This window comes from Mytilus galloprovincialis, chromosome 11 (genome assembly GCF_965363235.1).
Source record: "Mytilus galloprovincialis chromosome 11, xbMytGall1.hap1.1, whole genome shotgun sequence".
NCBI lineage: Eukaryota > Metazoa > Mollusca > Bivalvia > Mytilida > Mytilidae > Mytilus > Mytilus galloprovincialis.
The window spans coordinates 58,025,506-58,089,221 of NC_134848.1; the positions used below are offsets into that span (position 1 = coordinate 58,025,506).

Consider the following 63,716-nt stretch of genomic DNA (forward strand, 5'->3'; position numbering starts at 1 on the left):
TTGTTTTTATTCCACTAGCTTGAAGTGTTTGTTATTGTTACATTTTGTGCACATATAAAAAAAAAAAGAAGATGTGGTATGATTGCCAATGAGACAAATCTCCACATGAGACAGAAATAAACCACTATAGGTCACCGTACTGCCTTCAAAGTTTGTTTCATATAGTACTGATAATATGGCCCGTGAGAAATGTATTAAAAGTACAATACCCATATATTTCATTAATCACAAAACTGTCTATAAGTAAGACGTAATAACATAAATTTTAAATCCGTCATAATTAAAGAACACTTACAAATAATACACATATATAAAATAAAACATAAAAAAGGTAATTTGATCGTGGATACTTATTTGAGATTAACACCATTGACTAAAACTAATAAAAAGGAACAAATCAAGGTTTTAAGATTTATTTTGAACACATGGATATATAAATTATGTGTAACACGGGGTCATTATAAACTGCATTACTTAAAACATTTAATTCATCATTAGAATTTGAACACATGCTGTCAACTGTTATATACATGAAAATTCAAATTACTATATTAATATTGTGTTTTGTTGTCTTACAAGCGCGGACCCAGCCATTTTAAAATTGATGGGTTGTTCACAACTCAGGAAAAGAAAGGGGTCCAACCATATGTCCCAATCCAAATCAATCCCCCACCATTTAGACCCGCCACTGTGTTGTGTCTGAATAAACTCGTCATATACATGTATGTTGATACAATGATTCAAAGTGTTTTGTCTACAAAAGACCCATCAGTGACGCTCGAATAAAACAAACCAAAAAAGGCCGAATAAAATACAGAGTTGACGATCATTGGGGACCTTAATTTTTGACAAGTTTTGCCAAATAGAGCTAAGGTACTCTATATTTCTGGATAAAAATTCCTTAGTATTTCGGGAAATTGTGTGAAACTCGAGTCATGATGAATTCCTTTGCCATGATAAATTGATACAATTAGGTGTTTGTTATCTCCCTTATATCGTATATCTGACAAATGTTGGTAGAATTTAGAAATCCAATCCAAGTAGGAAAAATTTTATACTAATTTGATTGATACTCTTATCTCTGAAATATTACGCTGTATTCAAAAGGTGTTAATAACTATTTGAAAAACTGAATAGACTAAATTTTACTTTTGATAAGAATTGATTAAAACCCATGCATGGTAATAAATCAAATACAAGAACTCTCTATAACTTCTTATGCACAAAAATTGAATGTCTGACAAAAATCTTTAAAGTTAATGAGAAAATAATACCAAACTTTGGAGAAGGAGAAAGATGACAGAGTCATGGTACAAGGCAGAAGGATGTTTTATACCAAAAGAAGAGAACTCCAGGAAAGTTGAACAGTTTAGAACCATCTCCCTATTGAACATTGAGGGGAAGATATTCCTGGCAGTTTTGGCAAGGAGAACGACGAGGTACCTGCTTGGCAACGAATATATAGACATCGCAGTCCAGAAAGGAGGCATGCCTGAAGTATCTGGTTGCATCGAACAAACCAGCGTTATTACACAGATTTTAAGAGAAGCAAAGGAGAAGAAAAGTGACTTAGCAGTGTTTTGGCTAGATCTGGCTAATGCTTATGGGTCCATACCTCACAAACTAGTAGACCTGACATTGGAGAGGTATCATGTTCCACCAACTATCAGAACTATGCTGCGAGAGTATTTTGACAAGATTGAAATGAGGTTCACAGCTGGAGACTTCACAACAGCTTGGCAGAGACTTGAAGTTGGAATACTAACGGGGTGTACAGTATCAGTAGTCCTGTTTGCAGCAGCAATGAACTTAATTGTAAAATCAGTAGAAAAACCAAGTAGAGGACCATTATTGTCATCAGGGGTCAGGCAACCACCAGTAAGAGCTTTTATGGATGATATAACAGTGACAGCAAAAACAGTCATAGAGGGAAGATGGTCTTTAGAGGAATTGGAAAGGATGATTAAGTGGGCCAGAATGAAGTTCAAACCAAGTAAATCTAGAAGTTTGATAGTGAGGAAAGGCAAAGTGCAAGATGAGACATTTGAGTTAGCAGGTGAAAAGATACCAACAGTTGGAGAGAAACCAGTGAAATGCCTAGGTAAAAAGTTTGATGCAACACTAGCAGATATGGTAAACATGGGTGAAGTTCAAGTGCAATTGGTAGAATGGCTGACGAAGATAGACAAAAGTGGGCTCCCAGGCAGATATAAGGGCAGATATAAGGCCTGGATATATCAACATGGGGTCTTACCAAGGATACTGTGGCATTACTAGTTTACGAGTTCCCATTGTCCAAAGTGGAGGCCTTAGAGAGAAAGATCAGTGCATGCCTAAGAAGATGGTTGGGTGTGCCAAGAAGTTTCAGCAGCATTGGATTGTACAGCACAGGAACAAAGCTACAATTACCAATGAAGGCATTGACAGAAGAGTATAAAGTTACAAAGACAAGACAGGTTATGACGTTGAGAGACAGCAAAGTTGCTAAAGTGAGAGGAGCCAAAGTAAAGATCAGGACAGGAAGAAAATGGAAAGCAGAGGAAGCAGTTAAGGAAGCTGAGACCAGACTAAAGCACAGTGTCATCGTTGGTGTAACAGCAGTTGATAGACAGGGATTTGGTATGACAACAAAACCAAGGTGGGATACAGCAAATAAGAAGGGACGGAGGGAACTGGTGCAACAGGAAATACGACAGATGGAAGAAGAGAGTAGGAATGTTAAGGCAGTAGGAATGAAACAGCATGGTAGTTGGTTGAATTGGCAAGGAGCTAGAAGCAGGGCTTTGACCTGGAGCGAGATTTGGAGTATGGAGGGATACAGATTGAGTTTTCTCCTAAGATCAGTGTATGATGTTTTACCAAGCCCATCAAACCTCTATACCTGGGGGTTGATAGAAGACCCAACATGCACCTTATGCAAAGACAAACCAGCATCTCTACAGCATGTGTTGTCAGCATGTCCAGTCGCACTGAAAGATTGAAGATATACATGGAGGCATGACAGTGTATTGAAAACAATAGCAGCAAAGTTGGATACCACCAGGAGAAAGAAGAGAAAGATGCAGAAGAACATCACATTTGTAAATTTTGTGAGGGCTGGAGAAAAGAAAGACAACCAGGCAGAAGGTTTAGGGATACTTGGAACAGCATCAGACTGGCAGATGACAGCAGACATACATCAACGCATGAGTTTCCCAGCAGAAATAGCAGCAACATCACTAAGACCAGATATAGTCATTTGTTCTCAGGGAACTAGGCAGGCGGTACTGCTGGAACTAACAGTTCCATGGGAAGACAGAATAGAGGAAGCTTATGAAAGAAAGATGGCAAAATACCAGCAGCTAGTAGAGGATTGCAAACAGCGGGGATGGAGGACGTGGTGTATGGCAATAGAAGTCGGATGCAGGGGCTTTGCAGGACAGTCAATGTGGCGGGCACTTAGGACCTTGGGAGTGGTAGGAGCAGAGAGGAAGAAACTGATTACAGAAGTGTGTAGAGAAGCAGAAGTGGCATCACAGTGGATTTGGACGAAGTGTGGAAAAGTGCAAAGTGATAGAACAATGAACAGTTATTGTGTAGATAATGGACTAAGGACAGATATAGATATACAGAACAGCATTGACATCAGCTGAGACATCGGAGCCGTGTAGGCCATGCAGTTCCAGGTTCAGATTGATCACCTGAGCCGGCGCACCTCTGGAGGTTGTTGTGGAATAGCGCCGAAATAGCCAAGGAAGGAGGACTCCACCTGATGATGGAATTGGATCAGCATTCCTTTGATGTTTACAAGGTAATACCAAACTCAAATGATAATTCAAAACGGAAAGCCTTTTTTTGTAAATGGCTAAATCAAAAGCTCGAACACATTAAACGAATGGAAAACAACTGACATACATGTTTTATTGTACAAGCATTTCCTCTTGAAAATGGTGGTTTTATAGCTAGCTAAGCCTCCCACTTATATGACAGTCGCATAGAATTCCATTATATTGAAAACACTGTGTGAGAAAAACAAACAGACAAAATAGGTTAAATTTACAAACATTGGTAGGGTACAGCAGTCGGCACTGTGTTATAATCTTTAACACTATAAAAACAAATGACTATTTCAACTAAGAAAAACAAAACGGCATGTAGACACTCTATACACAAAGAACATCGAAAACATAAAAGTTAATCATAGAAAAATGACACATTCATAGTAAGATTTAAGATAATAGGAAACATTGTTAATGGGGTCAGTAAATTCCATATGAGATGAGAGCGAAGCTCGAATCCCCATATGGAATTTACTGACCTCATATATATCGTATTAGGTCACTAACACACCTTGTAACTAATAATATAGTTCTTCAAACTTAACAAAAAAAGTAAGTGAATATATGTTTTGTATACTTGAACGACTAAGGGACGACATCAAAAGTTCAATGTAGGATTAAAAAAAAATTAATTCACATAGTTTTTTTTTCACTGACCCCCATCTTAACTTAATTTGAAAAAAATTGATTTACCTATATGGATATATGTAAAATCGATTTTTTATTAACAAAACTTGCAGCAATGTTGACCCCCCACCCCAAAACTATTTGATTTAAGTTTTTTATCCTACATCGATCTTTTGATGTCGTCCCTAAGTGTTACTATAAAACTCTTGAACATAGTCTTTCTTTATAATGATTATTTATTTTATTGGAATCTTCTGCTATTGAGTGATTGTAATTCGTCGACCGTTTTTCTTATTTTTGTATACACTTAGCTGAATGACATCGTGTTTTTAGATTCGACAATCACACAGCGCAAGTCCGAAAGGGAATACCAAGATGGTTGAAAAAAGTAAATACAAATAGAAGAAAGCCAATGGTATGGTCGATTCTCGAAGAAAAAAGATAATACATCAAATTATATAAAAGATGTTATGAAAAACTTTACTTATAGTAACTAGAAATGGAAAAGCATGGAAAATGTAAATAAAAAACAAATAGCATAGCTGTATTATCTCACTTTTATGTAGACGTGTTCCCAGCTGAATCTGTGTTGATTTTTTTTTATCCAGGTCACGATCGGTAAACTTGTGCAGCAAAACGAAAGTTAAAAAAGCAAGTTGTGTAATGAAAGTAATATCGTCTATGTCAAATATTTATATATATTAGACTGTAATGGTTACTTGTTTGAAATACATTTTTGACAGGAGTAAAAAAAAAAAGATAGGCGTAAGAAAACAGAGGGACATTCAAACTCATAAATCGAAAGTAAAACTGAAAACGCCATGGCTGAAAAGGAAAAGACAAACAGATAAACAATTATAGTACACAAAACACATCATATAAAAATAAGGAACAAACAACACAAACAACACAAAAAACTGGGGGTGCTCCCAGGTGCTCCGGAAGGGTAAAAATATACTTCTTACTAAGCAGCAAAGATTTAAAAATAATTTCGCTAATCATATGTTATATGTATATACATTCCTATTTCCTAGATTGAATACAATAGTATGATGTCAGAAAATTTTTAATAATATTGTTAATATGTTATTTGCCGTTATGGTGCCCTAATTGTTTGACTATAAATATTCTATACTAGTGAAACTATTACTAATATCTAAAATATTCATATATCTTTTGATAAATTATATGGTTACGTTCACACAGATGTCATGTATTACATTAACTAGTAAAAACAATGGTCAAAGTTTAATACATCCAGGTACAAGAGTCTAAAAAATGCCGGGAGAGATCCGTTTGCGCCAAAAATGCGTCCTTTTGCCAGTCAAGGTCGTTAAACACTTCCATCATCAACCTTTTACGCCACTACTTTTTTTCTCCTATGCTACGTTTGCGCAACATGTTTTACAATTACATAGTATCATTTGCGCCAAAAAATAAAACATACGATTGGGCAAATTAGATGGAAAATGACTTCCCTACTCCTTTATTCGGACTTGTAACCGTCTGTTTACACGGCAAATGTTTCCTTTACTGGATCATATCTCCTTCTTACTGCTGCTGCATGGGTACTTCCCAATCTAATGTATTTAGTAGCTTGTGATTTCACTTTATTGTCCAAAAACACAAACATTGAAGGATGAAATGCATAAAACAGTTCATAATGATTCCTAATAATAATAAAGCCCATACGCATGGTTGGAACAAAGCACTGTGTTATCAACATATGTGGCTAAAACATAATCATCAAAAGCCTAGAAGATATGTTTCTCTCTATTGGCATATCTTTATTAAATATTTAGCAAAGCAATTACTTTTATTCTCTCTCTGTAGATCTCTGTACATTGACTGTCTAATGCATTTTGAGTCATTTCTCTCCAGATGCTCATCTTCATGGTGCAATATCTCCGAACTTATCATGCCAAGAAATCCTAGCTAAAAATTCCGGTGGACCTCCTACGGCACCCATTAGTAGATACAGATCTAATTTCATTCAACAAATTAATTTATGACCTTTATGTACACGTTGATTTCTGTGTCTTTTTGGTCTCTTGTGTCACAGAAATAAGAACACGACCATATACCAAATGGTCAATATTAATCATCCATGTAATTTGCTCTATGGGATATTTGCAGAATTTCAACGGAGGCAATTTCTTGGCATGGATACTTTCATTTAAGCCGACAATAAGAATATATATATATATATATATATATATTAATCATTAATATTTATGATAGACAAGTGTACTGGTAAATTTGCGCAAATGAGTTCCGAATATTGGCGCAATTGATACATTTGGAAAACAAAATTTGGCGCAAATGATACCCCTGAAAAACAGTAATTGGCGCAAAAGGACTGTTGCCAAAATGCCTGATAGATAATCTTACCTGGAAACAAGGAGCTGTGGTATGATCAGTCTGATTAAAACCAGCCCCCACTATCAACTTGCGCAAATTAATAGTTAGGGCTGGTTTTAATAAGACTCACTTGAAGTCTTAGACTGGTATGATTGCCAATGCGACAACAATTCACTAACTTGTAAGCTTCCAATGAAGTGAATGTAAGCAATTCTGGGTCACCGTTCGGCCTTCGTCAACGAGAATTACCATTTAATACCGTGTTTGCAAGTTTTCTGTGGAACTGTCTGATAAAACACTCAGAAATCGAAACTGAAACATTTTTATTTTTAAACAATTAGTTTGTGAATATACATATATATATCTTATATTGTGTGTTTTAAGTAAATTTATGAAAGTCTAGAATAATACTGATGTACTAGTATAAGTTTATGGTATCAATATCAGTTTTTAATGTATTGGTTGGTATACATAGAATTGGCTTATGACTTGTTATATGCATCTTTATTTCATTTATATGTTGTTTAATATTATAATTGTCTGTATTTGGATCACGCCTCTATTGTGCTCTTTCCAATAAAATATTGAATTGAATTGAATTATTTGTTTGATTATTGACCTTGTCACAATCACATACAGTTATATTGCATTGTCTTTAATATGTGTAAAATAACTCATGATTGTTATGAATGCTATAAAGAATCTATAAATATTAGTATTTGTATATACTGATTAATACAAGAATATTATACAGGACAAACAAGTGATACACTTGAAACGCCACAAATGAAAAGCCAAACAAAAACATGCTATCAGTTACCTCCCCCTTGTTTTTGCATTTAGCAACTTTTTATTAAATATTTCAAATTTAATCAATACAACAAAATAATTGATAAAATAAATGTATTATCTATCAATAAAGTATTTTTATTTCTTTTTTGTCTATATTTTGTGCACAATAACAAAATTTTGCTACTGAGACTTTTGAATAAGACCGCTAGTAATGTTTTGATAGAATCTTATCATACAGTCGAAAAATCAAAACAACAGTGATTTTATATACCAAATATAGTTATTTATGAAAACACGCCCACACCATAACGGGAGGGTCAAAACAAAACGATAAAGACAATAGTTGCATAAATGTATGACAATATTTCCTTCATAATTTGATGGGAACAGAGTTCTTTGAGAGACTGTAATAACTTGCCAAAGCTTAAAATCCTCTTTAATAAAAAAAAAACCCTAGAGGTAATGAAAATAGTAAGAACTTAAAATCTTTAAAAATAAAATATTGAATTTGATTCGTTTAATAATTCTTTTTGAAACACATATACCTATGGTTCTATCTGTGGCTTGAGATCATGAAATTAATTAATCAATTAATTCATATTCATATATAAGATTGCCAAAATTGTTTGTGTCTCTCAATCATAACTAAAATCATAAGCCCTATAGTTGAAATTTCTTTATCTTTATATCTCCATAATGTCTGCATGCTTGAAATATATAACTTGGGATGGAGCTCTTTGATATAGCTACGTGAGACATTAATGACACGTAACCGGTACACTAAGTGAAAGGCATTATCTGGGACTTCTGACAATAAGGGGATGGGACTTAAAGGGGATCATAACAGGATCATGTCCTTTAGCACCTGTGGAAGGAAGTTTACCGTATCGTATAATAAGACTTCTCTTTTTCTTATTATAAATTCGCGTTTATTTATGAAATTAGTTTTCTTCTTCTGGGTTTTCAAATTGAAAGACATATCTGGTTATAACAAAAATTACAGGTTTATACTTTTGTACACCAGATTGAGATGCGCAGCAGTGACGCTCGAAAAAATGAATTAAATAAAAAAGTTAAAGGCCAACTAAATAACGAAGTGGAAGAGCATTGAGTACCTTAAATTCTGAAATGTTTTGCCAAATACAGCTAAGGTTATAATATAATGGGGTAAAAAAAAAATAATACTTTAAACAATACCACATTCCTTCATGATTTTAGGGGAGAAACACTGTAATCACACACACATATGTAGACAAAATTTCCTCTTGTTTGGTTTAGGCATTTATGAAATTATCTGGGATTACATTTATCTATACATTATATAGGCGTATATTTGACTGAAAGCAAATCTGGACATTTGAAATAGTTACGACAGGGATTGTACTGTACACATTTTCTAGACGATAAAACTATAATTATTATTCAATAAATGTATTAAATTAATTTTTGCCTAGTTAATTTATTTGCTGTAAACGCCATTGTGAGTACATATACATCGTGAGAATTTGCATACTATCTGAGAATACTAATACAACTTCAGGTCTCACCTACAATTGACCCTCAACTGTGACTGATATATCATATGATATGTTGTTTCATTCCTCAGTATGTACATAATTAGGGTTCAGGGAAAGCTGAGGGGGTGTTTCTGTCTTGGTACGAATGGCGCGGAGTGTAGTGAGGCAAAACATTTAAACGATATAAAAAAGAAGCTGTGGTATGATTGCCAATGAGACAACTCTCCACAAGAGACCAAAATGACACAGAAATCAACAACTATAGGTCACTGTACGGCCTTCAACAATAAACAAAGCCCATACCGCATAACCAGCTATAAAAGGCCCTGAATTGACAATGTAAAAGAATTCAAACGAGAAAACTAACGGCCTTATTAATGTACAAAAAAAATGAACGAAAAACAAAAATGTAACACATTACAAAACGACAACCACTGAATTACAGGCTCCTGACTTGGAACAGGCTCATACATACAGAATGTGGCAGGATTAAACATGTTAGCGGGATCCCAACCCTCACCTCACCTGGGACAGTGGTATAACAGTATATATATATATATATATATATATATATATATATATATATATATATATATATATATATATATATATATATATATATATATATATATATATATATATATATATATATATATCATACATTAAAAAATAATTCCGACCAGAATTAGGGGAGGCATTAGCACACTATACATCCGCTTGAACCCGCCATTAAAATGGTGTTCAGTTTTTAAAGAAACGTTTTGTTTTATTCAAATCAAATATATTGATTATGGCATATTGGAAAGGACGGACAAATCAGGCATATCAATTTATTGTTATCGTCAAAAACCGATGTAACTGGTGACCATGAAGGATAGCAACACATATCTAACACGAGTTACACCGCTTGTATTATAAAAATATATTTTTTAATCGTCCTTGAGACCTAGAAAGATATTTTTTTAACCAAGACTTAGAGAGTTACAAACTGAATAAGAAATGTTTAACGGAAGTGACAGCTTTATCGCATTTTTATATAAATGTTCTATTACGATGTTTCGGCTTTGTATATAATCATAAATCTTTCCAAAATTATAAAATATATATCTATGCATACACCTATACGTAGATACAAAAGTAAATGACCTTGTTTAATCTAATTTGTTGAATGTAAACATGAAGTTTATTATAATATTAACATCTTAGTGACCTCAGCCTTGTTTACCAGTTATTGACTGGTTATGTGGACGCAGTCAGCGTTTCGTCTGACATATTGACCTCAAAACCTCAATTTTTACAAAATTACCAATAAACAAGTTCAAACCAATCGTTTAAGTAGGAATACAAAGTGTTCCTTGCCATACAACGTATTGTCTATTTCTGTGAAATATATATTATAAGTAATGGGGTATTGCATTGCGTAATGGAATGCGGAAATACCAAAATGTGTTACCGGGTTTAATTGTGAGTCAAGGACTTCGAGTTCGACAAAGGTTCTACGACATCTTGGAGGTCTCAGCTTTGTGCAGTCTGATTTCTCTAGACAAAGGATTATAACATATATCTGGATATACCTTGTTACCGTTATGTCTGTAAGTATATTATCTTTTGGATTATTAATTAAATGTACCATTTCCTCTAACATGACTAGTCTTAATTACTTAATGGCCGGTGAAAATTTGTATGTTGACCCAAATTTAATATTGAGGGTATTATTTCATAATTCTTATCTGTTCTCTGAATTTTCTATTGAAATTTCGAATAAATCAAACGAGGTCACTGTTTTCCCATACATATGACATTTTTATTTTTACTCCTTAAACATTTACGTGCCGTCCTGGCTGTAGTGAAAGTTTAATAGATTCGTTAAAATTGATCATTTTATATGTTTCAGAAATTTGTGTTCGAATATAACATGTAACGTTTACAAATGAGAAATAAGTTATAGTAAATGGGTCATATATTTAGTGTTCGACGAAGCTGGCATGTTGAACTAAACCTCAAATTGAAAAATGTCTCGAAATATTGCGGAACACGAGAATGAGTACTACTTTTTTTAACAAAAAATGCACATTTGTATCCTGAGAGAAAGAAGCCTTTTGAACACTACATATATATATATACAGAAAACAAACAAATATAATATTAAAACATTATATACCGATAGTAAACAAGTAATGATAGCATAAATCTCAATAAGACAACTATCCTTATATAATACAATATTTTTTTTTATTTTCCAAATTAAAGGGCCCATTAAGAGCATAACATTAATTACAACATGACATAAACATTACAGAGCGATTAAAGAAACATAAAATAATAATTCAAATGCATGAGGAAAGAATCAGTGGTCAGTAGACAAAGGATGAAAACTAAGGGTTATCATACCGCCTTTAAATGTCTCAAGTCAAATGTATGTACATGTATATAATGTTACATTCATAAGATCTTATAAGGTTATTGTTTGAACTGAATATTTTTTTTTTATCAGTATGGCACTGAAACTTGTTAGTCATACCAGAACTGGGTATTTTTTAAAATTAAAATAAAAACCTCTGCTTTATTAACATTTCTCAGAAGATTTGAAATACTAAGTGTTTCTGTTGATACCTCTAGATTTGCAACTGATCAGTGGCGGATACAGAAATTTACATAAGTGGGGCTCACTGACTGACCTAAGAGGGGGACGGCTCCAGTCACTCATCAATGATTCCCTATATAAGCAACCAAATTTTTTCCCGAAAAGGGGGGGGGGGGACCCCCCTTAAATCCGCATCTGCTGATGTTGGCTGCTCTAGATCAAGTCAACATTATATTTCTAGTTGCCACTGACCACTTATATACGATCCAAAAATCGTTTTAGTTATTAGTTCCCTACCGACAAAGTCAAAGGGGAATTAAGGTTTTCACTCCGTCCGTCTGTCTGTCTTACATCCGTCAGTCTGGCAAATCACCTTTTTTCTTCTTCCTTGGAGATATTTATTAATTGATATTTGGTATAATGTTTTATCATGACACGTTACAGATCAAGTTCCAATTTTGTTTCGGTCTGTTAATTTTGTTCAGAGTCACAAGTATGGTCACGGAATAAAAGTTCCTTCATAATCATTGTGATAATATAAGTTCCAAAAGAATAAAATATTCTGGAATATTATTTCCACAGGAATAAATATTACAGGAAATGTTCCTAACGGAATAAATGTTATAGAATACTTGTTCAACGTTCCAACAGGAATAGATATTATGACAATGTTTATAATATTTCCATTGGAACTTCTGTTCGACGGAACACATATACGTTGACAGTTTGACTTCACTCAGATATTCAGTTTTTCCACACTATTTTAGTAATGCTTGAATATCATGAATATATTGATTTGCTATTTGTTATGTTTACACCATGACAAGTTATAGATCAAATTAGCATTTTGTTGTTATTTTTTAACCGGTAGAGGACTATGTGTATTACCATTCAATACTCTCAGAATGTTTGTTAATGTAATCTTTGATAATTTCACAAGACACTTTTACACATTGAATAATTCAATTGCTCAAGAATTTTTCCAAATTGAAATTGATATAATATAAAACTGGGATAGTATCGTGGATTGTATAACAACATTTGTTATAGCCATGATCAATCAAGTAATAGTCGGTTTACATGTGTACTCTCCTGAATCTGCTAATGATAAACTGCTTTTTGAATACCAAACAAGATTTATTTTTGTTATTTTCAAGATATATGGAAACGAACCGTCGACATGTATATAATATTACTCTATGTTTTAATGTATTAAGTAACACAGTGTTTAAATCCAAGAACTTATTACTACAGCATTTTGCAGTCCACGTCGTCAATATTTTTTTAATCGCAAATACAGGAGAAATAGGAACATTCTCAAAGAGAAAAACGGACAAACAATAACAGAAAAAACAAGGTGCTCCGCAGGGCACAGCTTTATACGACCGCAGAATTCGAACCCTGAACAGTTGGGGCAAGCATGGACACAACATTCAAGCTTGATACAGCTCTGAATTTGGATTGCGATAAAATTTTTGACATATTATGAGTTTCTGACACTAAACAAATGTCAAGTTCTTACAAATATATTGCACAATGTTGTGCAATTAAAGATTTCTTCTTTTAACTTTTCAAAAGTTTAGAATTTGAGAAATTTTAAGAAAAAAATTGAAAACAACTACAACCTCCCCCTTTTTTGCAATTAGTCCAAAACCTGACATTTCTTTATACATAATATACAAGAAGTGTAAGGGAGGTAAATCCGAACATACCCAACATTGTATATTAAATGTTTTATAATTACCTCCCTTACACTGCGTTTAAATTGTCTTAATATTCCATTGACCAGAAATACATAGTTTTTCTCCTTTTTTGCCCCTAATTCTGAAACATTTTGAGCCATAACCCCCCAAAGTCAATACTAACCATACCTTCATGGTATGGAAACTTGTGGTTTAATTTCAGACAGATTGTTTGAAAACTACAAAAATAATTATTTTGGGCCCCCTTTGTGGTTCCTAATTCATAACCTATTGGGACCATAACTCCCAAAATCAATCCCAACCTTCCTGTAGTGGTATTTAACCTTCTTGTAAAATATTATAGAGATCCATCCACTTAAACACAACTTATTGTCTGTAAACTAGAAAAATGCTTCTTTTTGGCCCTTTTTTTTTGCCCCATATTTCTACATATTCGGAAAAATTAACCCCAAACTGATTCCCAGCCTTCCCTGTGTTATATGGAAACTTGTACAATGTCAGAGAGATCCATACAGTTACACACAAGTTATTGTCTTAAAACTAGAAAAATGCTTGTTTTGGCCCCTTTTGAGCCCTTAATTCTTAGACTGTTTGCCCAATAACCCATTGAAATAAATCCCAACCTTTTACTTAGTGTATTAAACATTGAGGTACAATATCAGAACTATTGAAATACAAATACGCAACTTTTTGTCCTGAAACTAGATAAATGCTGTTTTTGGCCCCTTTGGGCCCCTAATTCCTAAACCTTTGGGACCATAACCCCAAAATCAATCCCTAGCTTTCTTTTGTGGTTATAAACATTGTGTTAAAATCTTATGGATTTCTTTTTGCTTATTCTAAAGTTATTATCCGGAAACAAACGCTGACGACGACGACGTGATACCAATATACGACCATTTTTTTTTTATTTTTGCGGTCGTATAATGAATATACATGAGACCTTACAGCCAGCATGCATGATTGTGTTAAAGTATGTAAAATAAGGAGCTGTAGAATGTGTGCCAATACGACAATTATCCAACAAATAAAGGTGGCCATCACAAGCAAGCAACTCATTACTAGCTAAAACAAGTTAAAAGAGGGACGAAAGATACCAAAGGGACAGTCAAACTCATAAATCTAAAACAAACTGACAACGCCATGGATAAAAATGAAAAAGACAAACTAACAACAGCACACACGACACAACATAGAAAACTAAAGAATAAACAACACGAACCCCACCAAAAAACTAGGGGTGATCTCAGGTGCTCCGGAAGGGTAAGTATACGCCACCAGTATGTGGACACATACTACCGAACATTCAAAACATCAGTTATCAATGTAAAATAAGAAGATGTGGTATGATTTTAAATGATTTTAACATACGTAGTTCAAAACTGAAGGAAGACGCTCTCCAACAATCAAACAACCAAAAAAGGCGATGAAGTAAAATTGCGAATGAAACAGAGATCAAACATGCAGTCAAAAAAATCTTGGTATATCGCTTTCTTACGGGGAAACAACACACAACTGAAAAAAATAAGAGGACACACCATAAACACGGGTACACATTCGACTGCGTCTTCAGAACACGAGCAACAAACCCTGCAATCAATATTAAATAGAAGAAAAAGAAGATGTTTATTTCTAATGTAAACCAATGATACAAAGGACATAAACATTACAACAGTGGCGGATCCAGCCATTTTAAAAAGGGGGGGTCCCCAACCCAGAGTAAAAAGGGGGGTTACAACTATATGCTCTTGATCGGCCAAAAAAGGGGGGTTTCAACCCCCGGAAACCCCCCCCCCCCCCCTGGATCCGCCACTGTACAACATCAATAATGTTCATAATACAATACAATCAAGACAAACGATGAGATGAAAAAAAAGAGAACAATTTAAGTTCTTGAAGAATATGTAGATAAAGAATCTAAAATACATAATAAGAAAAATTGATATAATTGCCAATGAGACAATTATCCAAACAGAACAAAAATATCAAGGAAGATAACTTTCTTCCAGGAAAACAACAAATAACTGACAAATGTAAGGGTATACACGTGCACCAGCACGGGACACATTCAACTACATCCCCACAATACGAGCAACAGACCCTACATTCAATATTAAACAAGAAAATGAGTGATATGATTGCCAATGAGACAAATATCCAACAGAGTCAAACACTGAAAAGACAGCTTTTTCACAATCTACCAAGAAATGACTGACAAAATTAGGGCCATGCACGAATATTTCAGAATATATATGATGTTAAAGGTAATTATTAAGAAGGGATATAGTTACGATACTGTTGTCAGGTAATTAAAGATTGCATATTTTGGCTTTGATATTGATTCTCTTATAGGGTCTTTGCATCGGAATTAAACACATTTATTCTAAAACCAGTTGTTGGCATGACACGGGTTTTTGGAAAGATTAGAACTTGTTCTAAATCTTTATTTAGGCACCGGCCTCCCTAACAACAGGACAGGTTAGCTACTGTTACTAAATGTATACACACTGAAATATAGTTCCCTATGGTTCTCATGATTGTGCACATAATACACATATAAACTGAAAAAAACTGGGTATATTATTGGAGCAGTTCATTCAAGAATGTATGTCATTAAGGTGTGTTGATGTGCAGGTTTTTAAAAAAAAACATTTTGATTAGGTAACTGGGTATTGATTCAACTAGTATGATTGACAACTGTTATTATCACTAAACAATCAGAGACAAGGTTGACCTTTAATTACAATGCCCCACCTCCTAAACTGCCAATCAAATTGACCACATTACCTATCAACCTCAGTCTTACATAATTATACAGACCACTCAATATACATATAATTCTTAATACACAAGTATTTGACCTCATAATTGAATACACAAATGTGTATATTAGATGTTTGATATTTATAAGGATTTATTTATTGCCAATTACTTTTGATCTACATTAAATAAAGTGATTCTGTAAATTATATCTGAAAGATAAATGATTAATGGATTAACAAGATCTTAAAAAAAAAGAAATATGAATATAAATATGAATAAATAAAAGGTATTCAAGTAAGGCCTATAATATACTTGATAAATTTCCAATAATCATCTGTAATTAATCAACAATTAAATTAGTACTTTTTTTTATCAGCAATTGGCTTGAAACAGTTTAAAAATTTTAAAACTTTTAATTATAACAAACCATTGTTTATTAGTTTATTTCCCATCAATCATTATGTCTTTTTTAGTCATTTGAAATTTTATTAGAAGTGAATATATATTTTTGCAATCAAGAAAGAATCCACATTTCAATAAGATAAGTTTTTTAATTGGTTTACCTTGAAAAAGTACATTTTCAATGCCCTGTGTTGAAAAATACTTCAAAAATTGATCAAAAGGCACTCTAAAACTTTTAATCTTCATGCCATATAACCTCTGTTTCAACATACAAAACGCCCCAAAACAATATTTTTCAATATTTTTTTTGTTGACACTTTAAAGTTTTAAGCTGTTGGTCCAGATTTATGTCTTACAAGGATAGTTGGTAACATTTTCTAGAAGAATTTTTGCATTTTTTTGTTTTTTTGAAACATGTTCAGAACCGGAAACATAATTTAAATAAATAAGATATAAACTGCAGTTTAAATAAAATTGTGCAAATAAAGAGACACATATTATTTAATTTGAGCTCATTTTATTCTCATACTGGAAAAGCAAATTTCCTTCTAAAGACTTGCTGTAAATGCAATTTTCAGCAATAGTGCTTTATAAATGTTCATTTTCCCCACCATACCTTAATATGAAATAATTCAAACTACTCCTCTAATCTTTCAATGAGTGATTTCCATCACTTTGATTTTTCTTCTTATGCATGTTATGATGGTATAATGATAAACCCCTAATGGGAGGGATTGTGCCTAATGTTCATATGATGAAGACATAATCTATCAATCAGTTTAAGTGAGGTCTGGAACTGGCATGTCAGTTACTGCTAGCAGTCTGTTGTTATTTATGTATTGTTGTCATTTTGTTTTTTTTTTCTTTTGTTACCTATTCAGACATCGGACTCGGACTTCTCTTAAACTGAGTTTTACTGTGCGTTTGTTTTTGCTACATTATAGCTAGAGGTATAGGGCGAGGGTAAACTGGTCCGCCGTTCTATCTATAGCTTCGCATCGTCAGTGTAGCGATAAGTTAACACAACAGGGGTCCAGTTTAGGGTGAGGGTTGATATCTAAAAAACACATGTTTAACCCCGCATCATGTATGCGCCTGTCCCAAGTTAAGTGCCTCTGGCTTTTTTTACTCTTGAATGATTTTTAATTTTAGTTTCTTGTAAATAATTCGGAGTTTAGTACAATGCATGACGTACATTATCACTGAACTAGTATACATATTTGTGTAGGGGCCAGCTGCGTCCCGGTGCGGGAGTTTATCGCTGCATTGAAGACACATTGTTGGCCTTCTGCTGTTGTCTGTTCTATTGTCGGGTTGTTTTCTCTTTGGCAGATTCCTGCATTTCCATTCTCAATTTAATTATAGCTCAATTAATATAGAATAAGAATAAGAATATTTGATGGGCAGCATGTCATGAACATGCACACAAAACAATACGTTGTGATTTGTTACTGAAAAACCTATCTGTTAGCATTGAAATGAAATGTATTCTTCTATACTTGGACTACAACAGTCAGAAATAACGTGCCAGTGTCTTCAAGCGAAAATAAGGACACACTACACACCCTTTAAGGCTTGTCCCCGTCAGGGTATAGTTCTGGAGTGACATTATGTCTAGTACAATATGCAGTGTACATATCGTATTGTATATATTTTATCGTCAATGTATGCATGTAATATTGCCGTTGAACGTAAAACACTAATCCACCATCCGTAACTTTTAATGCCCTCCCCGCAGTCGGGGGGGATTAAGTTTTACCTTTGTCTGTCTGCGCGTCCATACGAACTTACGTTTCGAAATTTGTTCCCATTCTCTGACTTTAGTTTTCCCATAAGCAAATCTTATAAAACAATGCTTATAACCACAACACAGATTAAGCTCGAATTATGGTGGCGTCACTTTTATAGTTCTAGAGTTATGCCCTTTACAAATGAAAAAATTGCTGAAATATTCGTTTCTGTTCTCTAAAGCTTTAGTTTGTCTCAACCAAATTTAATGAAACGTATGCACAATGCTAATAACCTCAAAACACAGATCAAGTTCAAAATTTGGTTGCGACACTTTATACCGTTCTACAGTAATGCCCTTTACAATTGTGTGAAAATGGATAGGGGATCACTGAATCATGACTTGAGCGGGCCCTATCTTAGGCGGCCAGTGGACCCGCACTTGTGGCTCCGACACTGTTTGTCCTATTGACACACTCCCCATTCACTCTGTTCTTTTCTTTAAGTCGTTTGTGAGCTTGACATCAGGCTTTCCTGAAGAAACTGATCATTCAGTGCAGTAAAATCCGAACTGTTAATATTAAAATAACAAAGCGTTTTTGGGACGGATAATATTGCGTTACTGGTCTGACCGTGTCAACCCTATAATGCCCCTTTATTGAGCTACACCACAGGCACTTGTTTCAGATCCCCCCTAATAGACCTTGTTATATGAAGTATATAGGAAAACAAATTTCTGAGACAAGTGCCTCGGCGCCACACATATATAGTTCATGCATGTACTATTTACATGTCCCACTCCAAAAGTTGCCACCCCCCTTTTTTTCAAAATCTTGCACCCGGCTTCTGGACCTCATAGTTCATCTTACGGTACTGAATAATCCATCCTCATCGTTTTTAATACAAAGCAACTATTTTAAAGACCCTAGGCCTAATAACACATTATCTATTTGATACTTTTAGTAAAAACTACTAAGCGTAAAAAATAAGTCCGCAAGCCAAGAGAACTAAATATACATTTGTAGGGTCACCCTGTGCCAAGATTCGGGTTAGCCTGACTCTCGCATTTTCTCTGATCTATCTATTTCTTCCTGCATCTTTACAAATGGTCCATATATTACGCACTTTCGTCATAAAATACTTTTCTTTTTAAATATTTATAAAACTAAAAAAAAAATTATAGTATTCTCTCATATTACTCTAGTCATGGTTTAAATATAGACATATGAATGGTCATTATAAACTCTATTCGTTCCTGGTATACGAATAAGTCAATACACATTTACAAGGACATTGACCTAATTTTATGTCGTAATGTGTATTGCCTAAAAGCTGATTACACAATACAGTTCATTCACCGATCGGCCTGCAAGGTGCTTGTTAGCGCCACCTATTGGTTGTAAATTAAAGTTCATACACAAAAAATAGTGCCTCGATTTGTAGTTGTAAACATCCGATTAACGACATAAATATATAAACCTATGATATTTTTCTGACTCCAAAGATACTATATTTATTATAGTTTACATGGATCCGTGTATATAAGCCCTAATTGGTCGATAGAGTATGAAATGAATATTATAATCAGATCAATAAAAGTGAGTGCTGCGTGACCTGGTGGCACAGAAGAAAAGTTATTTTTGGAAATCGGACGGATGTTGCTTTCTTGTGCTTGATTATTTAGGTCGATCTGGGTGATATTAGGGAAGTTACATATATGAATAGGTCAAATAATGTCAACAATCATGAAAGGTTGGTATCTTTATTTTTATTTCTGTGATGCTTTTATGACCACACTTCCTTAAAATCTTACTGGAAATGCATACGTGTTTTGAGAAAATGGCGCTAAAAGTTGAGCAGCCATGTGTTTGGATTTTGACACAGATTTTTCCCATTCTGAAAAAATATACAAATAAATGCTTTAGTGCATTTTAATTATAAATCATTGTTTTAACTTTGAACATCGAATAGAACTTCAAACATTTGCTTGTATGCGTTATTTTTTATCAATAAACTAAGTCGATATCATAAACGTTTGCGCCAGCTGTATTTTGCAAAGGAATTGACACACCCCCTAGTTCACGAGTGTAAAAAATAATTCATAACCAGCTGACATTGTTTGTCTTATTCATGTACATTTTTACTGTTTTTAGGAATTGCAGATCAAAAATGACGTTTACTTGGCTGACATTCAGTAAAGTTTATCAGTTGGACGTCTTTGTTTACATTGATTTTTGAGTAAGATAATCTCTGCTTTTGATAGTGTTGGGCGAGTCCACTTTTAAACAGGGAGTTTATCTTTAAACTAGTACAATTTACTTCAATGAAATTTTTAAATTACCTTGATCAAATTCATCATGCGTCTGAGTGAATGGAAATTTTTTAAATGTGACATTGTACATGTAAACAAACAAACACTTTTATTTAGCACTTTAAATCTAGAGCTTGTTATGTTTTATTTACAAATAGCATACATAAATTATATTTTTTGAATATATTCACAAAATCTCAAAATAACAGTCCATATATAGATGATGTTAGAATAGTTGTTAGCATTTAAAGACATCATAAAATATTTGACTTCTGGTAACCTTAATGTTTTCCTGTGAAAATATATTATATCTAAAATTAAAATAAATATCTGAATTCATACATGACTTACATTGAAAGTCTTCCACTTGAAATAATAATTTGGTTGTTAGTGTAAAATACAATATGAATCTTAAACTCGTTAAACTTTACCACCAGATGTAGCAAAGGACATGCCATTTAAAATTGTTATTTGAAACATGTTTTTTAATTTAATTCTTAGATGATTTGCAACATTATTTTATTCTGTATTTAGGGGCGTAAAGGGGGTATCTGCATGGAGAAACGCGAAATATAATTGCCATTTCACAATGAACGAACAATTAAAAATTTCTTGCCCGTTGATCTTTTTACTGATTTCATGAAACAGGGCTACACTTGAAATAAAAATGACAAAACACATTGCAAGAAGATAACCCTTTACCACCCTCTGTATACATTATTTCACTGAAAATTTTCATTGATTAGTGTTGTGCTTTGATTTCAAGTAAGACTGACTTTCATGCGGTAGTTAAAAGATTGTCATTTTCTAAAGCCACTCCAGGTCCTATCTCATTTTGTAAACACCATTACCATGATTTCAAATATACATGTACATTAAAAAGTTATTGGTTAATATCAATGTCTTATCATTTGCATGAAATATCAACTAGTAGGTACATGTAACAGGCGCAGATCTAAGTAAAAAAATGTATATATAAAAAAGGACAATTGGCAAGCCAATGTTTGGAGTGCAGTCCTCATACTAAATTTTTATACGACCGCAAAATTTGAAAAATTTTTTCGTCGTATATTGCTATCACGTTGGCGTCGTCGTCGTCGTCGTCGTCGTCGTCCTGCGTCCGAATACTTTTAGTTTTCGCACTCTAACTTTAGTAAAAGTGAATGGAAATCTATGAAATTTTAACACAATGTTTATGACCACAAAAGGAAGATTGGTATTGATTTTGGGAGTTTTGGTCCCAACATTTTAGGAATTAGGGGCCAAAAAGGGCCCAAATAAGCATTTTCTTGGTTTTCGCACTATAACTTTAGTTTAAGTTAATAGAAATCTATGAAATTTTGACACAAGGTTTGTGACCACAAAAGAACGATTGGGATTGATTTTGGGAGTTTTGGTTTCAACAGTTTAGGAATTGGGGGCCAAAAAAGGGCCCAAATTAGCATTATTCTTGGTTTTCGCACAATAACTTTAGTTTAAGTAAATAGAAATCAATGAAATTTAAACACAATGTTAATGACTACAAAAGGAAGGTTGGTATTGATTTTGGGAGTTTAGGTCCCAACAGTTTAGGAATTAGGGGCCAAAAAGGGACCCAAATAAGCATTTTTCTTGGTTTTCGCACCATAACGTTAGTATAAGTAAATAGAAATCTATGAAATTTAAACACAAGGTTTATGACCATAAAAGGAAGGTTGGTATTGATTTTGGGAGTTTTGGTCACAACAGAATAAGGGGCCCAAAGGGTCCAAAATTAAACTTTGTTTGATTTCATCCAAATTGAATAATTGGGGTTCTTTGATATGCCGAATCTAACTGTCATGACTGTGTATGTAGATTCTTAACTTTTGGTCCCGTTTTCAAATTGGTCTACATTAAGGTCCAAAGGGTCCAAAATTAAACTTAGTTTGATTTTGACAAAAAATGAATCAGTTCTTTGATATGCTGAATCTAAAAATGTACTTAGATTCTTGATTATTGGCCCAGTTTTCAAGTTGGTCCAAATCGGGGTCCAAAATTAAACTTTGTTTGATTTCATCAAAAATTGAATAAATGGGGTTCTTTGATATACCAAATCTAACTGTGTATGTAGATTCTTCATTTTTGGTCCTGTTTTCAAATTGGTCTACACTAAAGTCCAAAGGGTCCAAAATTAAACTTAGTCTGATTTTAACAAAAATTGAAATCTTGGGGTTCTTTGATATGCTGAATCCAAAAATGTACTTAGATTTTTTATTATGGGCCCAGTTTTCAAGTTGGTCCAAATCAGGATCTAAAATTATTATATTAAGTATTGTGCAATAGCAAGTCTTTTCAATTGCACAGTATTGCGCAATGGCAAGAAATATCTAATTGCACAATATTGTGAAATAGCAAATTTTTTTTTAATTAGAGTTATCTTTCTTTGTCCAGAATAGTAAGCAAGAAATATCTAATTGCAAAATATTGTGCAATAGCAAGATTTTTTTTTAATTGGAGTTATCTTTCTTTGTCCAGAATCAACTTAAATCTTTGTTATATACAATATACAATGTATATTCACTTTTTACTACCAACTGATAAATTAAAATAATCTTTACCATTCATGATAACAAGCAGTTTTTTTTACATCTTAATATTTTATGATGTATTTAAACGAGTAGTTATTGTTGCAAACTCCATTAGAAATTTTAATTGAGATTAGTTTTGGAATAAGGGAAAGGGGGATGTGATTAAAAAAATTGGGTTCAATTTTTCTCATTTGAAATTTCATAAATAAAAAAGAAAATTTCTTCAAACATTTTTTTGAGAGGATTAATATTCAACAGCATAGTGAATTGCTCTAAGAGAAAACAAAAATTTTAAGTTCATTAGAACACATTCATTCTGTGTCAGAAACCTATGCTGTGTCAACTATTTAATCACAATCCAAATTTAGAGCTGAATCCAGCTTGAATGTTGTGTCCATACTTGCCCCAACCGTTCAGGGTTCAACCTCTGCGGTCATATAAAGCTACGCCCTGCGGAGCATCTGGTTGGAGTTGAGGTCACAACAGTTTATGAATTAGGGGCCCAAAAGGGGCCCAAATAAGCATTATTTTTGGTTTTTGCACCATAACTTTAGTATAAGTAAATAGAAATCTATGAAATTTAAACACAAGGTTTATGACCATAAAAGGAAGGTTGGGTTTGATTTTGGGAGTTTTGGTCCTAACAGTTTAGGAATAAGGGGCCCAAAGGGTCCAAAATTGAACTTTGTGTGATTTCATCAAAAATTGAATAATTGTGGTTCTTTGATATGCCGAATCTAACTATGTATGTAGATTCTTAATTTTTGGTCCCGTTTTCAAATTGGTCTACATTAAGGTCCAAAGGGTCCAAAATTAAACTTAGTTTGATTTTAACAAAAATTGAATCCTTGGGGTTCTTTGATATGCTGAATTTAAAAATGTACTTAGATTTTTAATTATTGGCCTAGTTTTCAAGTTGGTTCAAATGGGGGTCCAAAATTAAACTTTGTTTGATTTCATCAAAAATTGAATAAATGGGTTCTTTGATATGCCAAATCTAACTGTGTATGTAGATTCTTAATTTTTGGTCCAGTTTTCAAATTGGTCTACATTAAGGTCCAAAGGGTCCAAAATTAAACTAAGTTTGATTTTAACAAAAATTAAATTCTTGGGCTTATTTGATATGCTTTATCTAAATATGTACTTTGATTTTTGATTATGGGCCCAGTTTTCAAGTTGGTCCAAATCAGGATTCCATATCAAGTATTGTGCAATAGCAAGAAATTTTCAATTGCACAGTATTGCACAATAGCAAGAAATATCTAATTGCACAATATTGTGCAATAGCAATTAATTTTCAATTGGAGTTATCTTTCTTTGTATAGAATAGTAGTTGATAATATATGTTGGAAATTTGCCAGACATGACTATGATGTCATTTTATATTTTCATTTGCCAATAACTTTATGTAAATAACTTCATTGGAAATTTGCCAATATAAAATGTTGCTGATGAAGCTTTTTTTCCTTATCTTATCTAAAATGTTTTTAGATAATGTATGTTGGACATTTGCCAGACATGACTATGATGTCATTTTCTATTTTTATTTGCCAATAACTTTATGTAAATAACTTCATTGGAAATTTGCCAATATAAAATGTTGCTGATGAAGTTTTTTTTATTGTTTTATACAATAAACAATGTATATTCACTTTTACTACCAACCAATCTTTACCATTCAGTGATAACAAGCACTTTATTTTACATTTTAATATTTTATGATGCATTTAAAAGAGTAGTTATTGTTGCAAACTCCATTAGAAATTTGAATTGATATCAGTTTTGGAAAAAGGGAAACGGGGATGTGAAAAAAAGGAGGGGGGGTTCAATTTTTGTCATTTCAGATTTCATAAATAAAAAGAAAATTTCTTCAAACATTTTTTTGAGAGGATTAATATTCAACAGCATAGTGAATTGCTCAAAGGCAAAAAAAACTTTTAAGTTCATTAAACCACATTCATTCTGTGTCAGAAACCTATGCTGTGTCAACTATTTAATTTTAGATTTAAAAAGTTTGAAGAAGAAATTTTTAATTGATTTGTAAAATCTTGACATTTGTTTTGTGTAAAAAAAACCCATGTAATGTCAAAAATTTGATCACAATCCAAATTCAGAGCTGTATCACGCTTGAATGTTTTGTCCATACTTGCCCCAACTGTTCAGGGTTCGACCTCTGCGGTCGTATAAAGCTGCGCCCTGCGGAGCACCTGGTTGTAAATAAAAACCCCACCAGCCCAGGCTTGTAAAATGCTTCTCTATTAGCCAAAAGAATCCAACTGAAATATTCATAAGGCCAAAAAAAAATATATGTCTGTTTCCTGCTTCCAAGGCAAATAAATCAGGGTCGGTAGGTCAGGATTTTTTTTTTTTTGCACTCCCTGTCAGATTTGCAGGTGGTTAAATGTCATGTTTGGTTAGGGTCCTGTACCCTAAAATGATTTAATCCCTTTAAAGAAGCTTTAATTGAATAATCCTCCCAGTGCTGACATTTTTTTAAACCTTAATTGTAGCACATTTGTGCTGGGAGCAGCCATTTTGATTGTTTGGGCATAGTAAAATACGGATCTGGATCGGACCGGAAATATTTCCGGACTGGAAACGATTTTTTTCTGGATTTGAATAAAAAGATCTAGGGTCGGGGGGTTTGAAACAGGGTCGGTCGGGAAACAGGAAACAGACATATATTTTTTTTTGGCCTAATCTTCAGTTGAGCTTCAGGTCTGGATTATGAAGACTAGGAGTAAATTTTGCATACAGGGGATGGTCCTGTCTATCTGCCTCAAAATAATGTCACCTGACTATACTTGTAAATTTTTAGCAAGATAATAGACAAAAATTACTTCCTTGTTTGTAATTTTACAATTTGTTTGGTTATAAGAACAGTCTTTTGGTTTTAATTTGAGTTCAGACATCTAACTGCTTATGTAAAAATAGATACTATTAAAAGTAAACTTTAGGTGGAGTTTGTCATTTTCATGTTGAGTTAATTTCTACTCAAATTTAAAGAACAGCCTTCATATGCATGCAACTCGTCTCTTTAAGGTTACACAAGTGTATGGAAAAAAGTGATGTTGCATATGTCATCTTCACTTGGTTGTAGAGTGAACCTGACGACCATCTTAAAGATAATGTTTACTACAACTGCAGAGTTCGTGAAAACTTATTTTGACCTGTCAGTCTAAATTGTTGCAGTTAATAAACATTCTAGAAACTAGCCATTAGTACATCTGATGACCAACGTTAATACTAAATAACATGCATGCCGTCATAGGCACTGCTACAGGTGTTTTTGCATCGGTCATCAGGACTGAAGCTAGCGATAAAAATGCTGGTCAGGACTGACAATTTTCGTGAAACTCTGCAACTGTGAACATAGGGCATCAATTTAGTGGCTTACGGTGCAGACTGCAGTGCTGAAGGTTCTGGCTCTCTCTGGACACAGGTGCTTTCTTTACTAGTAAAGTTTGCTGCCTTGATATAGTCAATAGTGGTGAATGTTGAACTGTCACAAACAATCAATTAATAAATTTTCAATCATTTCATTTCAGAAAATTCTTCATTTCCCAAAAGTGAGCCCAATCAGAATGTTAGTTACAGCATGGAACAAGGAGAAAATCAATCAACTTCACAAACTTTCTCGATGGCTAAACCTGAAAATGTATCAGCGGCTTTTGAAAGCATTAAAGGTAACTATGGTAACAGAAAATGTCATTTAAATCATCGAAAAGAACATGGTTATTTTAAAACTAATTTCTAATACTTGTCCCCTTTCTACTATTGTTTATTTTCCAACTTTTCGATCATTGAAATTTAAGAACTCAAAAATTAATTTCTATATCATCTACACAAGCAGTTGTCTGCTATCAATTATATGGATTCAAGATCATTCATTCTTTAGTGTAATTTTTGCTGAGGATAAAACCATGAACACATTCTTTTGTATGGTTCAATTTGGTGCACTCTTATTGAGTTGCAAAAATGTTACGGATCTATGTTTTGAGATTTAAAGACTTTCACTTGAACATTTCAGACAATGCCACTTTCCAGTTGGGTGGCCTTCGAGACGGCATCTCTGCTCAAATGTTACAACAGCTGACTCCTGAACAACAACAGATGCTGATAGCAGAAGCTGTATCTAAAGCAATGGGCTCTAATACAGAAAATATGAAAGGTAGAAAACTGTGCTAGATAAGGATAGTTGTGCAAAATGAAGATTCATTGCCAAGTGATCTTAGTCATAAACTTGAAAATCTTTTGTTCAATCGTCTTGCCATGTCGATTTGCAGTTATCTATTTCTTCTTTTATTACAATGCCGATTGGTCCATACAAACCCACTTTACAATCAAGCTTTAAACAGACTTGTTTGTACCACATGTATGTTTCAATTTGGTTTTACCAAAGAAGGAAGTCAACCAATACACTTCCCAAACGGCTTCCAAGGGATAACTCGAAACAAAATTGCATCATATCCGAATGTATCTATTGAATTGAGAATAGAAATGGGGAATGTGTCAGAGAGACAACAATCTATACCCATCTGATCTGTCATCCATAGATGAAGGTCTAAGGAAATTAGAAATAACTTCAGTAATTGAGTTAACATTGTCTATGTAGTGACAGTAGTCATAACAGAACATTGATATTATACAAAATGATCTTAAAATCCTGAATGTAGTTTTTGTTGATAAGATACTGTGGATTCATTTATTTTCGTGGGTACCAATTTTCGTGGATTGAGGATAACCTACATATTCATGGATACTGTGAAAGTACTTTAATTCGTGGATATCAATTTTCGTGGTTTGAGCAATTTTGACATGTTCGTGGGTTTTTAAATTCGTGGATTTTTGTTTTCTAAAAAAAAAAATTAAAGCCTTTAAAAATAGTCTGGATTGAAGGAATTTGCAAAGTAAACATTAATGTGTAAACGTGTAAACCGTAGTGATAACACTAATTAACCCATGATAAAGTGAACAACAGTTTAAAGTCCATCAAAGGTGTTAATTAGGCCATAAACATGTCACCTAAAGAAAACAGTAACATAAACAAATGCTAGAAACGTATCTTGAATTGTCAAATAATTCTTATCAAAATCAAGCCCAGCATGAAATTATTTTTTCCCATATGTACGAGAACTATGAGGATATAAAGTGAACACTTTATCATACTAGCATATCAATACCAGAAATCTGACTTTTATCGATCAAAAATATTTTTTTATGAGAATTAAAAGATCAAAGGTTAATAAAGATTAAATGGGTATAATTCTGCATGCAGTTGTAGTTCTGTGACTGCTATTAAAGTATTCTCAGATTTTGCATTATTCAATGTATTCTCTAGATCATATCAGTAGTCAAACCTACCGATGGGGATTTTTCCATGTCTTGAATTGGACAATGGTTGTTTCATTTCGTTGGACACTTAAGTTCGTGGATAAAGTCATCCACGAAAACCACGAAAATTGGTACCCCACGAATAAAAGTACTTTCACAGTATTTAAGTTCGTGGTTTTTGGCAAAGTCTGCATACATCCCAGATCCCTTTAGAAAATTTGAATTCATTGAACATTTAAATTCGTGTTTCCCATGTACCAACGAATTCCATGAATATTAGTATCCATCGAATATTAATGAATCCACAGTATGTATTATAAAAATGCTTTTTTTTTAATTTCAGACAATGGTAATTTTCAGCTGTTGGTCAGCAGGGAGCAATCAGAACTGCTTCTACAACAGGCTGCCTCACAGATCTCCCCACAGTATACAGATGCTGAAATGGTGTCTAAAGCTAGTGATCTTAAAGGTACAATATCTGTTAATGGTGGGGATGTCCACAGATAATTACTGGATAGATCTATATTTCAAATATTTCAAATATTGAATTTATGTTTGATTATACAGTCCTGGCGAAGCTAGATAAGGCAATGAAAATTGTTCTTGATGGAAAACAGCTAACCAATTATCATTTTTCTGACTTAAATAATAAGCATGATCTGATCTATTGGTTGTATTTGTTATGAAAATTTATGGTTGAAGCACAGGCAAATAAATGCCTTCCAACCCCATACATTTTAAAAAGAAGTTATGTTGTAATTGTTAATAAGACAACTCTTCACAAGAAACCAGAAATAAAAAAAAAACTATAGGTCACCATATGGCCTTCAACCTGTACATTTAATTTGTTGATAGTGAACTGAATGAAAGCTTGACAACAGTCTATTTATATTTTCAGAGAGTTTATCCCATCAGCAGTCAGGGGACCAGTCAGGTCAGTTACACATACAGTTACCTTCACCAACAACTGGTTTCAATCTCAAGAATGATGTCAAAAGTTTTGTGGATAGTAGTAGCCCACGTAAACCACATGAAAATATGAAAGGTAAGGCCTAAAAAAAAAAGTGTCTTCTCTGTGGACTGATATCATACCTTGAACATGATCTAGTTCTAAAATCTATGGACTGATATCATACCTTGAACATGATCTAGTTCTAAAATCTCTATGGACTGATATCATACCTTGAACATGATCTAGTTCTAAAATCTCTATGGACTGATATCATACCTTGAACATGATCTAGTTCTAAAATCCCTATGGACTGATATCATACCTTGAACATGATCTAGTTCTAAAATCTCTATGGACTGATATCATACCTTGAACATGATCTAGTTCTAAAATCTCTATGGACTGATATCATACCTTGAACATGATCTAGTTCTAAAATCTCTATGGACTGATATCATACCTTGAACATGATCTAGTTCTAAAATCTCTATGGACTGATATCATACCTTGAACCTGATCTAGTTCTAAAATCTCTATGGACTGATATCATACCTTGAACCTGATCTAGTTCTAAAATCTCTATGGACTGATATCATACCTTGAACCTGATCTAGTTCTAAAATCTCTATGGACTGATATCATACCTTGAACCTGATCTAGTTCTAAAAGAGATCATCAAACAATCGTTGTGTCTATGGAATGACTTGATAATTATTATGTGATATTATTGGGTGCATTCCTTATTTATAAGAGACAGGCCCTTTTAGTTTTTACACATGAGTTATAGGTCTTTTATTTAAATTTGGTGCATGCTAATTAACTCCAAGAAAGTATGATGGTATATCCCTTCCTTCCCTATTACATCCATTTTAATGGAATAGTCCTTAAGATTAATACTTCAAAGTGCACTTAAGTTTTGTGTAATCAGATTTGTAAATAAAGTAATTATAATCCTTTATAGTATTAACACTTAAAGTTTAAATGACATTGGTATTCTAAGTATTTGTTTAGAGCTGATCCAAAGCTGTGAGAAGTGAAGGCTCTTTAATGTAAAGATTATTTATAGTTAGAAAGTGTTTTGTCCAAGGAAAATTAAAAAAAGTGTGTGCAAACAATATTTTGATTTCGTTAAGCTTATACTTGCTGTCCAACCCATAGAAATTTTAGATTTGAAATAGTCCAAATATACGCTTGTTTTGTCTTAACATTAGGTCTCAATTTGTGTAAGGGCTGTTCCAAATTTTATTTGTTAGGAAGATATGGTTGCATTTTCCTCAGAATTTTATAAGAGATAGAGGTAGAATGAAGATTCTATTTTTTTGATGGGTGGCCAGGGTCTTAAAAAGGTGCCTTCTATGTGGCATGCCATGTAAGTAATTCTAATTAAACAATTGTTTTTTTTGTACAAAAGGACCTTGCGTTTATGGTTTCTATATAATAGAAAAACTCTTGAATATAAAAATATTATTTTGGCCAATATGTATTAAAGAGATAAAAAAATATTAAAAAATGGATAACTCCAACATCAGCATATCTAAAATTAGTAGTACCCGGTAATAACATTGATTTAAACTACAATTGCAGCACAAATAGAAGTAATACCTTGTAAAGTGTGTGGAGATAAGTCATCTGGAGTACATTATGGTGTTATTACATGTGAAGGTTGCAAGGTAATTATATTGTTGAAAAGTAACAAATAGTAATAATATATAAAAGAAGATGTGGTATGATTGCCAATGAGACAACTATCCACAAAAGACCAAAATGACACAGACATTAACAACTATAGGTCACCGTACGGCCTTCAACAATGAGTAAAGCCCATACCGCATAGTCAGCTAAAAAAGGCCCCGATAAGACAATGTAAAACAATTCAAACGAGAAAACTAACGGCATTATTTATGTAAAAAAAAAAAAATGAACGAAAAACAAATATGTAACACATAAACAAACGACAACCACTGAATATACAGGCTCCTGACTTGGGACAGGCACATACATAAATAATGTGGCGGGGTTAAACATGTTAGCGGGATCCCAACCCTCCCCCTAACCTGGGACAGTGGTATAATAGTACAACATAAGAACGAACTATAAAAATCAGTTGAAAAAGGCTTAACTAATCAGATGGACAAAAATATAAGTAACAATACTTCTGTTACTGCTAAAGAATTCAGGGTATTAAGATATGACAATTGAAAATAAGATTTTCTTTGGAAAATGTGAGCATACAGTCTTTTCATGAAATCACTTTAGATTTTGTGACATTGCACTTAAAAACGGTATAAAACTTCTTGACATAAAGGCATTAAACTGTCAATACAATTGCATTGATGCTTTGAACTACCAGAAACAAGTTCAACAGCGAGACAAAAAAAGGACCCTAATATTCAAGTCATCTTACCTCACAGAATGTAAAAAAAATGCCAATTTTTATTGTGATCTATACCAAAACATGACCTACTTTATTCTCTCTTGAACTATTTAGAAAGGTGCAGGAACCACTTTGATTTTAGAAACAATGAAGTGAACAGCTTACAATTTATATTTCAGGGATTCTTCAGAAGAAGTCAGGCTGGACCTGTCAACTATCAGTGTCCGAGGAATAGGAACTGTGTGATAGACAGAGTCAACAGAAACAGATGTCAGTTCTGTAGGCTACAGAAATGTCTAGCTCTGGGCATGTCAAGAGACGGTAAGAGTCTGTCATACTGGTAACCAACTCTAAGCTGATACTTTTTTTTTTGTGATTAGCTTTTTTCATAGAGATTACAATTCATGATTATATTTATGAGAAGGAACCCTAGTTAAAAATATTTGTGACTATTCATGATTATATTTATGTACTCATATAAGAAGGAATCCTAGTTGAAAATATTTGTGACTATTTCTGATTATATTTATGTACTCATATAAGAAGGAATCCTAGATGGACATAGCTTCTATTGATATTCATGTCATTTTTTTACCTGCAAAATTGCACAAATAAATAAGGGCTATTCCAGAAAAAAATGTATGGGGGGGGGTTGGAAGGCACTAACCTAGAAATGAGTTCCAGTACTTTGTATAATCTTTTTATAGGTCATACAAAATAATTTAATGTTGTCCAAGGAACCGTTAATAATAATAAGGCTATACTTAGATTGCTTGCATTATATTTAATCTCACTAATTTAGTAAATGTTAAAATTAACTTTTTCAGATCAGAAAAAGTGCAAATTTCTCAGGTCTGATGGATATCTCACAGTGATTTCTCTGTGTGTGTGTTAAAGTCTCTAAAATTTGAATACCATGGAATCATTTATTTTTGTGGGTACCTATTTTCGTGGATTAATGATGACTTCCAAATTTGTGGATATTTAATTTCGTTGTTTTGCTGAAGTCTGCATACAAGCCTATGGAAAGATTTGTAATTCGTTGAACATTTAATTTCGTGGTTTACCTAAACCCACGAAATCCACGTAAATTGGTATCCACTGAATAATAATGAATCCCCTGTATAAATATTTCAATGGTTTATGGAAGTCCGTGAGTACATATTCTTAATATTTTGGTATTGATGTCTCTAATTTATTTTTCAGCTGTGAAGTTTGGTAGAATGTCAAAGAAACAACGAGAGAAAGTAGAGGATGAGGCCAACTTTGTTAAACAGAATAGACATAACGGGTATGATCCAACATCACCAACAGGCATGGTATCACCAAACAACAACAGTCAATTTACATCTCCAGCGTAAGACAAACATCATTATCTAATTCCTGTGTACAGTGGGCACTGTCTATATTGTGATCTTTTGTATGTCTGATCTCGAAAAAACCTCTTGTATGTCTTGTCTCATACATACTGTTTTGTGTATGTCTTGTCTCATACATACTGTTTTGTGTATCTTGTTTTGTACAAAAGCTCTTGTTAATCTTGTCTTACACCAAACCACCTGTATATCGGTCTTCCTCCAAATTTCTTGTATATTTCTTCTTGCACGCAAAACCATTTGTATACCTAAATAAATCAAAGCTCTAGAATAGCTATTGTCTTTCTCAAAACCTGTTATATCTTGTATGACACATAGACACAAAATCTCATGTATATCTCATCTCTCACAAAAACTCATGTATATCTCTCCTTTCACAAAAACTCATGTATATCTCTCCTTTCACAAAAACTCATGTATATCTCACCTTTCACAAAAACTCGTGTATATCTCTCCTTTCACAAAAACTCATGTATATCTCTCCTTTCACAAAAACTCATGTATATCTCATCTCTCACAAAAACTCATGTATATCTCTCCTTTCACAAAAACTCATGTATATCTTTCCTGTCACAAAAACTCATGTATATCTCTCCTTTCACAAAAACTCATGTATATCTCACCTTTCACAAAAACTCATGTATATCTCACCTTTCACAAAAACTCATGTATATCCCACCTTTCACAAAAACTCATGTATATCTTTCCTTTCACAAAAACTCATGTATATCTCACCTTTCACAAAAACTCATGTATATCTCTCCTTTCACAAAAACTCGTGTATATCTCTCCTTTCACAAAAACTCATGTATATCTCTCCTTTCACAAAAACTCATGTATATCTCATCTCTCACAAAAACTCATGTATATCTCTCCTTTCACAAAAACTCATGTATATCTTTCCTGTCACAAAAACTCATGTATATCTCTCCTTTCACAAAAACTCATGTATATCTCACCTTTCACAAAAACTCATGTATATCTCACCTTTCACAAAAACTCATGTATATCCCACCTTTCACAAAAACTCATGTATATCTTTCCTTTCACAAAAACTCATGTATATCTCACCTTTCACAAAAACTCATGTATATCTCTCCTTTCACAAAAACTCGTGTATATCTCTCCTTTCACAAAAACTCATGTATATCTTGTGTTTCACTAAATCTCATGTATATCTCCTCTTTCACTAAATCTATTGTAATTCTTATCTTTCACAAAAACTTATGATTATCTCGTCTTTTACAAAATCTCATGTATACCTCTTCTTTCACAAAACCACTTGTTATTATTCTCCATTTTACAGAAGTTGCATTCACAAATAGCACAACTTGGGGTATTTAGAAAACAGTGTAAGGCTTCAAGAACTCGTATCTATATAAATTTATAATTTTTAAATAATATTTTTTTTTCTTTTGTTAGCTCACCTGTCCCGAAGGGACAAGTGAGCTTATGCCATCACTTGGCGTCTGTCGTCTGTCGTCGTAAACTATTTCAAGAATCTTCTCCTCTGAAACTACTGGGCCAAATACTTTCAAACTTTAACTGAATGTTCCTTAGGGTATCTAATTTATAAATTTTATCCGAAGTTGTGATCTATCAACAAACATGGTCGCCATTGCTAAAAATAGAACATAGGGGTCAAATGCAGTTTTTGGCTTATAACTCAAAAACCAAAGCATTTAGAGCAAATCTGACATGGGGTAATATTATTTATCAGGTCAAGATCTATCTGCCCTGAAATTTTCAGATGAATCAGACAACCTGTTGTTGGGTTGCTGCCCCTGAATTGGTAATTTTAAGGAAATTTTGCTGTTTTTGGTTATTATCTTGAATATTATTATAGATAGAGATAAACTGTAAACAGGAATAATGTTCAGCAAAGTAAGATTTACAAATAAGTCAACATGACGGAAATGGTCAGTTGACTCCTTTAGGAGTTATTGCCCTTTATAGTCAATTTTTAACCATTTTTCGTAAATCTTAGTAATCTTTTACAAAAATCTTCTCCTCTGAAACTACTGGGCCAAATACTTCCAAACTTTAATTGAATGTTCCTTAGGGTATCTAGTTTGTAAATTGTATCCGAAGTTATGATCTATCAACAAACATGGTCGCCATTGCTAAAAATAGAACATAGGGGTCAAATGCAGTTTTTGGCTTATAACTCAAAAACCAAAGCATTTAGAGCAAATCTGACATGGGGTAATATTGTTTATCAGGTCAAGATCTATCTGCCCTGAAATTTTCAGATGAATCAGACAACCTGTTGTTGGGTTGCTGCCCCTGAATTGGTGATTTTAAGGAAATTTTGCTGTTTTTGGTTATTATCTTGAATATTATTATAGATAGAGATAAACTGTAAACAGGAATAATGTTCAGCAAAGTAAGATTTACAAATAAGTCAACATGACGGAAATGGTCAGTTGACTCCTTTAGGAGTTATTGCCCTTTATAGTCAATTTTTAACCATTTTTCGTAAATCTTAGTAATCTTTTACAAAAATCTTCTCCTCTGAAACTACGGGGCAAAATACTTCCAAACTTTAACTGAATGTTCCTTAGGGTATCTAGTTTGTAAATTGTATCCGAAGTTGTGATCTATCAACAAACATGGTCGCCATTGCTAAAAATAGAACATAGGGGTCAAATGCAGTTTTTGGCTTATAACTCAAAAACCAAAGCATTTAGAGCAAATCTGACATGATAATATTGTTTATCAGGTCAAGATCTATCTGCCCTGAAATTTTCAGATGAATCAGACAACCTGTTGTTGGGTTACTGCCCCTGAATTGGTAATTTTAAAGAAATTTTGCTGTTTTTGGTTATTATCTTGAATATTATTATAGATAGAGATAAACTGTAAACAGCAATAATGTTCAGCAAAGTAAGATTTACAAATAAGTCAACATGACGGAAATGGTCAGTTGACCCCTTCAGGAGTTATTGCCCTTTATAGTCAATTTTTAACCATTTTTCGTAAATCTTAGTAATCTTTTACAAAAATCTTCTCCTCTGAAACTACTGGGCCAAATACTTCCAAACTTTAACTGAATGTTCATTAGGGTATCTAGTTTGTAAATTGTATCCGAAGTTATGATCTATCAACAAACATGGTCGCCATTGCTAAAAATAGAACATAGGGGTCAAATGCAGTTTTTGGCTTATAACTCAAAAACCAAAGCATTTAGAGCAAATCTGACATGAGGTTATAATGTTTATCAGGTCAAGATCTATCTGCCCTGAAATTTTCAGATGAATCAGACAACCTGTTGTTGAGTTGCTGCCCCTGAATTGATAATTTTAAGGAAATTTTGCTGTTTTTGTTTATTATCTTGAATATAATTATAGATAGAAATAAACTGTAAACAGAAATAATGTTCAGCAAAGTAAGATCTTCAATTAAGTCAATTTGACCAAAATTGTCAATTGACCCCTTAAGGAGTTATTGCCCTTTAAAGACTTTTTTTCACAATTTGTTCATCATGTTGACTTACTTTAAAAAATCTTCTCCTTTGAAACTGCTGTATCAATTTCAGCCAAACTTAGGCTAAATGAGTTTCAGAGTATTTAGTATAAATTTTATATTTTATTTCCTTGTATGTCAAGAAACATAGCTCTTATGGCTAAAATAGAACATAGGAGAAAATGATTATTTTTTTTGGCTTTTGAAGAAAATAGGACGATCCAAAAAACATTTAAATAAATTGAAAAGCCAAAATAATCATTGATGAGAGATTTAACCAAAAGAATTAAGGTGAGCGATTCAGGCTCTTGAGAGCCTCTTGTTTAGTTCAGTGTTTTGTTTGATAACTTGTTTAAATTTTTCCTAACATTCCATTTACAGTGTTCCAAAAGTTGAAAGTCATTTCTCTAAAAAATGTTTTTACTAATGCCTGGTCCTAACAATATTTGACTTGAAATGAATACTTATATATCCTAGTAACTATAGAATAATTGAATAATTTTGTATTTTAGGTTTCCTGAGCCGCAGCAGCAGCAGAATTTTGTATATACTTCCAATGGTTATACATATGCATTACAATCTCCAATGTCCCCTGAGACCCCCGTCTCACCTGGTGATCCACCTGCCTACCCAACTACACCTACAACTGCTCCACACCCGGTCGCTTTGCTCAGGGCAATAGATTTGATGGATTCAAGTAAGTTTTTCTTTTTAATTGAAAAGAAAGTGAAAAAATTGTTTCTTCCTTTCCATAAGGACTGTTGCAAAAAGATATACATAATACTCAAGGTTAATGTCAAATGCAGGAACATTTATGTGAAATTCTTAATTGGCCTCTTCAAGAGACTCTACCTTACTTACTATGTATCATATGTTTAAATGGAACAGGCTAATTTGATTTTTTTTTTCAAATTCAAGATATAGATTTGTAAATAATTAAGGGATTTCAGTCAATTAATTCAAATGATTAAGGGATTTCAGTAAATTAATTCAAAGTTTCATTCCTGATACTGTTTTTAGTTGAAAGCCTTTTGTTTTTGTGAAAGTCTAGATATATATGATATTTTTGCCATGTTTGCTCTATTCGTACCATACACTTGTCACAGTGAACAACTTGAAAATAGTCACAAATATGGAAAGTTTGGTAAGTGTTGAGTAGGAAATCATTTTATGCCCTTGCATAGCAGAGGAGGCATTAAGTTTTACCTTTGTCCGTCCATAGGTTCATCCAATATTTGGTTTCTAACTTTAGTTTGTCTCAACCAAATGTTATGAAACTTCTGCACAATGCTTATTCCCACAAAACTCAGATCAAGTTTGAAATTTGGAGGTGTCCCTTTCATCGTTAAAGAGTTGTGCTCCTTTACAATTGGAAAAATTGCTGGATTTTTTGTTTCAGTTCTCCAACTTAAGTTTGCCTCATCTAAATGTTATGAAACATATACACAATGCTAATTACCACAAAACTCAGATCAAGTACTAATTTGGGTAGTGTCACTTTTAGTTCTTGAGTTATTTCCCTTTATAACATAATATGCAAGCAGTTGCATCATGGGACACATTCCCCATTTATTATCCTTTACTTGTATGTTATTGTTATTACTTCAGGTACATTCAGCAAGGCTGTATTAGATGCCCATCTCAGAACCTGTTTATACAGTGCTGATCAGATAGACCTTCTGAAATCCAACCTGCCCTCAACAGAAACAATCAACACATATAAAAATATGGTAGGTTGTTGTGTATAAAAGGTAATATCCTGATTTTGAAAGGGAAAATATAACTACAAAAAGACAACAACATCCTGGATTACTGCAAGGAAATGCTTTTTTTCTGTCTAAATGTGCCACATACAGAGGTGTCTTCTGGACAATTTAATTACATAAAGTGCGGTTCATATAGGGTTACAAAACTAGTCACAATATAATAGGTTTGAAAACATTAAAATGAAAGTGGAAATAAAAGTGGAAATAAAAGTTAATGATGAATTGTCACAATTTGAGCAAAATATTTAATGTTTAAAGAATTTATTCTCTCAAACTACACATCTTTGTAACATATTTTTCTCATTAAGCAATTAAAAGTGTTATACATACCATGTTACATTTGTTGCCTTGACCTGAAAAAAATCCAAAACAACAACCTGGGAACTTAAAAAAACACCAAACAAATTAAACAATTATTGTTTAGCCAAGTAAGGCCAAATAAAAAAGTATGTGTGGTTCCAGCTACATCTGAAAAAAAAGTTAGGGTAGGTAGATAGGGATTTTTTTTTATTTTATGTTTTTTTTTTACATTGAGTCTATGGGAGCAACATTCTGACTTTAACAGTGCTTAATGAAAAATGACAATAAAATCTTTAGGGTATGCTTTTTTTAAGCCGAAAAAAGTAGGGACGGTCTGGTTACTGGAACCACACATATATTTTTATTTGGCCTAAGCTATGTTGTGTTTTGTGTACTATTGTTTATCTGTTGATCTTTTTCTCTTTTAGCCATGGCATTGTCAGTTTATTTTTTCGATTAATGAGTTTAGTTTAAACATATTTATTTATAGTGGATTGGGAAACAAGTTTTGCAACTTATATTAATCCCTTTCCACTTTATGAATGCGAGTGCTGCCTTGTAGCGGCATTAGCCTACTCTTTTTCGAAATCTACAAGGTGTCTTTAACGTGCAAGAGATATGGCTCTCTCTTAACTCGGGTCAGCCATTTATCGTCCCCTTCCGACGGACTATCATCGTTTCCTCAAGACCATACTCGCAGATGGTGTCAAGGGAGAGGCGAAATGAGTTTGAATGTCATTTGTGTTTCTTTCACCTGTCTTTTAGCAATGTGTGCACCTTTCAATTTCTGATTTAAGCTTTAATTGAAGTTTGTATATTACAGAGCCATAAACAGTTATGGATGGAGGTAGCAGAGAAGATAACTATTGCTGTACAACAGATTATAGAGTTTGCTAAAATGATTCCAGGTTTTATGGACTTATCTCAGGATGATCAAATTATGCTCTTAAAAGCTGGTAAGTACATTGATATAGGGTTTATCTTTGATCTTTCTGAACAGTAGATCTATATAGATCAGTAATATAAAAAAGAAGATGTGGTATGATTGCCAATGAGACAACTATCCACAAGAAGTTGACTCTTGAAATAAAAGAGAGCAATGAAATCGCTGTTTAATACTAGAGGCTTCTTTTTCTTGTGTGTATCTAAAACAACTGCTATTGTTTCACTGATTGTAATTATTTGATTTTGCAGGTAGTTTTGAGCTTGCATTGATCCGGTGCTGTAGGGTATATGATTCCTCTAAGAATAGTGTTGTGTTTGGTAATACTATATTACCATTAGAAGTGTTTGATGCATTTAGTAAGTACATTATAAAAGACAACTGTAGGAATGAATATTGTGATATTTCATGTGTTGAACTTGTTAAAAGCATAAAATTTGTGTTGTGTTATTTACGCAATCTGTCAATCTATCTTAAAGAAATGGTTTAAGTTACATGACAAGACTGGTTGCTGAAAATGTAGCTTTTGGCTGGGATACCAGTTCATTGAAAAACATACTTGGTTCTCAAACAAGTTATCCCCTTGTTTTTCTGAAAACTACAAAATAATGTACTTTTGACCACTTTTTTTTAGAAATTCATATTAAAGGGACAACATGAAATATCCAAAAAAGACCAGTTGTGAAAAAGGGAGGTACACATTTGTTTTAAGTGCAAGTCTTCCTAAGAATCAGGCAGTGGTGAAAACATGACCAAAAAAACCCACCCAATTTGACATTGATTTCAGTTCATAAAATGTAGTTATGCACAAAAATAACATTCATTTCTGCCTCCTGTTCTGGTAATAGAACATACAATTTTCTAATCATGTTTTAATTTTTACCTAAATTGACTGATTCTTACAAAGGCTGGCACTTAATTATACAATTAGATGTGGTATGATTTGCAAATTAGAGAACAATCCACCAGAGTTCAAATGAAGTGGTATTAAGCAATTATAGGCCACCTAACATCCTTCGACTATGAAAAAACCCCACAGTATTGATGGCTTTTAAAGTCCCTGACTTGGTAACAATTCAAACTAACTGTCAAATCAATTTTTTTTATGAAAAACAAACATTAACATATGAAACAACAACATGTCCTTTCTTTAAGGCTCCTAACTAGATTTATTTCAGAATAAAATATGTGGAAAGGTTGGAAACTACTTTTTTTTTCTGTGAGTATTTACTTTTTAATATCAATTATTTATTTATATGATCTTTTCAGATGATGAAGAAACACATTTACGAGACAGTATTTTCGAGCTGGTGAAAACTTTATTGGCTTTCAATTTAAACGAATCAGAAATTGCATTGTACAGTGCTTTAATATTAATCAGACCAGGTAAGCGTTTTGTTGACTCTTCATAACAGTGCTTTAATATTAATCAGACCAGGTAAGCGTTTTGTTGACTCTTCAAAAAAAAAAAAAAATGCATTTGCCTCAATAACTGATTTAAACTTTACATGAGTGTTGCTTTGAAAAGGACAAAGCTGAATGACACTTGTGAAAATGGTTGAAAAGCCCACCAAATTATAGTGATGAAAAACATAAACATATACTCGGACTTCTATTGAACTGAATTTTAATGTGCGTATTGTTATGCGTTTACTTTTCTACATTGGTTAGAGGTATAGGGGGAGGGTTGAGATCTCACAAACTTGTTTAACCCCGCCGCATTTTTGCGCCTGTCCCAAGTCAGGAGCCTCTGGCCTTTGTTAGTCTTGTATTATTTTAATTTTAGTTTCTTGTGTACAATTTGGAAATTAGTATGGCGTTCATTATCACTGAACTAGTAAATATTTGTTTAGGGGCCAGTTGAAGGACGCCTCCGGGTGCGGGAATTTCTCGCTACATTGAAGACCTGTTTGTGACCTTCTGCTGTTGTTTTTTTCTATGGTCGGGTTGTTGTCTCTTTGGCACATTCCCAATTTCCATTCTCAATTTTACATCATACCTATTTGGCTGGCTGAATCATTATGTCAATACTCAATGTACATTATATTGTATATATTCAGGTTGCACTCTAATAAACAATTTATTCATTCATGTTAGGTTTGATTATGATTTCAAATGAGTTTGAAATTGCCAATTATATAAAATCAAAAACAGCCCAAATTAAAAAAAGATAATTACCAATGATCGATGTTAATTTTTTGCTTTATACAATTTGTTGCTAAATTCAAAAATAAGAACTAATAGGAAACTCAAATGTACTGGCTTGAATTACATATTATGATGCAGGCAGCAATTATAATTGTAACATTGAGTTTTAGCCTACCAACAATCTTAAATAAAATCTTCCTTTTCTTCCAGATCGACCTGGTCTTAAGGAGCTAGTGGATATACAGAAGTTATATGAGAAAATTCTGTCTTCTCTTAAAGGAGAGATCGTCAAAACACATGCAGACAATCAGGACGTTCTGAACAAACTAATGCAAATCGCATGGACCCTTCGCAATCTTAGTGCTCAACATATAGTGCTTCTTAACAAATTCAAAATGTCAGCACCAGACATGGAATTCCCTCCCCTTCATAAAGAACTCTTCAGTGTGGAGGGACTGGATTCTTGATGTTAAACTAGGCTTATAACAGTGACTAAATATTGTTGTTGATGAATTAATGATATTTGTTATGGAATTTGTATATCTTGTTTTATTACTTTTAAACTTTTATCTTTTAAAAGACATTTTTTTAATGCAGTAAATACAAGTTGGTTAAAACATCTTGTGCAATACACTTCCATGTTTAATGAACGTTGTATATTTCTTAACAAAATCATGTTCATATTTCATTTTGTATTGCAATGTCAGGTCTTGAAGAATACAAGCTAGAAAATTGTTAATATACATCACAATTGCTAGTTCAGAAAAATTGTCATCACACTATATATAAAGATTTGCTAGTTATTTTAGGAGAGGAAGTTTCAGTTTATAAAATGTGATTTGGTAAACCTCATTATTATTGTATAACATGTTTACTGAACTTAGAAATAGAGTGAATATTTGTCTTGAATTTACATTTAACAAACATCCACAGCTTTCGGTCTCAAACTTCAGGTAGTACTTGGGCGACTAAAAATGTGCTAAAAACACCAAAAGCAGTATTTTAATTAATTGCTTTTTAGTCTTAAGTTGATAATCATGCTAGAAATTTTTATGACTGCAAGGCCTGTCAATCAAAATTCAGGATTAATAGGCCAAAACATTTTTTCCTTTATGTATACTATCAGGTTTTATGGCCAGGCTCATGTATAGTGTAGTCAGGAATGGTTTTATATCATACTTTAACCTATTCAGACAGGTTGACAATCATTATTCGACAACACTATTTTTCATATTAAATTTGAAAATGAGAGAATAATTTGTTCTAGAATGAATATTCCAGTCACAGTTACATTATTCAAGTGGGGAAATAGTTTGACAGCATCAGGTGTTTCTGTACAGTGAAATTTACAAAGTTATAAACATTCGCATCATTTCACCATACTGTAATTTATAAAACAAAACTATGTAAAAAAAAATATTATACTCTTTATACTAAACCAAAGAAAAAATATTGCACATGTAACTGTTTGAAATACTACCTTTTATGGATTTTTTGCCAAGTCAGTTGGAATCATTCGGAAAAATACCAAGTAAAAGATTTGTATTCTCTCTTAAAAACTTAAAAGAAATGACTCCAAAAATCCAGAAAAATTTAAAATCTTTAACCTAATCTGAATCGATCCAGAGGTTGTATCTCAAATATGATGGATTTTTGTTGGTCAAGCTCCTTTAAGTTTGAATTAGCCTTCAACCCTCAATCTATACAAAAGAATCAAAATTGTCATTATTTGTTGTTAATACCTCTAAATAACTCAGGAAAATCAATATCAGCCTTACCAACAACTGTACAGCATCTCTGTGTTTACCATTCTTGTATATACCATTACATCATCCAATTATCAGGTCTTCTGTTATAGTTATTTTCCTCCATTAAAAGGTGCACCTCTTTGTAAAGGAGTGACCTGTTGTTTTATTTGAAGTATAGGTAATTTCATCTGTATTGCATTTAGGGATATTTTCTCATTTTTCACGGCAAATAGTTACACTCAATTTTATTACATCTGTGTGCATTTCTTCAAAGGAAAAGATATCTTCAATTTAAAAGGGCCCTGTATATATTTAAACAATTCTGATTTTTAAAAAACATTTAAATTTGCAGAAATGGATAATAAAAGATGACTTATTCCTATCTGTTCATTTTTGTTGAAGTGTTAAATTGCAGCACACAAACAAACCAAAATTGCATGCCAATTAATTTTTACACTGTTCCCCAAAGTTTTGTCCCTTGATTTAGAAAAAAAACGACAATGTTTAAAATTTTATCATGTTATATTTAACACATATAACCCAAACCTGTTTTGAGACATTCATTAGTATTCATTTAAGGGATGGGGTTGGGTAATCATAGGCCAGTGACCGATTCTTTTAAGTAATTAATAAGTAGAACACAAGTATTGAAACCTAATTGAGTTAATGATATGTTATTTGAAAGATGATCTCACTGTTATATCCCTTGTAAATACAGGACCTGTTTTTCATAATTATTTGAAGTATGAGATCTGGTATCGACTACAGTGATGTTAATTGTAGATTGTTGTATGACTGCTTTTATGAATACAGATCCTGTATATGTATGTTTTTTCTAATCTTAGAGCCAGTAATTCATCATTTGTTTTTCATAATGAAAATCTACTTGTATATAAAATGCTTTCTTGTATAAGCTTTGCTAGTTCATGTCTTACCAACTGTTTTAATTAGGAGTTCGTCTGTATCATTTATAAAATACTGTTGATTCATTATTATTCGTTGAATACCAATTTTCGTGGGTACAGGTGAACCATGAATTGGAATATTCCACAAATACTAAGTTTCTATAGGCTTTATATGCAGAGATTGGCAAAACCACGAAATTAAATATCCACTAAAAGACACGTTTTCCTTAATTCACGAAAATTGATACCCACAAAAATAAATGAATCCACAGTAAGCATCATTACCTGTGATGACTTTTTACCTCTTTTTACATCATGCAACTTCTATAAATGAACTCTTTTAAGTTTACTGTTATTAGCAAACATGCAAGTTTATGAAAGTAGCAGATTTTTTTGACAGAGGGCATTATGGGATGTGTTCGTCTTTTAATCATGTCATTTCCTGTTTGGTTATGCTTTTATATTTTATTTTACTAACTGAGTATAGAAATTTTCACTTTGGCATTTACTTTGAAGAATGCTGCATGCAACTTTCCTTTTTTGATCTTAGACTTAGACTAATTCTATAATATACCTCAATTAAAATAAATCCCAAAGACTTGATTATACTTGTCTCAAGATAAGAAATTTGAGTATAATGACCCTGAATTGTCTATAACATTAACTGATCCCAAACAAATTTACTTTAAATAAAACTGATCCCAAAACTTACACCACTCAGACTGATTCTTATCATCTAACACAATCTTCTACATTAGGGAAACAATATGTTTCCTTGTCTCTGTTGCTTTATTCTAGTCAGATAAGGAAATACTGCATACAACTATCAACACTTATTTTAGTTTAGGGTTATTCCAGTCTGTTACTTTTTTTACACTTAATAAGAACATCACAAAGATTTCTGAATTTCAGGTAGTCGAAAATTACTGTATACAACCTTTGAATTTTCATCGCTTATCTTTATGCTTTGCTCAATTCCAACTTTAAATGCATGAATTTATTTTGAATGCCTGGTATTAATGATAGAAATGTCTTGAGGTGTTTGTAGATATAGATAACTAGGGCTAACATTAGCAACAGAGTTTTAACAGATATATATATGTATATCTTTAGAGTAGTATCTTGTTAAGTTTTAACATCTTTGTTATATTTTGTTTGTTTAATACAGATTTTACTGTAAATATGTCTGCTATCAGCATTTATTTGTTAAAATGTCTTTTAGTTTTGTCTTAAGAGTTTGTCGTTGAAATTTGAGGTCCCTAATGGGTTATTACAAACCTGATTTCTAGAGGTATAACTTTAAAATTATATTGAATCATAATTTGATTACAAATCACCAACTAGGGACTCAAGTTATGCCATTATCTAAACAATGTGTGTGTGCCATTTGTTATTTTCACCTGTTTTTTGCTCTGTTTTCCATAAGACATTGCTCAGAATCACATTTTTATGCCCCTTCCCCTTTGGGACCCCTTTGGGAATATTTATCCTTGTTCATCTGTACAAAGATAGATATGTCCAGAAATTGGTTTCTGTTCTCTGTAAAGATTACTTTGCCTCCAAATGTTATGAAACTTATACACAGTGCTTAGTTAAACAAAGATCAAGCTCCAATTTGAGCGGTAATGCTTTCCCTATCTCTAGTTATTTCCCTTTATTAACTCTTGCATACTTACAAGCAAGGTGATATGTATCCATGGACACATTCTTTTGGTAGTTATGTTTTCTTCCCCAGCCAAAACAAAATGTGATAGAATTATTATCAAATAATCCTTTATGAGGGACCTCACCTCTGTGCTTTCTCTGACTGAGAAAAGTACAGATCTCCTTGGAATGCCAGTTATTGTAAATATGGGTAAACATTGCATGGTCTAGTGGTTTCAAAATCAAGTTTTCATGTAACACTATGTTAAGTCTTCACAAATTGTTAGCAGTCTTGATGAACCTATCACTTGACTTTCAATAATTACAGACCACGAGTTGCTTTAATTCCTAATAAGATATTATTCAGGGGCGGATCCATCTATTTTAAAAAGGGGGGGGGGGGTCCCAACCCAGAGTAAAGGGGTGGTTCTAACTATATGCTCCCATTCAAATGCATTGATCGTCAAAAAAAAGGGGGCATCCAACCCCCGGACCCCACCCCCCTGGATCTGCCAATGTCATTTGACTAAGAGATAACTGTGAATAAAAGAAATTATCATTTTCAGAAAATTTGAATGCCGATCCCTTCTTCCCCTTTTACCCTTTTAAGTTTAGTGACTATTTCCTTTACCTCCCTTTTAAGTTTGGTGACTATTTCCTTTATCTTCCTGCTATGCTTGCTGCTAAAATGTAGATTTTTGTGCTGTAAATGTACAGCTGGTTTATGTACATGGTACCTTTTTACATCTCTTTCTAAAGTATTTTAATTTGATTTTTATAATTTTCATTATACTGCAACTCTTTTTTTTTTACTTTCTTGATTGTATCTTTCAGAAGTGTTGCAGTTTCTGATTGCTAATCACTGATTTTATTTTTTAATAAAATCCTTGTGTTTCAATTCCTAAGTTATTTAGCTATAACAAGGAAAATGATTCTAAGTGTATAGCTTTATGAAATACACTGCTAGTCATGTCACATGTTAACAGTTTGTCCAATCACAGCAAAGCTGTTGGTTAACATACACCCTTCTGTTAGTGAGAAAGGCTAGATATAAATAAAAGACATTAGAATTTTAATGAAATAGATTTTTATTGTTGATTTATAAATGAATCAGGTGTTACTTGTTAAGTATTTGTTGTGAATATCCTTCATTTTATAGCATGCCATGTATGAAATGGTGTCAATTTGTATGGAATTTTTCATGTTGAAAACAGGTGTAAACAGTTCATCTTAAAACATGGAATTATTCATTTTTAATCACTATGGAAAATATGTATAGATCACAAAAATAATAAAATACTATTTTTATATACACTTATATTGTGTTTGTTTTCATTTGAGGTAAATATTAGCCATATTAGATCTTTAAACACTAGATCAGCCACACTATCTAGATGCTTGATTTTTGTAGCCTTTAAAGTATCCATGGAAGTTAGAAATTAGCTGTTTTCTAGTCTACAAGTTGAGGTTTATGTACTATATTACAACAACTAAAGTAATGTTACAAAATATACAAAAAAATTGAATTCTAAGAATAATTACATGCACACACACAACACACACAATACACACGAACATCTGTGGTATACTAGATATATGTTTTTCCAAACATCAGATAAGAAATTGAGTGAAATGATAATCATTTAAAGCCCATAATTGATTGTAATTTGATTGTATAGCTCAATCTTTCAGTTTTCGTTATATTGTTATGGATTTGTTGTCATAACATGGATAGTTCATGACTTTTATCTCGCTCAATTTGCTGAAAAAGTCATGTCATGTTAGAAATTAAGTTTGATTTAGAATTGGGAAACTTCAGTGCAATTCATCATAACAAATATTTTTGTCACACTTTTAATTTGTTCTATACCACTTAACAGAATCACTTCCTATTTGGTTAGCAGAACAGCTGGTGAGATGTAACATGTTTAGTTTAAACATATTTATTTATAGTGGATTGGGAAACAAGTTTTGCAACTTATATTAATCCCTTTCCACTTTGCGGGTGCGAGTGCTGCCTTGTAGCGGCATTAGCCTGCTCTTTTTCGAAATCTACAAGGGTGTCTTTAACGTGCAAGAGATATGGCTCTCTCTTAACACGGGGTCAGCCATTTATCGTCCCCGTCAGACTGACTATCATCGTTTCCTCATGTAGGTGCTTATTTTATCTGTCTAACAAATACTTCCTGTTTGCCAATATTTGTACAATTATTTCAATAATGTGAATTAATTTATTTTTTGTGGTTACCAATTTTCCTTGATTTAGGTGAGGAAAACTTGCATATTCCTAGATATTTTATATCATGGTTTTAACAAATTCTGCATACATTCCTTTAGAAAATATATATTTTGTTGAACATTGAAATTTGTGGTTCTCCTGTACCCATGAAATTCACAAAAATTTGTTTCCTAACAAATATTAATGAATCCACAGTTTATTGGAAAAACTTAATATTCGTCATTGGAAAAATATTCGTCATTGGAAAAACTTAATATTTGTCATTGGAAAAACTTAATATTCGTCATGAGTATCCAGTCCAGCACTATTCAATAGAATGACCTTCATATTATATCATTTACAGACTATATGATTTAGTTTAAACATGCTTTATTTGATTAAATATTATTATTCTTTTTCTTAAATATGCGACACACATTAATCAAACTTGTACAGTCTTCTCCCATGATGATGAACAAGTTATAACAACAGAATATTAACAAAGCAAGAGCGACAACACTCCACCAGAGACCTTAAATGAAAATAAAAACAAGACAATTTGTATGATAGTTATTTCCCATTTATTTTATAAATTTTGAACTAAAAAAATGAGATGAGAAGATCACTTACTAATATCAAAAATACAAATTAGGATTACATTATCCATTGTAATTTTGTGCTTAAAAAACTGGCCAGTAATAGGTATTTTATACATCAGGTTATATGAAAAAGACCAAAAGATTATGTTAGATACTGGTATAAACCTTTTTTTTAATTTAATAGTCTTAATTCCAAAATCTCAAACTATTTGAAGACTCTTTACAGACACACCATTGGTATCTATTTCAAGTTTTTTTTCCTGTGAAATATTGTGATATTGTCAATATCATGCTTTTTAATATCCTCAAGAATATAGATAGTTATCATTCACCAAATGTATAGGATAAATTTGCTCATTGGGCAAATAGAGTTGTCTCCCATCTCACAATATTTTTTCCTCAAAAATTGTAAAATGGGAGATAACCTATGTGCAAATCGTCTCGGGTTTTTACATTCAAGGAATGTAAAAACCAGAATTCTGAAATTTCGCGGGGTTTTATGGAGACAGAGCCAGAAGCCACACACAGAAAGAGTAAAATGAAGACAGTATAAATAGTAACAGTTTATTTACATTGTATTGATTGCTATGGACAATAGGTATGTACACAACAATAGGTAATTCAAACAATGTTACTGACTGGACAGTATTTTTAAAATGTGTTTGTTTATTTCATCATCTTCTGCATTGATGAAACAAGCCCATCATAATCCAATGGCAATATATATAATATTAGATTTTATCTTTCTGAAAAACCAATTGGATTTAACTTTTAGATGTCTAACTGATGCTACCCATTAAGATATTCAAAGTGCACTTTCCACCTAATATAAAAAAGAAGATGTGGTATGATTGCAAATGAGACAACTCTCTACAACAGACCAAATGACACAGTAATTATCAACTATCGGTCACTGTAAGGCCTTTAAAAGATCTTTAGAGCTTATGTTTGTGCTTGCATTGCCTATACCGACTCTAAATAAAGCTTTAGGGGTCATCCATAATTGTCAACCATTTTCCAAAGTGTACAAAACGTACACTTTTTCAGACCCCCCACCCTCCCTCAAAAAGTGTACATCAACCATTTTCAGATTTCAAGAGAAGAATCAGTCATTCTTAATAAATAGAAGATCCTGTCTATTATATTTTAGTTTAATATAGAAATTTGCATTGAAAAAAACTAAAACATATCTGACTGTTTTATTTGATGACATCTATCTGTGATGCTTGTGTTTTGTTAGAATAAAGAGATGAGAGACAACTCTTTTGTTAGAAGATAACTTACTAATATCAAAAACACAAATTAGGATTACATTATCCATTGTAATTTTGTGCTTAAAAAACTGGTCAGTAATAGGTATTTTATACATCAGGTTATATGAAAAAGACCAACAGATTATGTTAGATACCGGTATAAACATTTTTTTTTTAATTTAATAGTCTAATTCCAAAATCTCAAACTATTTGAAGACTCTTTACAGACACACCATTGGTATCTATTTTAATTTTTTTTTTCCTGTGAAATATTGTGATATTGTCAATATCGTGCTTTTTAATATCCTCAAGAATATAGATGGTTATCATTCACCAAATGTAAAGGATAAATTTGCTCATTGGGCAAATAGAGTTGTCTCCCATCTCACTTTTTTTTTCCTCAAAAATTGTAAAATGGGAGATAACCTGTGTGTAAATCGTCTCGGGTTTTTACATACCTTGAATTCTGAAATTTCGCGGGGTTTTATGGAGACCGAGCCAGAAGCCACACACAAAAAGAGTAAATGAAGACAGTATAAATGGTAACAGTTTTTTAACATTGTATTGATTGCTATGAACAATAGATATGTACACAACGATAGGTGATTCAAACAATGTTACTGATTGGACAGTATTAAATGTGTTTGTTTATTTCATCATCTTCTGCATTGATGAAACCAGAGGCGGATTTAGGGGGGGGGGGGGGGCAGGGGGCCCGGGCCCCCCCTTTTTGGGAAAAAATTTGGTTGCTTATATAGGGAATCACTGAAGCATGACTGGAGCGGGCCCCTCTTAGGTCAGTCAGTGGGCCCCCACTTATGAAAATTTCTGGATCCGCCACTGGAAACAAACCCATCATAATCCAATATATAATATTAGATTTTATCTTTCTGAAAAACCAATTGGATTTAACTTTTATATATCTAACTGATGCTACCCATTAAAATATTTAAAAAGTGCACTTTCCACCTAATATAAAAAAGAAGATGTGGTATGATTGCAAATGAGACAACTCTCCACAACAGACCAAATGACACAGTAATTATCAACTATCGGTCACTGTAAGGCCTTTAAAAGCTCTTCAGAGCTTATGTTTGTGCTTGCAAGGCTTAAACCGACTAAATAAAGTTTTATGTCATGTCTTATTATGGCTTTCAATAATGAACAATTATTTTTGTCCATCTGATGAGTTAAGCCTTTTTCAACATATTTTTATAGTTCGTTCTTATGTTGTACTGTTATACCACTGTCCCAGGTTAGGGGAGGGTTGGGATTCCGCTAACATGTTTAACCCCGCCACATTATTTATGTTTATGCCTGTCCCAAGTCAGGAGCCTGTAATTCAGTGGTTGTCGTTTGTTTATGTGTTACATATTTGTTTTTAGTTCAATTTTTTTACATAAATAAGGCCGTTAGTTTTCTCGTTTGCATTGTTTTACATTGTCTTATCGGGACCTTTTATAGCTGACTATGCAGTATGGGCTTTGCTCATTGTTGAAGGCCGTACAGTGACCTATAGTTGTTAATGTTTGTGTCATTTTAGTCTTTTGTGGATAGTTGTCTCATTGGCAATCATACCACATCTTTTTTATATAATGCCCATACAGCATAGTCAGCTATAGAAGGCCCTGAAATGACATTAGTTTAAATAAAGTGGTTGTAAGCAATACACCATAACGCTATTTGTCTGTCATTTCTGGTCTTCACACAGGTTCCTGTACAATGTTGACATCATAATACAAAATATCTCAAGCAATGGAAAAGTGACTGTTGTATGACATCATTAGTTCAAGGGGGACAGATTCTTGGGTCAGCCAGGAATAACTATTATGGTGTATTATAGGGAACCTCAGAAAACTTATTAGCCTAATTTTAATTATAACAAAACAATTTAAAGAAAACATATATGAAAGTCAGGAACCAATGACAACCACTAAACTACCGGTATAGGGTCCTGATTCGGGATTCGCACAAAAAGAATGTGGCAGGATTGAATATGTAGGACTCTAAAGTGCGATGGAGATGCTAAAGTACAATGGTTAAGCTAAAGTGCGATGGTATACGCTAAAGTGTGATGCCTACACACGCTAAAGTGCAATGCCTACACACGCTAAAGTGCGATGCCTACACAGGCTAAAGTCGATGGTCCGCGAAAGTATAGACATAGTAAACGTACTATGGATTACAGGGGTGTGGAAATATTTGTTGTGAGCACTTGTCCCTGGGCAAGTAAAACTAAAAATTTTACTTGTCCGGAAAAAAATTTACTTGCCCTGATGATCCCAATAAATTTTGAAATATTTTTTGTTAGCTAATATATGATTCTTACTTAGCACTATTGTGCATCACAAACGATTGAAATCCATTTGTTTATATGTGTAAAAAATTAGGAAAGTAGGAAATGGGTTAACATCAGTGGGACAGAAACCTAACAGTAAACCAACCAATGAAATGACATGTAAAGGACAATTTTGCAGCAGTTTTGGAATAAAAATTGTAGCCAGTAGGTACATAAGATACTAAATTTGAGGACAGTGATTCTCGCTTCCGTTGTGTCCTCCGTTTGCATTTAAGGTTTTCTACTCGACTCATGATTCTTTTTGTCTTGCTTGCCCAGCTTTTTATTAAGTATTTGTCAATCTGAATCTCGATACAAAATTTAAAGAAATGACACAACCGGTAAATGATGGATAAAACTTAATCGACGATTTAGGGTCAATGGACAAAGCCAATGCAATGTTACGCGACTCTAGTTCGCGTACTTATTTTTATTTATTTTGGTAATCGATCTATTTCCAGTATCATGTAATATTTATCGTCATGAACATTGATGTTTTTACTTGCTGAAGATTGGTTTCTTTTACATGAATTAAACATCTTTATACGTTTTGAAATTAATTTTATGTTTTTGTTGGATTTGAACTTTGTCTTGTACATCAATGTACATGTTGTATATTTTTTTACTTGTCCACGGGCAACCAAGACAAAAATAATTACTTGTCCGGTTGTTCAAATGTACGAGTCGGGCGAGTCGGCATAGCATTTCCACACCCCTGGATTATGAACAGTCTTTTATACAAACAAAAAATGAACATGCCGAAAAATAAATTAGAATATTTGATTAACAACTTTAAACCAAATGTCCATGACTTACTCATTTTAACATAACCATGCTTTGTCGGCTGAGGCAAATGCGATTTTTTTTGGGGTGCTGAAAGAAAGACAAGTTTGTGTCCTGCAGTCTACTATCTTACTATACAGATACAAAAGTATTCGCATAAGTTATCTTGTTTCTATTAGAAGCTAACGGTTACATTGAAATCATTGTTTATGTAGCAGTTTACTTTCCGGTCCCTGTTAAAATATTGTTGATTTTATTGAAAATTAAAGTCGGTAAAATAAAAGTACAAGTTTTCATGAGTAAATCATAAATTGTCTGCTAAAAAATTAGTTTGTACATTGTAGGAAAAGACAACCTGTATTTTTATTCGCTGTGAAAAAAGAAGAAAGCTAGGAGAACATTGCATTTCTCACATTTAAATTAAGAATGTTTTAAACAAATAAATGTTTCACAATAAAGGATTTGTATTTGTAATTTACAATGACGACGTTAAGGGGAGATATGCACATTCATGATAGATTGTGTGAACGGCAAGCTTCATCAATTATCCAATATTTGATACGCCCTAATTTCTTCTTAATTTAGAAACAATCACTTAAGCCTACCGGTAATTATAAAACCTATCACATATGTTATAAAACCTTATCATACCGTAGCTTTTGCACATCCGTGTTCTATAAAGTTTTTAGCCCTTTAACATTACCCTTTTGGTCCATCGTACTTTAGCAAACATAACAGCCGTCGCACTTTAGGGTGACCATTGTGCTTTAGAGTACCATCGCACTTTAGAGTCCTACAAATATATTTTAGAGCACTTAACCTTTCGCTTACTTGGGACAGACTTGAGAAATTTAAATCCTGATATCCCGAAATTCGAAAAAAGAATTCTTGGATCCCGAAAGGACCAATCCTGAAATCCTGAGCTTATAAACACCGGATCCTAGAGTCCCGATAAAGGTCCCCTTTCAGTGGTATAACAGCACAGTGGTGTAACAGCACAACTTTAAAAAAATTAACATGCTTAAAATTATTAAAAATACTGTTGAGAGTTGAGGAAGAGAAAACTTATAAACTATTATCAGGGCGAAATTTTTTGTACAAATAGTCTAATCCTCTTTTCGTTAAATTAAAAAAAAATCAATGATATTAGGAGATTATTTATTTATATAATAGTTTTATGACCTCAAAATTTGTTCTCCTAATTCACCAAAGATTCATATTCTGATTGGCCAATATTCTTACGGTGTCAATAGTCACTTAGATAGGGGCAAAAGTACTAATTATCTAATTATTATAGACTAAATTTGGTATTTTTCATTCTCTTAAACTTTTAACTTGGACAAGTATACTGCAGCTTATACTTGCCCATGATGAATTTTACTTGTAACAGAGAATTATTTAGATTAAGAGTTTATTAAGAATTCTAGAAAATGGAAAGGTTTAGACCATGGGATGTTACTCCAGTGTTGTCATTAGTTTTCTTCTGAAAAAAGGCCTTGTATAAAATTAAGAATGGAAATGGGAAATGTGTCAAAGAGACAACAACTCGACCATAGCACAGACAACATGGTTACATGTATGGTTACACTGGAGTAACATCCCATGGTCTAAACCTTTCCATTTTCTAGAATTCTTAATAAACTCTTAATCTAAATAATTCTCTGTTTTGTCCTGGGCAATTGTTGAACCCTGTGTAACCTCATTTGGTCTCTGGTGGTCAGTTGTCTTTATTTATAAGTAGTATTCATATTTAATCTTATTTGTATATTGCCTTTAACATCGAAAACTTTCTTTTTTAAAATTCTTTTCAATTATACAAGTCTTTCACTGGACTACATCAAATGAAAATAACAGTTTATAATGCCCCAAAACCAAAAATAGCCTTACTTTACTTAGGGATGAATATTCTACAAAGATATATATGCCAAGTCAGCAATCATGATAATTTGGGCCTCCTATCAAATTGCCTAAGGGATTGTTCATCAAAATATTTTATGCTATTTTAGTAATAATCATACAAAATAATCAGTGTCTTGTTATAAATAAAGCATCCACAAATATCTTAACTTCAGACTAATGGTCCAAAATCACTGAACCATTAAGTTTTAGACATTTATCTACTCACTTCTGATTCATTTTAACTGATAACAAAGGGAAGTGCGAAAGGCTTATGATTTTAATGATCAGTATTTTAAGTGAAATCTTTTGACATGAATTTCACCATTTAATTTGTAATATAAAGGATTAAAGGTAAACAGATGAATATGTGATTTATGACACATTTATATCCATGAGGTCTATCAATTGTTAACCTGAATACTAAATACATGTTAAAAATTCTTTTTAGATTGAAGGTTTATGTGACTAAACGGTAGAATAAGGACAGATACTCAATTTCTCTGCTTGATATAAAGGTAAGAAGTATACTGTATAGCTGCAGGTAAGGGTGAAGGTTAGTACCTATTAAAATGTTAAAACCCACTGCAATTGTTTGCACCTGTCCTGAGTCAGGAATCTGATGTTCGGTGGTTGTCGTTTGTTGATGTGGTTCATAAGAGTTTCTCATTTCTCGTTTATTTATAGATTAGACCGTTGGTTGTCCTGTTTGAATGGTTTTGCACTGGCTATTTTTGTGGACCTTTATAGCTTGCTGTTCGGTGTGAGCCAAAACTCAGTGTTGAAGGCAGTACATTGACCTATAATGGTTTACTTTTACAAATTGTGACTTAGATGGAGAATTGTCTCATTGGCACTTGTACAACATCTTCTTATATCTAATTACAGTATACAAGTATGCATGTGTGCATTACCAGTGGCTCAGATACTGCCGAAAATTTGTCAAGCATCCAGAGGTCCCAAAGTTTTTTTTACCTCAATGGTCTGTTGGTCCAGTAATTGTTAAAAGTTGACTGGTCCAGTCAGTGTGTTACACATCTTTTACATATGACAGTATGAAAATACAAAAGTCTTACATCTACACTTTTCATTTGTTCCAGTAATTGATGAAATTTTACTAGATCAAACAATTTTTACTGGACATTGCCAAATGTTTGTCAGACCTTGGGAATCACTGAGCGTCAATTTTTTTTCTTCACCAAATCATAAAGATTTATGCTTATTATCAATAGATATAAGAAGATGTGGTATGAGTGCTAATGAGACCATCCAAATCAAAATACTGAACATTGATGATAAATACAATAATCTTGGTGTATTATTTGGTAAAAATAACTAGCTTACTAGACTAAACAAAATATGTATCATGATTAAAGAGTCTACCAGTCCCTATGGCATACATGTATGACTTTGGTTTGTGGTCTTCCATCAGGTGCTTATAGCTAATGGATATATGCATGACTTTATGTTTGGGGCCTTCCATTAGGGGTTTCCATGTTTGCTTAACTACTGCTAATGAGAGTTATGATATCAATGAAATTTTAATATTTTCCAGGTAGATATTTTGATGATTTTTAAAATACTAAAAAGTGATATTTGATGAGTCTGAAAATCGATATATACTTAAACAAACTTTTAGATTTAGACTTTAATAATAATCTTTTTTATGAAATTTAAATTAATGCATATATCTTTGATGGATAGTTGTCTCATTAGTAACCATACTACTACATTATTTATCTATGTTTTCCAGCAGACATAGATGGAGGATTTACTAAGTTTTTGTTGATGTCAACTACATAGAAAATAACTTAAACTAGTTACAAAAAATGTGTCAATTGTACAAGTAGAAATAGCATGGTCATTTCCAACTTTTATACAATAGGCTATTTATTCATGACTACACACACTTTTACATGTACGGAAGTCTATTGTTTATAATTTATTGGTGTAGGTGTAAATGCATGTTATTTAAATCATTAAAAACACACCATGTCACAGATAATATCTAATGATGTAATACTTGAACAAGCTTTAAGGTGACAAATTACGTGTATTGCACAAAATAAAAAAATAAATCTTGTGTGTTCATTTTACAGAAATCTTGTCAAGAAGTTGTGATTGATGGATTTAAACTGAAAAATTGTTCGTGCATTGCGGTTGACGTTTTCCATTGTGCAGGAAGAAAGGAGTAAGAGATTTTGAATTATTCAGGTAAAATTGAGTTTTAGATACCGGTACATAGGCGGATTATATAGGAAATCACTAAAGCATGACTGGAGCGGGCCCCCCCCCTTAGGTCAGTCAGAGGCCCCCCCCCCCCCTTATGAAAAGTTCTGGATCCGCCTCTGCGGTAGGATGTATTTTTATATTATATATTTTACATTGAGTTTTAGATACCAGTAGGATGTATTTTTATATTATATATTTTACATTGAGTTTTAGATACCAGTAGGATGTATTTTTATATTATATATTTTACATTGAGTTTTAGATACCAGTAGGATGTATTTTTATATTATATATTTTACATTGAGTTTTAGATACCAGTAGGATGTATTTTTATATTATATATTTTACATTGAGTTTTAGATACCAGTAGGATGTATTTTTATATTATATATTTTACATTGAGTTTTAGATACCAGTAGGATGTATTTTTATATTATATATTTTACATTGAGTTTTAGATATCAGTAGGATGTATTTTTATATTATATATTTTACAGGATGCACAATGAATGAGATGAAGCTGATAAAAACAAATAATTCAGTTTTAGGAATATTTACAATTTTATTTATTCTATCTTTGATGGGTTTTCATACATGTATATAGAAATGTTTAAAGTATCAAGTTGTATTTTAGAAATTTGAAATTTGAAACTTTAATTACATACTAGTTAGCAGGCTTTCCTAAATGGGGGTGATACTTTGAAAAGTATAAAGAATTACAGTTTAGTATTTGAAATGTTATACATGTGTAACATGACTGGCTTACAAAGGGTGGATTAAGCCATTTTCAAAAAAGGGGGGTGTCCATCTGTCCCCATTCAAATGCATTGATCATAAAAAAAGGGGGTCAAAACCCGGGGAACTCTTTGTGGATCTGCCACTGCATGTCTCGAGACTATTACCTTCTGAACTATGCTGTTAATACCACTGGTCATTTAACTTCCATCCATATATCCGCTGTCCTGGCACTTGTATAACATTTGAGCTGCTAGAAATCAACCATATGCAAGGTCATATGAGGGTCTGGATGGGGGGGGGAGGGGGGGTCTGTTATTCTGTAAACATTTAATTTTGACCCCTTTTTTCTCTCATCTTCAAAAAATTAACCCCTTTTTTCTCTATCTTCAAAAAATTTGACCACGCATTTCTCTAATCTTCATTTTTTTTGCCCGTTATTCTCTAATCTTCATTTTTTAAGAGCATTATTCTTTAATCATTTATCCCCATCCAAACCCTCATATACACTTTTACAACATGTAGAAGACTTTGAGTGATACTGAACATTAGACTACGCAAAGAAAGATTAATTTTGGTCTGTTTTGTTAAGGGTTCTTATACCAAATCCATTTTTAAAATGTTACAGTCTTTGAATAGAGATTTTATGAACATGAAATAGTATAAGGCCAAATAAAAATATATGTGTGGTTCCAGTGACCCTACCTTCCCTACTTTTTCGTCTTGAAATTAGCCTACCCTAAAGATTTTATTGTCATTTTTCATCAAGCACTGTTAAAGTCAGAATGATGCTCCCGTAGACTCAATGTAAAAATAAAACATAAAAAAAAAAATCCCTACCTACCTACCCTAATTTTTTTTAAGATGTAACTGGAACCACATATACTTTTTTATTTGGCCTAAGAGATGTATTGAAATTTGATTTCTATCAAACACAGCACATTTTTTACAGTTTCTCTGCAGGTTTCAGTAAAATTGGCAAACACTGACTTGATAGCCATAAAATTGATAAAGGATTGGAAAGGACAAAATGTTAACAATGAACATGTATCAAAAATGTCATAATATTTATATTGTAAACAATTCTGTAATTTAGTAAAAAAATGACATTTGGGACTTTCCTTTCACATTTCTCAGATATGAAATATATATTTTGTAGCAAACACATTGAGTGTCAAAACGTAATAAAAGTTAATTAATTAGACAGTAATAGTAATGTACATATTGTGTCACAATAAATGTAAAATGTCATTATATGATAAAAGCAACTTAATTAAACATTGTAATGATAGTGTTGATATCTGACTGGGAAGTGATGGTGCTTTGTAATCATTGTTTGTTTGGTATTTAGTGATATTGTCAATTATATCATTGCTCCTATTGATTGGCTCCTGGGAATGGATTAATTGAACAATAAATTTGTTCTGATTGGGTTGTCAATATTAATTACAATTGAAGCTGGGATGGATATTGTAAAAGTCATGTGGAATAGAAGCAAAAAATTCATAATAATTGAAAATATGGTATTGCTTTGAAGACTTAACTTGAGGTTCCTGGTGGGTAGTGTCTAAAGAGCTTGTGTTGCTCACCTGTATCTTCAAAAATTGCCACTTTTTATGTAAAAATCATCATTTATAAAGGGAATTACAGTATTAAGAGTTAGCATGTTGACATACTTCTAGATCTTTTCCTGCAGATCAGTTTCTATTTTAAATTTCTATTCATCTCAAGTTAATAAGCAAAAAAATGTCCCCAAAAATGGTATGAGCTATCATGTAATCAAGGGCAATAACTCCAATTAAGAGCCAACTGAAAATTTCAACCATGAGGGGAACTGTGCATTTGTAGATATGTTTGAAGAATTGAAAATGTTGTAGTTAATCCTGAATTCAAAGTTTTGGCCAATAACAACTCGATCTGCTTAAAGTTTTTGAGGAAGACCCCAATGGGGTTGACCAGAGTGACATTCCCTCACATCATTCATTTTGTTTTTATAGTGTGGAAAACCCCCCAACAAATCTTACTAAGAATGATGAGATGGGGAGACACAAATGAATAAATTGACTTTAAACACTTTTTTACACATTTCCCTTCTGTTTCTCTCGAAATTATCGTATATCGAGCTCTCCTTTACACTATTTACATTTCTTTTACAATCCGGAAAAATCAGTATGACGAGATATTCTAAATATATCCAACCTACATTATATTTTACAGTGACGTCATTGTTGGAATGCCACACTACGCATAAGCAGGGATATCCTTCACTGGTTGTTTAAATCATTCTCAAAGATTGTGCTCTTATTAAAAAATAGTATTTGTTGAATTTAAACATAATGATGTTTGCTGTAGATGATTTAAACATCAACATGCAATACTTTAATTTGTAGGTCAACAACTTTCAAAGTAAAATCCACTAAAATAAACACTTAAAATGTGACATTTAGTATATGATAAGTAGTCTTCCATTAAAACTAAATTTTGTGTACCAACATAATCATTGTAATAGTTACAAAAAAAATACAAATGTTGCATTTTGTAGTTTAAACCTATTTATTCATGAAATTTTACAAATATTTCAAAATGTAGGATTTGGAAACAAGCTTCACACAGTTTACATCAATCATATTGTTATTTTTATTAGTACCTGTATCCCTGTGATGAGAGATATAACTGGGAACTTTATCAATGGAAATTTAAAACTGAATAGATTTTTCAGTCCTTTAAACTTTCTTAAGAAAAAAATTAAAAATTTTAAGAGTACTGTCACAAAAAAATGGAAAATGGCCCTAGCCTACAGTTCAGTCGTACACTATTAAGATTTCAAAAATAATTGTAGTTGTTGTTAAATGACAGAATTCAACTAGTTGAATTTTAGATAATTAACTATCAACTTTAATTGAATGTTAAATGATGCAGATCTCTTCCATTGGTCTAAATTGAATCCTAAACTAAAGAAACAAAATTACATTAAACAACAATTGATTCCAATAGTGTCAACCTTCCACATGTTCTAGCTGTTCTTTTTTTCATTCTTTATATGAAGACTATCAAAAGATAACCCCCCCCCCACACCCCCAAACCCCCACCCCAAAAAAATGAAATAGAAACAAGGGCTGTCTTTCTCCTCAGAGCTATTCAGCTCTTTGATTACAGTATAGTGCTTTAAGCTGGTGGCATGGGATTCAGCACAATATAATAAAAGAGCCTAAGATATAAATGGTGTCAAATGAATAAAGGAACATCATTATTAAGCTTTTGGTGTAGGATTTTTGATTCATTGAATACTTGGATTATTTTTGTGAGCAAATAACTGATTTTTGATTACTTATTTATGTTATTAGTACAAAAATTACCTCAATATAACATTATAGACATTCTGAAAAGTGTACATCAACAAACAAAAAAAATACTCTAAAGATTGCTAACAAATTTATTCCATTATCTTTTTTTTAAAAACAAATGATCTTTATGATTAATTACTAGAACAGCCCTATGAACAAGTATAGAGTGTGCCTGTCTTATCTTTAATCAACTCTGACATTACCAAGGTCATGGTCAATCAAAACCAACTGCCTTCTTCAGTAACCATCTGTTATCTTAGTCAATCGGATGTTTATAACAGCAATGTGTAGCTTTATCACAACAAAGCTTGTGTGTGAGTGAGGATAACAGCTGTTTGTATCTCATCAATGTTTTACTCACCCAGATGCTTCATTCATCTTTATGACCTTTGACATTGATGAGAGGAGAATTTGTTGAAGAAGCCACAAGAATTTTTATGAGGATTTAATTTTTTTGCTAATGAAGTTGGAATGCTATAGATTATACTTTTTCTTGTCAGGTTTGTTTGTAAATATTGTTTCCTGATATTTGAGTGTTTGGAAAAAAAACAAGGCATTTAATGCCTTAAATTATAATGGAAATTAAGCTTTAAAAAGATGTATTCTGTTTATCGGTAAGATGATTTATTGATGGAGGAATGATGCCTTCAGAGGAAACCAGTTTACTTTCATATCCATTTTTCACGATAATAAAAACCTCACAATAATTTCTGAATTTACAGTATATCATCTTCCAAAGGTATAGGGGAGCTACCATTTGATTTTTATGGGGGGGGGGGGGGGGGGGGGGGGGGGCTAGGATGAAATTTGAAAAAAATAGGCAGGACAGGAATTTTGAGTAAAAAAAAAAGTCAGGATGAGACACTTGCAAAAAAAAAAGTCATGATGACAATTTAGGTAAAAAAAAGTCAGGATAAACTAAAAAAAAAAACGCAGGACCGAATAGAGTGAAAAATAAAAAGGCAGGACAGAAATTACAACTAAAAAAAAAAAAATGCAGGACAACATTTTTCATCCTAGCCCCCCCATAAAAATCAAATGGTAGCTCCCTAAACTGATAAACATTTTTTCTGTCTCTTTCATACCATGAAATTTTGGTATTACATTAGGAAATTACAAATCAGGTATTCTGAAATTTGGTAGCCAACTTTCCTTGAGCTTCCTTTCAACAATCAACTTGGGAACTTTTACTTTAGAATGTAAACCAATTTTTATGCAGACTGCATGACTTTTACCATATTTATTTATTTTGATAATTTTTACTAATGATAATGTATGAATTTTCATCACATTTATCTCAGACAATATGAATGATTAGAATTTCCACAAATTTTGTATCAAGTTTCAAGTGAGATAAATAAATCTATGCAGTTTCATAAGTTTAATTTCATATTCATTGCTCATCAACTTTCTGTATACCAAAAACTTAATGCAGAGGTATCATTAGTGAGCAGCAGCTAAGAGTCTATCTAGTTTATAATTAAGAATTGAATGCTTCTTTTTGTAAATTTATTGGGTGTAAAAGCGTTGGTCCAGTAATTGTTAAAAGTTGACTGGTCCAGTCAGTGTGTTACACATCTTTTACATATGACAGTATGAAAATACAAAAGTCTTACATCTACACTTTTCATTTGTTCCAGTAATTGATGAAATTTTACTAGATCAAACAATTTTTACTGGACATTGCCAAATGTTTGTCAGACCTTGGGAATCACTGAGCGTCAATTTTTTTTCTTCACCAAATCATAAAGATTTATGCTTATTATCAATAGATATAAGAAGATGTGGTATGAGTGCTAATGAGACCATCCAAATCAAAATACTGAACATTGATGATAAATACAATAATCTTGGTGTATTATTTGGTAAAAATAACTAGCTTACTAGACTAAACAAAATATGTATCATGATTAAAGAGTCTACCAGTCCCTATGGCATACATGTATGACTTTGGTTTGTGGTCTTCCATCAGGTGCTTATAGCTAATGGATATATGCATGACTTTATGTTTGGGGCCTTCCATTAGGGGTTTCCATGTTTGCTTAACTACTGCTAATGAGAGTTATGATATCAATGAAATTTTAATATTTTCCAGGTAGATATTTTGATGATTTTTAAAATACTAAAAAGTGATATTTGATGAGTCTGAAAATCGATATATACTTAAACAAACTTTTAGATTTAGACTTTAATAATAATCTTTTTTAT

General features: G+C 32.6%; 2 protein-coding genes and 1 long non-coding RNA gene across 5 annotated transcripts; all 3 read left to right on the plus strand.

The window, feature by feature from the left end:
• The first annotated feature begins 1,803 nt into the window (after positions 1-1,803).
• On the plus strand, positions 1,804-3,632 carry LOC143050834 (uncharacterized). The gene is made up of 3 exons (XM_076223943.1): positions 1,804-2,163; positions 2,418-2,745; positions 3,025-3,632. The coding sequence occupies exons 1-3, from the start codon at positions 1,804-1,806 to the stop codon at positions 3,630-3,632; spliced, it is 1,296 nt and encodes a 431-aa protein (XP_076080058.1).
• A 6,929-nt stretch (positions 3,633-10,561) lies between these two features.
• Positions 10,562-47,428, plus strand: LOC143052459 (putative nuclear hormone receptor HR3). Of its 3 annotated transcripts, none has more exons than XM_076225506.1 (14): positions 10,562-10,707; positions 26,704-26,841; positions 27,186-27,326; positions 28,833-28,958; positions 29,388-29,534; positions 31,026-31,111; positions 31,995-32,136; positions 33,022-33,172; positions 37,169-37,353; positions 38,265-38,386; positions 39,546-39,678; positions 39,917-40,024; positions 40,935-41,051; positions 42,024-47,428. In XM_076225506.1, exons 2-14 carry the CDS (start codon positions 26,754-26,756, stop codon positions 42,278-42,280), a joined length of 1,803 nt encoding a protein of 600 aa, XP_076081621.1. In that variant the 5' UTR covers positions 10,562-10,707; positions 26,704-26,753; the 3' UTR covers positions 42,281-47,428. The 3 variants fall into 3 exon arrangements, with proteins under 3 accessions (XP_076081621.1, XP_076081619.1, XP_076081620.1); XM_076225504.1 differs by lacking the exon at positions 10,562-10,707 and adding an exon at positions 19,903-20,047; XM_076225505.1 differs by lacking the exon at positions 10,562-10,707 and adding an exon at positions 19,903-20,047 and having other exon boundaries at positions 33,022-33,106.
• A 7,808-nt stretch (positions 47,429-55,236) lies between these two features.
• LOC143052460 (uncharacterized) lies at positions 55,237-57,412 on the plus strand. Its single transcript, XR_012971122.1, has 3 exons — positions 55,237-55,551; positions 55,649-55,715; positions 57,297-57,412. It is a non-coding gene; the product is annotated as an uncharacterized LOC143052460 (long non-coding RNA).
• The last annotated feature ends 6,304 nt before the right edge of the window (positions 57,413-63,716 follow it).

Bases quoted from the DNA above. Each gene is read 5' to 3' on its own strand.
- LOC143052459 (XM_076225504.1), top strand. The intron at 37,354-38,264 runs GTAAGTTTTTCT...TTATTACTTCAG, and splicing joins AATAGATTTGATGGATTCAA to GTACATTCAGCAAGGCTGTA. The intron at 39,679-39,916 runs GTAAGTACATTG...TTGATTTTGCAG, and splicing joins AATTATGCTCTTAAAAGCTG to GTAGTTTTGAGCTTGCATTG.
- LOC143050834 (XM_076223943.1), top strand. From the start codon at position 1,804: ATGAACTTAATTGTAAAATCAGTAGAAAAACCAAGTAGAGGACCATTA. The intron at 2,164-2,417 runs GTAGAATGGCTG...TTACCAATGAAG, and splicing joins GTGAAGTTCAAGTGCAATTG to GCATTGACAGAAGAGTATAA. The intron at 2,746-3,024 runs GTAGTTGGTTGA...AAACAATAGCAG, and splicing joins AGTAGGAATGAAACAGCATG to CAAAGTTGGATACCACCAGG.